General features: G+C 37.1%; 6 protein-coding genes and 2 long non-coding RNA genes across 10 annotated transcripts in view; 3 read left to right on the top strand and 5 right to left on the bottom strand.

Moving 5' to 3' along the window:
- The window catches only part of LOC141607994 (protein FAR1-RELATED SEQUENCE 5-like), a 3,478-nt gene extending 2,744 nt beyond the window's left edge, over window positions 1-734 (bottom strand). The window contains exons 1-2 of the mRNA XM_074427345.1: window positions 702-734; window positions 530-658 (exon numbers count right to left, since the gene is read on the bottom strand). Of these exons, the coding sequence (XP_074283446.1) occupies window positions 530-658; window positions 702-734 (162 nt within the window). The remainder of the gene's footprint in view (window positions 1-529; window positions 659-701) is intronic.
- Window positions 735-11,507: 10,773 nt separating this feature from the next.
- On the bottom strand, window positions 11,508-14,157 carry LOC141607993 (protein FAR1-RELATED SEQUENCE 5-like). Its single transcript, XM_074427344.1, has 5 exons — window positions 14,154-14,157; window positions 13,638-13,760; window positions 12,666-13,496; window positions 12,397-12,591; window positions 11,508-12,139 (listed from the first exon to the last, which is right to left on the bottom strand). Exons 1-5 carry the CDS (start codon window positions 14,155-14,157, stop codon window positions 11,508-11,510), a joined length of 1,785 nt encoding a protein of 594 aa, XP_074283445.1.
- Window positions 14,158-16,323: 2,166 nt separating this feature from the next.
- LOC141605787 (uncharacterized) lies at window positions 16,324-20,696 on the top strand. Its single transcript, XR_012526479.1, has 3 exons — window positions 16,324-16,689; window positions 18,548-18,629; window positions 20,292-20,696. It is a non-coding gene; the product is annotated as an uncharacterized LOC141605787 (long non-coding RNA).
- Window positions 20,697-31,729: 11,033 nt separating this feature from the next.
- LOC141609105 (uncharacterized) lies at window positions 31,730-33,295 on the bottom strand. Its single transcript, XR_012527211.1, has 3 exons — window positions 32,457-33,295; window positions 32,173-32,305; window positions 31,730-32,013 (listed from the first exon to the last, which is right to left on the bottom strand). It is a non-coding gene; the product is annotated as an uncharacterized LOC141609105 (long non-coding RNA).
- An 8,219-nt stretch (window positions 33,296-41,514) lies between these two features.
- LOC141607992 (uncharacterized) lies at window positions 41,515-42,476 on the bottom strand. The gene is made up of 2 exons (XM_074427343.1): window positions 41,710-42,476; window positions 41,515-41,614 (listed from the first exon to the last, which is right to left on the bottom strand). Exons 1-2 carry the CDS (start codon window positions 42,474-42,476, stop codon window positions 41,515-41,517), a joined length of 867 nt encoding a protein of 288 aa, XP_074283444.1.
- Window positions 42,477-42,643: 167 nt separating this feature from the next.
- LOC141607991 (uncharacterized) lies at window positions 42,644-46,082 on the bottom strand. Its single transcript, XM_074427342.1, has 4 exons — window positions 44,963-46,082; window positions 44,496-44,814; window positions 43,154-44,406; window positions 42,644-42,945 (listed from the first exon to the last, which is right to left on the bottom strand). The coding sequence occupies exons 1-4, from the start codon at window positions 46,080-46,082 to the stop codon at window positions 42,644-42,646; spliced, it is 2,994 nt and encodes a 997-aa protein (XP_074283443.1).
- Window positions 46,083-47,528: 1,446 nt separating this feature from the next.
- On the top strand, window positions 47,529-64,211 carry LOC141605786 (myosin-17-like). Its single transcript, XM_074424683.1, has 39 exons — window positions 47,529-48,086; window positions 49,613-49,741; window positions 50,618-50,761; window positions 50,854-50,999; window positions 51,084-51,240; window positions 51,680-51,738; window positions 51,881-52,040; window positions 52,159-52,308; window positions 52,626-52,762; window positions 52,832-52,978; window positions 53,556-53,657; window positions 53,764-53,821; window positions 54,071-54,172; window positions 54,499-54,536; window positions 54,633-54,759; window positions 54,836-55,006; window positions 55,646-55,777; window positions 56,170-56,279; window positions 56,408-56,468; window positions 56,568-56,745; window positions 56,876-57,081; window positions 57,194-57,313; window positions 57,430-57,528; window positions 57,872-58,093; window positions 58,827-58,966; window positions 59,492-59,714; window positions 60,009-60,065; window positions 60,149-60,214; window positions 60,329-60,499; window positions 60,800-60,955; window positions 61,081-61,278; window positions 61,508-61,645; window positions 61,727-61,797; window positions 61,904-62,003; window positions 62,509-62,565; window positions 62,666-62,722; window positions 62,836-62,916; window positions 63,423-63,505; window positions 63,605-64,211. The coding sequence occupies exons 1-39, from the start codon at window positions 48,084-48,086 to the stop codon at window positions 63,729-63,731; spliced, it is 4,683 nt and encodes a 1,560-aa protein (XP_074280784.1). The 5' UTR covers window positions 47,529-48,083; the 3' UTR covers window positions 63,732-64,211.
- A 2,587-nt stretch (window positions 64,212-66,798) lies between these two features.
- On the top strand, window positions 66,799-69,378 carry LOC141605785 (GDSL esterase/lipase At5g03980-like). Of its 3 annotated transcripts, none has more exons than XM_074424681.1 (6): window positions 66,799-67,105; window positions 67,374-67,540; window positions 67,680-67,895; window positions 68,059-68,207; window positions 68,676-68,949; window positions 69,036-69,378. In XM_074424681.1, exons 1-6 carry the CDS (start codon window positions 66,888-66,890, stop codon window positions 69,254-69,256), a joined length of 1,245 nt encoding a protein of 414 aa, XP_074280782.1. In that variant the 5' UTR covers window positions 66,799-66,887; the 3' UTR covers window positions 69,257-69,378. The 3 variants fall into 3 exon arrangements, with proteins under 3 accessions (XP_074280782.1, XP_074280781.1, XP_074280783.1); XM_074424680.1 differs by having other exon boundaries at window positions 67,371-67,540; XM_074424682.1 differs by lacking the exons at window positions 66,799-67,105; window positions 67,374-67,540 and having other exon boundaries at window positions 67,649-67,895.
- The last annotated feature ends 1,486 nt before the right edge of the window (window positions 69,379-70,864 follow it).

Genomic DNA, 70,864 nt, shown 5'->3' with positions numbered 1-70,864 from the left:
AGATTATTGTTGTTCTTTTTGGAATTTTAAAATTTGTTGAAACGGGTTTTAAATTTTGTTGAAGCGCGGTTTTTGGGATGTTATCGCCATGAAAGAGAGGAAGAAATTTGATGCCTTTTTTTGTATGTTGTAATTTTGGTGGTGGTTGCTGATATTGTGTTGAGGAAGTATTATAGAAAGTATATGCATGTTGATAAGTAAACAGTGGGTAATAGCTTTCTCCCCTGACACAACTCTCTCTCTCTCATGCTAACCCTATTTTCCTTTTTTTTCCAACGCCTAAATCAGTCTATATTACTCCCTTCATCCAAACAGTTCATTTAGAAGATTCTATGGCTCTAATAAGGACTTAGGGACTCAAATATTATGAGAGACTTATTAGAACTTGACTCTCTCTCTCTCTCTATATATATATATATATATATATATACATAGAATCAGGTTCTCGTGCGAACTATCTTACGGTACGAACCGTGCGAACCAATATTAAAACACTCATTTAATTACCTCCCAATTCTTACAACAGTACCACCAACACCCCCGACACATTTATTCCCTCAATACCACCTGAGTTTCGTCCCTTTCCACCGCCACCGCCACCGCCACCGCCATTGCCACCGACCATCGGACCTTCCAGACGACCGTCGCATGTCGTGCTCTGACCAAGAGTATCATTTCATCTCCAACTTTCGTCTACTTACTCTTCGTCTCTTCCGCAATTCATCAACTTCCATAGTTACGGCTCCATTATAATTAAAGGTAAGCTTCAATTCACACTTTTATTTCTTATTTAGTTACCAATTTGTATTCGAAACACTACGGTTTACTAAACAATTCCAATTCTGAAAGTTAGGGTTTCGTACATTTTGATTTGAACTCGTTTTCCTGATTTTGATTTGATGATAGCTTAGTTTGTGCGTCCCGTGGTAGCTTTATTTGTCCTTTTCATGCTAGATACATTTATCTATGCTTATACATACTCAAATTTCGTTGCATTTGTGGATCCTCTAATTTCGTTACATACACAAATTCTGTTGCATTTATGTATGCTTGTACTCATGATTTTGATTTCTGCTAGCTTAGTTTTGTCTTACAAGTTCTTTGCTAGAGTTTCCTCTAAATTGGTTTTCCCTGGTTCAATGAGAAATGAAGAAAAAGGCGATAGGTGATCCTACTCCAAGTCCAAGCAAGACGAAGGGCTCTCCTGCTAGGAAAAGAAAAAGAGATCATGCTTCCATTATGGTTCTACCTGAAGGTCGGTTTCTTAGCATTCCCATTTTTCGCTACTCGGTCTTTACCATAACATGAAATCATTGTTGTGACATGTTCCTTTATATATGAACGACTTGAAGCAAATTCAGCCGAGCGGTTCGAAAGCCCGTGCAAGTACAAGTAAGTCTACTCTAGTTCCAATATCATCCAACCGATCTCCGCTTCTGACGCTATTGCCATTGGGGAGGGAGACAGAAATGATGTTCGATGTATTTTTGAGGACGAGAATGTCACCAAAATTGCTTTTACAATTTATCAAGCAACATATGAGTGATAAACAAAACTCAGATATCCAGTCAATGGGTTTTGGTGGCCTATTATCGCTTAACACTAACATGGTACCCGGGTATTTATCTTATTGGTTGGTTTCCAACTTCAACACGTGTTCAACATCTCTTATGGATGAAAAACTTGTGATTACCGAAGAAGATGTTCACCTAGCTCTTGGTATTCCCATGGGTCCTCTTGAAGTAGAAATAGCCACCTTAAATGACCCGAATGAGGAGTTTTTGAAACTAAAACGCGCTTGGTTGAAGCAGTTTAGTGATAGACACGCAAAAGTAACGACATCAGAATTATTTGATTTGATGATTACCCAAAAAGAAGGTGGAGATGACTTTAAAAGGAACTTCATAGTTTTTATAGTCTCAACTTTTTTAATGGGTGTTAAAGGTATTCATGCAAGCCTTCGAATTTTGAAGTGTCTTAAGGATCTTTCTTGTGTTCAATCTTTGAACTGGTGTGGGTTTACACTCAAGCACCTAATTAACAAAGTGTCGATTCTTGGAACCGCACCAATTGTGACACATCTAATTTTGGAGGTCCAGTCATGGTTCTGGTTTTTATCTATCTGGATAGAGTTAAATTCAAGTATGACACGACTCCACGAGTCTTCCCGACATTGTCTTCATGGTCCAAAAATGCTATTTCAAAACGGATGAAAGATGAGCAACCGGCAGGGTTTGGGAGGGGAGTTGTTCAACCTCGTATTGTCAAGCCTAATGTTGATGGAGAGAGCAATCCCAACCTATCACACACCACAGTTAGGCCTTCTGTCCAAGAGCTCATGGACCCACCTGCTGGACCTTCGATCACCCACTTTGGACCTTCCGATCAAGCACCGAGACGACGAGATAAGTTGAAGAAGGAAGCTATATTGTTAAGAAGTTAGCGGAAGCGCAAACGGGTTTCTTTGTTGCTTATAATACATTCTTGGATGTCCTCTCTGAAGCTAAAATAGAGCGGCCCGATTGTGATCTTGTGCGTCAGATGGCGTCCATGGCAGAAGCATTGGGTCAAGGCTATCAATCGTCTCAACCAAGCAAAGATGAAGTCAATCATGGAGCTAAACCGGCTTCTGTAAATGGAAAGGGATTGAATCGACAAAGGTCTTGAATGCAAAATGGCTGGAGGGATTGAAGATCTAGCTTCTGATCCACTTAGTGAATTTGCTAAACGCAAATTCTCCTCCGAAGACGAGTTATTGGCAGCGCTTGTGAAACTTGAAATTGCTTTGGGTAAACGCCCCGTTAATGAAACCAAGGAGCTTGTAAGTGAGGTAACAAAGGAGACTCTAAGTGAGGTACCAAAAGAGACTGTAAGTGAGGTAAGAAAGGAGCCTTTAAGTGTACCTGCCACCTCAAAGATGTCTCCTGTCATTTTAGTGGACTCGGAGTCTCGGGAACTTGAGCCATCGAACTTTGAGAAGCAAGCATCTACATCCCGACGGTTTACACCACCTCCAAGGTTTACACTCCCTTCTTTTCCGTCACCTCCTATTATTACGCCACCTTCTTTTAAACTACTCAGTTCAGAGTCGCAACAAGGTGACTCTCCACAATCACCTCCATGTGAAAGATCACCACAAGTGCCCCCTCTTGGATCATCTCTTTGTGTATCACCTGTCTCTTCGTTATCACCAGAGCGAGAGCCAGTTATTCCTTCGTTTCTGCATCTCCCCACCAAATTCTCGCCACATAAGAGGAGTAGAGTGCCCGCCGAGGTGTTTAGATCACCTTTTCTACAGAGGAATGTTAGTGTCGTGGGGGACTTGAATCAGTCTGAAAAAGAAGTATTGGAGTATGTTTTTGGGGAGTCGTTTGATGACTGGTATGCGGCTTGTAACTAGTCAGGTTAGATACTTTATTTTGATCTTGTACATACACTTCTACTAAATTTTCTATTTACCCTTGCGGTGAAATTGTTAACACTATTTATCCTTGCAAATAATGCGTAAACCTCGATGACCGTAGTCCGCTTCGCAATGCATTGTGCTTATTTTACGAGTCTATTTTTGTCGGTGATGCCGCTGGTGCTTATTTCTCACCGCAGCGATTCTTTGCAGAACGTCGTAAATAAAAGAAGCCGAGTAGTAATATATATCTGTTAACACTATTTATCCGTAATCCGACAACGATACTTGTAGTTGACATAGTAGTATATTGTTAGTTTCGATCATTTATGATGATGAAATTGAAAAGATAGAACATGACCACATGGTTATTTGGACTCTGAGATCATGAAAAGCATTCCATCGAGTTTGTGATGTCAATTTTCTATTTACCCTTGCAGTGAAATTCTTTTCGAAAATGCCATCCATTCACTTACTCGGGCAGATTTGAAGACTATACTCTCGGGTGAGAGACTATCGAGACGGTTACATGTATGTGGTGTCACATGTTGAATCGAGTGAAAAATCAAAATCACGTGAATCATTGTCAAGGTTTTATATGCCTCTCGATTGTGTACCGTAAGTGTCATTTCGAGTCTTTTACTTCTTATTCTTATTTCTTATGTTATTAAAATTATTCGTCTTGCATATAATTAGAGACTTCTCTAAATGTTTTCAGACTAGAAGAGATTTTGATGATTTTGCAGGAGCGGCTCTTGTGAGTCTTTATTAATGACTATGTTAATTATTGACATGTGATATTTGTTGTAGCTAAATGTTATGACTTTTTCCTATCTTGATTTTTGTTCCATACAACTACACGACAATTTGTGTTTTGTTTTAATTTCCCCAAACAAAAGTTAGAAGTCTTACACCATATGAAGAAGCATTCCCTGGACTATGCGGATCATATTGAATATGCGATATGTGTTTCAATGTTATCAAATGCGTATGCGATAATTAGTAATGTTAAGTGGCAATCAACACTGTTTTTCTAAATCTTGTTTTTCTAAATCTTGTTTGGCAGAGGAAGTACGTGACTAAGTACTTGAGAAAGAAAATGCCTACTATCGACAATGTATATGGGCATACACTTGAGGAAGTTCCTAAATCGTTATTGGTGTTCTTTGATGAAGCTGATAGTGGGATTTACCGCTCCGCTTATTAGAGACCTACAAAGGTGATAAAAAGATAATTCCGGTGATCTACATACTGTAAGTTCATTGCTAAAAGTGTTATATTAACTTTACCAGTAGATAAAGTGTTTACTACCAAATCCCAAGCTTGAATGCCAAATTATTGGATGTTCTTTTGTATTTTGTAGAAGCGCTGACTCAAAATTTTCGGTGCAAGGGTTTGCTACCAAATAGTAACTTTTTCGAAAATCGCTTCAAAGACAAAATTCTATTTGATGCCCATGCTCTCTGTTCACGTCTCAGGTAATAATACATATATCTTTGTATTACCTATACTAATTTTATACTTGACGGTTGTAACAGGTTTTTTAAATCTATGCTCATTTTATTCATTTGCATTTCAGTAAGAAAAAATTGAATAGAACACCACCTCCATTTCCATACACTGACGATGAGCTTCTCAATCTAGTTTTCAACAACATGAGTAGTATACCGTAAGCTCTCAATTTACTATCATATTTTTATTTTTTACTACTGATTTTATTAACAACAATAATTTTATACATACACTGACATTGAACTTGAACCATCGGATACTTGTTTGAGATTCTAGTTAACACAGAGTGGATTAATGTCACTCGAAAAGAATTAAGAACTTTCGGTGCGGACAAATGGTTAATAGACACTGTAAGGACTCCTCATATTTATTCATAGTTTACTTTTGTTCAAGTCTTAAGGGACCTAGGTTCATTTATCTCGACATTTTGTGTAACCTAGACATTTTCAAACTATATATATTTGTAGGTTATTGATGCAGTTGGAGTGATGTGGACATTGAATAAGCCAAATATTCTTTACTTGCCGTGTGATCAAGGTGATAAATCAGCGTGTCTTACAATGGGCTGGGTGTTAAAGTTGATAGTAGTTAGTAGTATCTAACATAGCTTTTTCTGCAAAAAATGGCAGGGTGTTAAGGTTGCTTCAGAAACAAAGAATTGCATTCACGCCCCTATCTTAAGATGCACTATATGCCTGCTAATGGAAGCACTATTGATAAGGTAATCGGGTTTGGACAATGGTTATGAATTGTATATATTCAGTGTCACATGTTATGTGACATCCATTAATTTATGTTGCAGGTGTTTTGGACAATTGGTAATAAAGATGGTGATCATTGGTTTGCTTTACTCTCTGATGTAAAGAAAAGGAAAAATTATATATTAGATTCACTTAAGCCAAGAGCACTGAGAGCTTCGAGAGCGAAATGAATATGTGGAAGAGATTGTAAGTTTTTTCTTACTTAGCAGCTTTTTAAATTAGTAGATTAACTTGCAGCGCTCTTGAGACCATTATCATGTCAGGTCTACAATGTTGCAAATGTTCTCGCCAACCAACCTGGGTATGGACACCTTAGTCAGATGGTCTTGTTTACAACTACCAATTTCACTTGTCCCTCAAAGCAAGACAATTTGTTAGTTTCCGACTACATTATTTTTTTTTTCCATAGCAAAATTTATTCACATCACTATACGATCTAATTTTATGTTCTTGCGCAGGAATGACTGTGGATTGTTTGTTATTAAGTTCTTAGAAGCTGTAACAACTGATGAGACTTTATTGAAAAACAAAAACCACTACAAGGTTTGAATTAAATTAATTCAATGTTACATCTTTTGTAACATTCTATATGAAATTGAAGCTAATCTATTTTTTTCCCTAGGATATGGTGCTTATCGACAAGTATATTATGCTTGAACTTTTAAAATGGGACAAGAATACGAGAACGGTAACATTTTGATGAGTGTACATATTTAATAGTCCTCATTTTAATTGACCTAGCCTCATAACACTATGGCACCCATTTAGACACTTTTCTTATGATTTGATTTTTATGCAGGTCTTCAAGTTAGGTTGATTTTCAATGTTGCGGTTGATGAATGTTAAAATAACAAATTCATGTCTTCATATGAGATGGCCGGAAGAAATTTGTCAAAGCTTTGTTATAGTTTCTCTAATTTTTGATGTCTTTAATGTTGCCAAGTTTTCCTCCTCATTTATGACTCGTTCATATGTTTTGGCCTTCTAGATGTGTACTTCATTCCCAAACTAGTGTTATGATTCCTTTGTATGTCCAATTAGAATGGCGCGCTTTCGGCCTCTACGCTTTGTAAAAACTTGTCAAAGTTACGGTGACGGAATTCCTTGTTTGGTTTAGGGTTTTTTTCTTTCTTCATGAACTTTGAGCTTCTCCGAAAAAAAACATAGATGAAATTTTATTTTACCCGTAGCGAGCGGCCTAATCAAAACCCTAAACCCTTTCTTGTTCCACTTTAAGGAGAATTTTATGCACTAGATATGCTTTAGCTACTAGGTACGTTCCGAAATAGTCTTAGGTTCATTTTAAATATATTGTAGGTACGTCTTGTTTAAAAAACCCATTTCCGATAACAAGGGAAAGGGTTTAGGGTTGGATTAGGCGGACCCGCGTTAGCGTTCCGCCTAATCCAACCCTAAACCCTTTCCCGTCCCGTTTTAGGATACCCGCCTCCCGTTTAAACCCTTTTACGTACTAGGTACGTTTCGAAATAGTCTTGGGTTCGTTTTACATATATTGTGGGTACATTTCGTCTAAATAGCCCATTCCCGCTAACAAGGGAAAGGGTTTAGGGTTGGATTAGGCGGACCCGCGTTAGCGGTCCGCCTAATCCAACCCTAAACCCTTTCCCGTCCCGTTTTAGGATACCCGCCTCCCGTTTAAACCCTTTTACGTACTAGGTACGTTTCGAAATAGTCTTGGGTTCGTTTTACATATATTGTGGGTACGTTTCGTCTAAATAACCCATTCCCGCTAACAAGGGAAAGGGTTTAGGGTTGGATTAGGCGGACCCGCGTTAATCCAACCCTAAACCCTTTCCCGTCCCGTTTTAGGATACCCGGTCCCCTCGGAAAGGGGTTCACCCTTCCCCTTTTAGGGTTCGGATTTACGGTTCCGTTTCGATAACAAGGGAAAGGGTTTAGGGTTGGATTAGGCGGACCGCGTTAGCGGTCCGCCTAATCCAACCCTAAACCCTTTCCCGTCCCGTTTTAGGATACCCGCCTCCCGTTTAAACCCTTTTACGTACTAGGTACGTTTGGAAATAGTCTTGGGTTCGTTTTACATATATTGTGGTAACGTTTCGTCTAAATAACCCATTCCCGCTAACAAGGAAAGGGTTTAGGGTTGATTAGGCGGACCCGCGTTAGCGGTCCGCCTAATCCAACCCTAAACCCTTTCCCGTCCCGTTTTAGGATACCCGGTCCCCTCGGAAAGGGGTTCACCCTTCCCCTTTTAGGGTTGGTTTACGGTTCCGTTTCAATAACAAGGAAAGGGTTTAGGGTTGGATTAGGCGGACCCGCGTTAGCGGTCCGCCTAATCCAACCCTAAACCCTTTCCCGTCCCGTTTTAGGATACCCGCCTCCCGTTTAAACCCTTTTACGTACTAGGTACGTTTGGAAATAGTCTTGGGTTCGTTTTACATATATTGTGGGTACGTTTCGTCTAAATAACCCATTCCGCTAACAAGGGAAAGGGTTTAGGGTTGATTAGGCGGACCCGCGTTAGCGGTCCGCCTAATCCAACCCTAAACCCTTTCCCGTCCCGCTTTAGGATACCCGGTCCCCTCGGAAAGGGGTTCACCCTTCCCTTTTAGGGTTCGGTTTACGGTTCCCGTTTCGATAACAAGGAAAGGGTTTAGGGTTGGATTAGGCGGACCCGCGTTAGCGGTCCGCCTAATCCAACCCTAAACCCTTTCCCGTCCCGCTTTAGGATACCCGCCTCCCGTTTAAACCCTTTTACGTACTAGGTACGTTTCGAAATAGTCTTGGGTTCGTTTTACATATATTGTGGGTACGTTTCGTCTAAATAACCCATTCCCGCTAACAAGGGAAAGGGTTTAGGGTTGGATTAGGCGGACCCGCGTTAGCGGTCCGCCTAATCCAACCCTAAACCCTTTCCCGTCCCGTTTTAGGATACCCGGTCCCCTCGGAAAGGGGTTCACCCTTCCCCTTTTAGGGTTCAGTTTACGGTTCCCATTCCCGGTAACAAGGGAAAGGGTTTAGGGTTGGATTAGGCGGACCCGCGTTAGCGGTCCGCCTAATCCAACCCTAAACCCTTTCCCGTCCCGTTTTAGGATACCCGGTCCCCTCGGAAAGGGGTTCACCCTTCCCCTTTTAGGGTTCAGTTTACGGTTCCGTTTGATAACAAGGAAAGGGTTTAGGGTTGGATTTGGCGGACCCGCGTTAGCGGTCCGCCTAATCCAACCCTAAACCCTTTCCCGTCCCGTTTTAGGATACCCGCCTCCCGTTTAAACCCTTTTACGTACTAGGTACGTTTCGAAATAGTCTTGGGTTCGTTTTACATATATTGTGGGTACGTTTCGTCTAAATAACCCATTCCCGCTAACAAGGGAAAGGGTTTAGGGTTGGATTAGGCGGACCCGCGTTAGCGGTCCGCCTAATCCAACCCTAAACCCTTTCCCGTCCCGTTTTAGGATACCCGGTCCCCTCGTAAAGGGGTTCACCCTTCCCCTTTTAGGGTTCGGTTTACGGTTCCGTTTCGATAACAAGGAAAGGGTTTAGGGTTGGATTAGGCGGACCCGCGTTAGCGGTCCGCCTAATCCAACCCTAAACCCTTTCCCGTCCCGCTTTAGGATACCCGCCTCCCGTTTAAACCCTTTTACGTACTAGGTACGTTTCGAAATAGTCTTGGGTTCGTTTTACATATATTGTGGGTACGTTTCGTCTAAATAACCCATTCCGCTAACAAGGGAAAGGGTTTAGGGTTGATTAGGCGAACCCGCGTTAGCGGTCCGCCTAATCCAACCCTAAACCCTTTCCCGTCCCGTTTTAGGATACCAGGTCCCCTCGGAAAGGGGTTCACCCTTCCCCTTTTAGGGTTCAGTTTACGGTTCCCATTCCGATAACAAGGGAAGGGTTTAGGGTTGGATTAGGCGGACCCGCGTTAGCGGTCCGCCTAATCCAACCCTAAACCCTTTCCCGTCCCGTTTTAGGATACCCGCCTCCCGTTTAAACCCTTTTACGTACTAGGTACGTTTGGAAATAGTCTTGGGTTCGTTTTACATATATTGTGGGTACGTTTCGTCTAAATAACCCATTCCGCTAACAAGGGAAAGGGTTTAGGGTTGATTAGGCGGACCGCGTTAGCGGTCCGCCTAATCCAACCCTAAACCCTTTCCCGTCCCGTTTTATGATACCCGGTCCCCTCGGAAAGGGGTTCACCCTTCCCCTTTTAGGGTTGGTTTACGGTTCCGTTTCGATAACAACGGAAAGGGTTTAGGGTTGGATTAGGCGGACCCCGTTAGCGGTCCGCCTAATCCAACCCTAAACCCTTTCCCTTCCCGTTTTAGGATACCCGCCTCCCGTTTAAACCCTTTTACGTACTAGGTACGTTTCGAAATAGTCTTGGGTTCGTTTTACATATATTGTGGGTACGTTTCGTCTAAATAACCCATTCCGGAATAACAAGGGAAAGGATTTAGGGTTGGATTAGGCGGACCCGCGTTAGCGGTCCGCCTAATCCAACCCTAAACCCTTTCCCGTCCCGTTTTAGGATACCCGGTCCCCGCGGAAAGGGGTTCACCCTTCCCTTTTAGGGTTCGATTTACGGTTCCCATTCCCTAACAAGGGAAAGGGTTTAGGGTTGGATTAGGCGGACCCGCGTTAGCGGTCCGCCTAATCCAACCCTAAACCCTTTCCCGTCCCGTTTTAGGATACCCGCCTCCCGTTTAAACCCTTTTACGTACTAGGTACGTTTCGAAATAGTCTTGGGTTCGTTTTACATATATTGTGGGTACGTTTCGTCTAAATAATCCAAAACTCATTTTTTTTTCTTTTGTAAAACAGTGTGCATGTGGACATGTGCTGCACGCCTTTGCCTCACTCCTAATTGCCAAGGGCTCTTATCGCCTCAGCGTGCCAAGCACTTTTTAAAAACTAAGAGAATGGCTGGAAGATGCACAACTAAAACTTTGACTAAAGTGGCAAAGCGATGAGTTGAGCAAATAATATTGTATGTACAAAGAGGTGAATAATTGGAGTTAAACAGGTGTCAATATTAATTTAGACGAGAGTCTTTTTAATTGTTTATATTCTAAAATGAAGAGCACAAGTGCCATACCAGGTCTCACACACGACACACAAGTAACATCTAGTGTTGAACATAGCACAGAGCAAACAACCTCAGGACCAGTTTCATAAGAAGCTAGTCATTGGTACATAGTACTAGTATTTGGAACATAGGCCTCACACAATTAAAAACTAAGAGAATGGCTGGAAAACTAATGATTCAAATTGAAACGTAACTAATTGACGTGACAACACACGCCAACAGCTAACATTTACAAAATACAATATCCATTCAAATCAAAGCTTCCTCCTACATTTGGCCAGTAACAAAATATAATATCAAGGTCCCTAAACAAGACAAACTAACTCAGAAGCTGGCATCGTAGGCAACGGAACAATTTATCCACCGAAAATGAGAATACTAATTCAAATTCAAACATAACTAATAGAGGTCAAAACATACGCCAACAGCTAACATCAACAAAATACAATATCCATTGTAGTCGTCGGCTGTTACACCCTTCTGGCTACAATTACTGCGCATCCCAATCCACAACTATTTCATTGACAATACCTACATCATCAAATCATGTAAAATATCATTAATACTTTGTATATATGCCCTCTTCCACTAATATGTAAATTTTAAAAAAAACAAGCAAATAAAGTACCTGATTATGATTATGAGATTACTTGTTAGGAAGTTGACTCGGGCAATTTCTACTATCATGGCGTGCCATTTCTCCACAAGCACGACATTTTCTAAGAGGCTTAGCGTGCTCCTCCATTGCCTTTTCTTTTCGAAGTCATCCTTCTACCGGATCCCTTATTTTTGCTTGATTTGGAGGAAGAATATGAGCTTTAGTAGGGATTTTAGACCCAAGAAGCGTCTCGATTTGAGTTTTCTTGCTTTTTGACTTCCCACCACTACTTGAAATCAACAACTTCTCATTGAAACTCTGAAGCAATTCGAGTAACTCTTTCTCCTTCTCCTCATCATCCTCCACAAGTGACACTGCAGGTGAACACCCCCGACCATAATTCACGATAGTGTTTTGTCTTGTGTCAATTGAGGCACAATCAGCTTCTAAGGACGTCCCTACAACATTAAAGATAGGACGAAATGTTGCATAATTGCTCCACCTCGGCAATAGATATTCAGAAGGTATTTCATCAAACCCCTTATTATGCAACACCCATACACAATGTCTACAAAGTATCCCAAATCTCTGAAACCTCTTGCATGAACACACTAAAGTTTTCCCATCAACATCGACTTTATAGACTTTCTTGCTCTCACGATCCATAACAAATAAACGCTCCACGTCCCTTTCTTTCGTGCTTTTGTTGGCCTCATTACAAGAGTAGCATGCACCTTTCAACTCTTCTTGAAAATCATAAAACACCGGTGGTGTGTAAAATTCAGCACATTTCTTTTCTATAGAAAGGGGAGTTGATAATATAGGAGAAGAGTTTTTAGAATCGTGAGTTAATTTAGAATGCTTCAGCGTTGAGCATCCATTGCCGATCGAAAGCGCATCCAAAACTCGAACAAGTGATAGGTTGGGGTTGGTGAAGTTCGAAGAAACTATTCTCTCGATTCGACCTTGAAGTTGTCCTTAGAAGCCCACCCATATAAGTGTCCCGAAAATATGCAGGAATCCATAATTTGCGGTCCTCAAACATGGATTTCACCACTCATTTCAGACAAATCATGTTTTTCCATAATTGAACACCAGCTCGACTCAAATTCAGTTGGCTCAATATCTTCATTCCAAACAATAGAACTTATTTCTTTTAGAAAGTCTGTGTCTTTGTAAATGGTTGAACCAACTTTGTCAGGCAATTTTTTCATGATATGCCACATACAGAATCTGTGTGTTGTGTTGCCTGAAAACACATTTTTAACCCCCGCTTTAATACCCAGACATTGGTCAGGAATCGAGTAGTAGGATAACACCCACCCATTGCCTTCATAAAATTGTCAAAAAGCCAGGTAAAAGACTCTTCATTCTCCCGCATTATCAAACCAGCCGCAAAAGTGACACATTTTTTATGGTTGTCAACCCCCGTAAAAGGACAAAACACCATACGGTATTCATTAAAATCGAATGTGGTGTCAAAAGACACAGAATCACCAAAGAGTGCATAGTTCTTAATTGCAATTGGATCAGCCCAGAAAACCTTAGTGAGTCTTTTGTCGTCATCAACATCAAAATCAAAGTAAAATGAGGGACACCTAGCTCTTTTTTGCATGAAGCCCTCTATCAGCATTTCCGCATCATATTCTTTGATGTATTTCTTTACATCCCTTGAGAAATTCTTAAAATCTTCTAAGGAAGCCCCTACGTTTTTATATCCCCTAACGTACTCTTTAAACATTCGAAATGTCTTCACAGGCCCCTGGTTAACACGTGAGTTATCCATTATCATTTTCTTATGCACAAGGTTGAGCTTCCTAAATGACTTTAAGTGAATCATTGTGGCTGGAGTTACCATTGCATGTGAGTGCACCTCGATAAATTCATACACCTCATACTCACCAGCAGGAAGTCTCTTAAACTTAATCTTGGCAGGACACCCAACTCTTGTTATTGCCCTCCTCCTTTTTTGCCCACCATCGCCTATTACCTTCTTTGTTACACACACATGACTCTTATGTGTAGTAACTCCTTGAATGATTTTACTTGAATCCAATCTCGGAATAAAGCCACAAGCTTTGGCATATGCTTTGTAGAAATCCAACCCTTGCTCCAAATTCTCAAATTTCATTCCAACAAATGGTTTAAGCTCTTCTGAACAATGAGGCACTCCGTGAATCTCACTAGTAGCAACAACTTAGGGCTATCGGAAGACTCAAATTAACAACAATTACTTATAAACTGCCGTCTTGCTTCACACTAACAAAATGCAATAAATAAAACTAAATGATTTACCTGGCACATCATTCACTAATGGCACATCAATCACTAATAATTGATCTGGACAATTAGTAAGCAATAATATATCTTCTTCTGGATTTGTTGAAATATCCATGTCATTAGTATCACCAACTATAGCTGCAGAAACAACGAATGGCCAAATGAGCACTTATTCGCTAATAATTTTGAAAAATGATGATTGTCCTAGCTCGAACTAATGTAATTCAACAGCTAAAATTGTCACAAGGGAAAGGGTATTAGGAAAAGTAACGAGGGAAAGTGTACGAAACAACAAAATTGCCAACATTGTCATACAAACAGGCGAACACCTAACTTTAACAATCAATCAAATGATCAATTGTTCAATTAACACAGCAAAAAAATTAAAATTGTTCAATTAACCCTTTCCCGTCCCGTTTTAGGATACCCGCCCCCCGTTTAATCCCTTTTACGTACTAGGTATGCGTTTGAAATAGTCTTAGGTTCGTTTTACATATATTGTGGGTACGTTTCGTCTAAATAACCCATTACCCATTCCCGCTCAAAATATTTTAAGACGATTAAGTCTGTAACCACTAACCCAAAATTGATCCATACCCAAATGGGCATGTACCCAAATTGTGTGGGGTAACATCAAACATGCAATGATCCTTCACCCGTATTGACATTAACCTAATGAGACTCATAAGAAAAATGGTTGCAAGAATTGCAGTCACCTGACTCGATGCGACAGTTTGAAGTCTATGAACCAAATTAAGTTTAAGGTACATCTGCTGTGACTTTATTTACATTAACAAGATTACAAGAACAAAGGTTCAGGGAAACTAAATACTGAGAAAAAGGCAGAAGATATGATGAGCACTGTTTAATCAGAACAAATTGTCGAAACACAAAGTTTATACAACTAAACATGGGATTTCCATTGGTAAACTAAAACGAGAGAGAAAGAAAAAACACTAATCTAATTTAAATGAGAAAAATGGTTTACTTCTTAAAAAGGATTATTAAATTCAAATATGGGATATGTCATGTCCAAATGCTTAGTTCAAAACGGAAAAGCTTCGAATTTAAAGGAAATAAACAGCAGAAAACCACCTCAAACACAAGCTCCCCAAATCGACGACAGTATAATCACTAGAAACAGAGCTACAACCCAATAAAGCGTTGAACTTTAACCCAAAAGTGCAGCATTACTTAGTTACCCATCCCTGAGCTTATCACTTGATATTTTTACTATACATAGCTGTTAATTTTGTAAGTTTACATATCAAGTGAACTTTAAGCATTTTTACTATACATAGCGATTGTAAAAATATCAAGTGAACTTTAACCCACTCCGTCTCGGTCAATGGTAAATAAGCTTAAAAAAATAAACTACCTAACACAATTTTCTAGTTCAATACTTACTCCGTCTCGGTCAATTGTAAATAAGCTTAAAAATTAAACTACAAGCTCATATAGTAAAAACGCAAATGACGTTAACATGAGAGAGTAAGCTCGGGGATTTTCTACAAGATCGATATTTCGTAAAGGGCAAAAGTCATCGGATCACTCACAAGCACATCGAAAGTCCAAATCATTCTCACAAAGACTCTCTTTCTATTTGATATACAACACAAATACAGTAATCGCAAAGACCAAAAGCTCATGGCAAAGAAACCGAAAAATGAATCGAATGTTCTCCCCATCTGCGTTTTGTGTATTGTTCACACATGCTCCAGTATCTCTTATTAAAAAGCATGTGTGATAGTGGTCATTCACCTTTGTTCCTTTTCTTTGATCGTAATAATAACCAACTTATCATGAACCCGGTTCTTACACACAACCAAACAAAAAAAAGAAGATCTCTTTTTCAGATTTTATGAACCAAATTTGACCATCTCTTTTTAATATAAAATGAGAATCAATGCAAAAAGAGTGAAAGAATTCGTACCATCTACCATTTGGGAATCATCTTCATCATTTACGGTTTTGATTATTGAGGCATGTTCTTGAGTACAAACATCCGCAATTAAAATCACAATAGTATCTTAGTAAGTGCATCTAAAAATCTGCAATTAAAATGTTAATCGCACAACAAAATGAAGAATTTGTACATGAAGTTGAAGAACAATTGGTTGAGACTGTTACCATCTTTAAAGAATTTAACCCAATTGAAACCCTAAAAAAACGATTTGAATTTTTCGGTTATTACAAACCTTAATTTATCAAACAATTTGAAATTTCTTCATAAAATTAACCTCATAAACTACTCTACAATCCATATATGTGCATTGATCTAAAATACCAAATCAATTAAATGTAAAATTTTCGATTAAATTATTTTATGAAAAAATAACGATGAATTGAAGCTAACCTTGTTTGATGAATTAATGATGATTTGAATGTTGTAAATCTAGAAGCTTGTTTCGTAGAGGATAGTGATGGTAGAAACTAGTTTACCAAGAAGAGAATCGCGAGAGGTTGAAGAAGAGAACCATGGAAGCCGTTTCTTGTTTTGTGGAAGAAGATTGAAGCGCGTAAGAAAAGATAACAGTGTATAATGGGTTGGTTAAACGGTTAAATGCAAGTAAGTTAGTTCGCACGGGATCCCGCCCCTATATATATATATATATATAGAATTAGGATCCTATGCGAACTAAATTACGGTGCGAACTGTACGAACTGAATCAGAACCACTAGATGGAAAAAAATGAACAGGCCAGATTAATTTCTACCCTACGCACAAACAATTATCCAAAACGTAAATCACTCCCAACCCATATTCTCTCCTCCCTCCTCTACCCAGCAGCCACCCACCCTCGTCATGAGCTCACGACATCACCGGCGACCATTCACGTACTCCGATGATGGCGTACCATTCACTCCATTGTCGTCGTCACCGTCGGCCACCATTGTCGTTGGATCTCCGTCCTAAAATTCAACGATGCACCACCATCGCCGGCCGTTTGTTTTCTTTTTATTTCTCTTCTTCACATTAGCCGCACCGCCCCTTCATTTTTCAAGTCGCCAGTCACCTAAATCTGATCTATCAGGCTCGAAATCTTCCAATAATGTCATTAATGAGGTTAGATTTTTATAAGCCTCCTTCGTTTTTCATAGATATGTGCTTTCAATCACAACGCTTTGTTAAAAAAAAAAAGATCTACGGTGGTGCGAGGCGTGTCAACCGAGGCAAAAATGGAGTGGTAGGTAGTCTGGTTGATGTTTGACAAAATTGTGGGATGTGGTGGATAAATGAGGGCGTCGAGGTGGTGGTTTCAGGGTAGTCATAAGAACGACCCTGGCTAGGGGCTAGTGTGATGGTCGGTGGTTGTGTGAAACGAGTTGTGGAGGGCGACGTGGTGTCAATCAGGGATGTTTGGTGGTCGTGGCGGTGGTGGCGGAGGTAGGGGTGAAGTGTTAGTCAGGGGTGCATGGTGGTGGTGGGCGACGGTGGTAAGATACCACTCCCAAGTTAAAAATAAAATACAGAATTACAAACTACTAACCACCATTACTTTCTGAACAAGAGCCCAGGCTGTAACTCTCGACAAAGCTATGAGTTAGATAACTCGAACAATTTGTTTTTCAGTTTGTTGCAGATTATTTTCCTCCAGATCATATTTATATTTTGTTTAGCATCTGATTACTCAATTTTAAGGTGTTAGATACTTACCTCTACCTTGCTAGATACATTGTGTTAAGTTTCTAGATACATACCTTTAACTAGCTAGATACATCTCTTTAAGTTGTAAGATACATACCTTTAGCTAGGTAGATACACTCCAATAAGTTGCTAGATACATATCTCTTGCTTGCTAGATAAACTCCTTTAAGTTGCTAGATATATGTTGTGAAACTTAAGATTTTCTTTTAGCAAATCAAATTTAACCAATAAATGTATATTTTTCCTCTTTCGAGAGTGGCAGCTCATTTGGTAACCGGTTTTCACGCTTTGATATTGATCGTTGTGCTATAAAACGAAGCTGATATGGTCTCATTGTGATTATTTGTCATCTTGTGGCTCATTGTCGATAGCATGTTCCTTTTTTCGTATGTCTCATTATTGCCATTTTTTTCTTTGGTATGTAATTCAGTGATGATCCAATCCCGATCCTGATAACCAAAAGGATGAATTCGACATAGCCCAACCACGAATAATCCAATTGGGTATATCTTGTAGACTAGTGGGAATTGGTTGCTTTTTGCCCAGAATTGACTGTTATGTCTTTTCAATTTCTAAGGGAATTGGCTGTAGAAGTTGAGTCACAAATGAAAACATTTTTAGCTGCTGAACTTATTGTTACATGGGAGCTTGCTTTGGTTACTGGTTTACATAAAGTAGGAGAGCTTAGCACTGGGCAATAGCTGACTACTTTGCTCTGATATTATTTTCTTAATTTACACTGTCTTTTAGGCCTTGTTTGGATAGGTAAAAAGGAGGGAAAGGAAAGGGAGGAGGAAGGAGGGAAGAGAAAGGAAGGGAAGGGGAGGGAAGGGAGAATGGAAGAGATGATTTTCCCTCCAAATCTTGCCTATGTTGGTGGGGAAATAATTTGCCTTGTAGGAGGGAAATGGATGGATCCATTTTCCCTCACTTCCAAATCCCTCTACCTTCATTTTGCTAACCAAACAATGGATTTCTCATCCTTCCAATTCCCTCCCCTCCTTTTCCCTCCAAATCCTCCAATCCAAACACACCCTTAGGCTTTATGATATGTCTTGTCATCCAAACTTTTGATATTTATTCATTCTTGATTAGTACTTGATTAAGTAATGGCTACCTTTAGTTTTAGTTTTTTCTAGTAACTGAGTTTCATGAATTTCAAGTTTTCTTACTCGTTGAGTAATGCTCCAGTATCATAGTCATTGCTCGACATGCATGAATATAACTTTAATTTTCTAGCTTTCCAATTTTTTTTCTTCATGTGTGCCATATCAAGGTTTTCAACATCTGCGCTTATGGAGAGGGTTTCGAGTAGATGGCCAAGACCTGACTGAGATCGTCCATCGAAGACCTATAAAGTGAGTAATATCATCTTTCTTACGGGTGAGCAACCCTATACGTTTTGAAAACCATATTGCATATACGATTTTTAAATTACAACTTTGATAGTATGGTTTAACCGTATATCTGGGTTCGTACATCCAAAATTTTCATATTTGTGGATACAGATTTTGGGTGTTGACTATTCAAGCTTTGCGCGATAAACAGGGTAACATTACAAATTTGCTAGTATGGTTTACCAGTAAAGATAGGTTTCGGGTTTGAAATGAGTAAGTAGAGGCGTGTGTAGTTGTGTATATATCCATCAGTGTTTTATTTGGTTTCAAGGCTATCAGACCATAAGGGCTAATGGGTATTATAGGAAACAGTCTTGTAGTCTTTCATATCTTGATTGAAGCGGGGAGAACACAGAACTCGAGAAATTAATTTGAATGTCGCAAAGTATTCTTCCTTAAATTAACGACAGTCTAAGTGTGTGTCCAAAGTGTAGAACTTGGTCGTTTATTCAAAAAGGTCGCATAATATGATTACGAGACATCTGATATGCAATATGCTCTTATAGAATGTTGTAGATACCGTGGGAATGTCTGCAAATGTCTATATGTAGACTTTAAGGTAAGCAACATGATCTCAAACCAAGCGGGTCGAGTCAAGGTCCAACCAATTGCCATCATTTTTAAGATTAACTGTCTCACAGATGAGATGACTGATGCATTTAGAGGAACGCTTTATAGTTTACACAGCATTAAACCTAACTGACAGTCAAGTTAAGAGTATAAAAATGACATGCTTACACTGAAATCTAACTTTCTTGATTTTATATTGACAACTTTCCTACCTCCCAAGGAACTAGAGAACCTCCAGGGACCCCAATTGTAGAAATACATTGTTGCTGCTGCAATAATATGTGTGACATATTATTTAGGATACATACCTTTAACTAGCTAGATATATCGCTTTAAGTTGCTAGATACATACCTTTAGCTAGTTAGATACACTCCAATAAGTTGCTAGATACATATCTTTAGCTTGCTAGATAAACTCCTTTAAGTTGCTAGATATATTTTGCGAAACTTAAGATATTCTTTTAGCAAATCAAAGTTTAACCAATAAATGTATATTTTTCCTCTTTCGAGAGTGGCATTTCCTTTGGCAACTGGTTTTCACGCTTTGATATTGATCGATGTGCTATAAAATGAAGCTGATATGGTCTCATTGTGATTATTTGTCTTCTTGTGGCTCATTGTTGATAGCATGTTCCTTTTTCCGTATGTCTCATTATAGCCTATTTTTTTCCTTTGTTATGTAATTCAACGATGATCTAATCCCGGTCCTGATAACCAAAAAGATGAATTCGACATAGCCCAACCTTGAATAACCCAAATGGGTATATCTTATAGTGGTTGTTTTTTGCCCAGAATTGACTGTTATGTCTTCTCTTTTTTTGAGGGAATTGGCTGTAGAAGTTGAGTCACAGATGAAAACATTTTGCCAAGCAAGCTTATGCTGGTTTCATGTGAACATGTGATATCTCTGAGTATTGAGTTAATGGACTGGACCATTATTTATATGAGCTCAGTTGCTAGATACACATATCTAGCACCCTAGTTACAGACCTTTTGCTTGCTAGATACACATGATATTTTAGCAAACATTTAATCATCGTTTTAAATTTGCAGAAATGAAGAAATTTATGACAAGTAATGATGATGTGAGTAGTGAACTGGTGAAGGAAGCGTGATGCATGGTGGATCGTTGAGGAGTGTGGCATGGAGGCCTTGCCCGGGAGGGGAAGAACAGTGAAGGGGTATGGGTGAGGTACTGGTCTCATGGGGACGATTGGTCAGGTGGTGTTGCAGGTTGTGTTTATGACATCGTCATGAGTGGGTCTAATGGTTACACATCGTCATTAAACATGTTCCGTCATGTGGACATGTGGTGCTTCGACGAGGCTTGCGGAAGTTCCACCGGTGGATTAGTTGCAGCTAGTGATTTATTATGGTTTTATGTTGCTTTTTCATACATCAAATTATCTGTACATTGATATTATTTTTTTGGATTAAGATAGCTATCTTGCACCTTTATGTTTGTATATGTTACACATGGTGGTGGTGTTGGTGTCGATGTTAGTTTTGGTGGTACTAGTTGCAGCAGTGGTAACGGTGGCGGCAATGGCAGTGTATACATGAAATACCAACCCGGATACACATGGTGCTACTAATGGATACACAAATTGATTTGCGTATCCGGTAGTAATACCACGTGTATCCGATAGTAATACATTGTGTATATGAGGTTATAAGAAAATCAAAGGTAGATTGCTTTTCCGCTAATTAGGCCTTGTTTGACATCCAAATACCTAATGCAATACAGGAAAAAAGTTTGAGGGATGCTTCTTTACAAAAATTTATCATTTTTGACAATGCAGAGATAGATGATATCAAGGTCGTTACTTGTTAGAAATGGATATCATTTTTTTCTTCTCTAATATCAGGGACAATCTCAGAGGTCCTGAATATAAAGATTGGAATGATAACATGAATTTTAGGCACTTGGCTATATTGCGGAATTTCAATAATTGCAAATCTTTAAGTTTTAAATTATCTGACAATGTCGTGCCAAATCTCGAAAGAAGATTTTATGACAAATCTTTGTACACGATCATATCGGTAGATTAACTAATATTGAATGGAAAATCACAATTATGTGCTCAATAAATAAGACCACGTTTATCCAAACATGCTTATATCACTAACAGGTAGACGGGTTAATAAGGTCAGGTATAAGTATATTATGCTTTTCATATGGGATTAGAATGGGTCGCTTTGGGTTTGACTATTATCGAACATGTTTCATATCAGGTAGGGTCAATTGAAAGGTTATGATAGCTAAATACATTCATTAAGTTACTTGGTACATACCTTTAGTTAGCTAGATACAGTCTCTTAAGTTACTAGATACATACCTTTACCTTGCTAGATACACTATTTTAAGTTACTAGATACATATCCTTTAGCTTGTTAGATATACTTATTTAAGTTGTTAGATGAAATAACAATGAAATAACTCAAGCATGGTAACAATGGAATAACCTATGGTAATTCATTAAGGTGTTGATTTCAAATGGATCTTTTACAGTCTCCTTGTGGTAGGATCAAATCAAACAAATGCTTCCTCCATGGAGACATGTATATGACACGTAATAAATCATTAATTTTCAACAAATTATGTGGGAGGATACATCTCCGTTAAGTTACTCATGATCCCAACAACTAAGCATTATTAAAAGTTGGAGAGCTAATAAAAGCACACCACAAACAACTTTTTAATATAACACAAAGCCCATCCTCTAACTCGGCAACTGTGTGACATCCACAGATCACTTGAGAAGTTGCAGGATTAAGATTAACTTCGGTTTCATGTTTAACATTACATACATGGCATTCGGTAGTAGCTGAAAATCATGAAGATTCAACTTAGTACAGAAGCAGAAGACCCGAACAATCTACTTTATCATTCTAACTTATAGGGGCATTACTGATGAAGTGATGAACTAAACAAACAAAAAGTGACAACAGCAAGAAAATATGAGCATGAAAGTCTAAAAAGGAGCCAAATTGAAGTTCATGATCTCATTAGCCATTCTTGAACGTCTAAACTCGCCCGTCTTACAAGCATTCATTCTGAACCTTCCCTGATAACAACAAGACTCACCTCTTTGGGATGGTTCAATCTGAATTTCTTAGCAACATTCCATTAATCAAGTCGAGACATGCCAATGCACGGTCCTTAAGCCACATTCAAGTCGATTTGCCGGAACACCTCCTCATTTGCATCATAGTCCTCTGTCAAAGTACATGTCACCAAATCAAATTCTCATTTGGTTAAATTTTCTTTGAATTCAACATATGGCAATCATAAATATAGAACTGCCATAAACACGTTAATAATACCAAGTTTTATGATCAACTTACCACAAAAATCCAAAGCAATCGTTATTACTAGAAGAATACTTTCCCCCCAATTTAAATAACACTAGCGATTAGCCGATTACCATCTAATTAAGGCACTGATAGGTTTAGGACATCGCCCCCCTTGTTTGTTTTGGTTGCACCCTCGTTCCGAAAATAAGGGAAAAGGTTTAGGACACCGTCCCCCTTGTTTGATACCATTAAATTGTTAGATACACTTCTTTACGTGACTAGATACATATCTTTGGCTAGCTAAATACACTCATTAAGTTATTAGGTACATACCTTTAGCTAGCTAGATACACTTTCTTAAGTTACTAGATACATACCTTTACCTTGTTATATACACTCTTTTAAGTTACTAGATATATACCTTTAGCTAGCTAGATACACTGATGTGGGGTAATATCCGTATAAAACCCTTAAATTTTAGGACTATAACGCAAAATTTAACATGTGATTATTGTCATAAAACAAAATTACAAGAGAAAACGATAAAGCACAAGAATTAACCTCGGGTCCTTGAGAATTCGGCCTAAGATAGAAATCAACGTAGATTTCCTCCTAATCGTTGCACCCAAGACCGTCTGAGACTATGCCCCTTGTGCTAGAAATACTCTCTAATTGACTTGCAATATTGAGAGAGCTTTTGTGAATTTTCTTGATGTGAGATCTAGGATTTTCAGAGGAAAAATGCTCTCAAAACCCTAATTTTTCTTTGAAAATGAATTAGGTTACAAAAGGAGAGAAAGCTCTCCTTTTGTTCTCCTTGGTTCGGCCAACCGAGAGCCTCATGGGGAAGTGGGCTTTCACTTCCTCTTTATTTTAACTCGTGGTCCGACTCGAAAATGCTAAATGTATATGACGCGATTTTATTATAAATCGTCATCGGTTATCGGTTATTAAAATATCGTCTAGTAACATGAATTAGTCGATATAATAATACATGTCCGATAATGACAATATTGTATAATTAATTTATTCAATATACATTAATCAAATATAATCGTTTATATTTAATTTACGAATTAACTGTTTAATTCGCCTTAGCCATTATTATTTAATCCGTATTAAATAAAATATCTCAACATCGCGTTTGACTAATTATTAGTCAATAACTCCGACTAACTGCTTAGTCATATTAGGCATCAACATGACTGTATTTTCATACCGTCACATCTCTCAAACGTATCCTATAGGTGTGACTTTTAGGGACCAGTTGATCACCGCCATCAGTATGACAATAACGTCAAACTTATCTAGCAAGCCAACCGTTATTGATAAACGTGGACCAACCGATAATAATACAAAAGTATACCCTTTGATCCTTTTAGAGATTTAAATGTTATTGCACTAATCGTAGAGGACACCGGCCCCAACAAGCTCCTACTTGTCCGTACAAGTGTATGTGCAATAACGTTATCCGCACTAACCGGAGGACACGGCTCCAACAAACTCCCACTTGTCCGTACAAGTGTATGTGCGATAACCGATTCTCATATTCATTTAAAATTTCTCCCACTCAATGTAAAACAATTTGCAGATCCGGATCCGCAAAGGTCGTATTTTACAATCGATCTGTATCAAGAGTGGTTTCCCCGACTAGAGAGTAACTCAACTGATAAAACGAATTCGTATTCGAGCATGGCCATTCATTTCGATTCTGACTCCTCGAGTGGCCCCGAGAAATATCGAGTACGATAAAGGTGAATATTTCCTTCAACTCGACTCCTTCCGATCTAAGCACAGCATGAAATGACCCAGAAAAAATCTACTTGGCCCCCTGTTACGGATGACCGTGAGAAAGAAACCAAAGTCACCCAAAATCTGCCTTAGTCTCAAGAGACAGTCGATAGTCAAAAGAATCGACTCTTAGGATCACCATGGAGGTCTTATCCACGACCTGGCACCGAATGTTATAAAACATTTAGGACTCCACGTCGATGTCACAATTGTGTCCTACGAGATATCCGTATAAATCGCCTCTGTGATTGGTCAGTCAACCTTTTGACTTATGGCTTGTTGAACCCACCATCAACCAACGTCACAAAATAATTGCCAGAGTTATCAGCTCACGTGGGCAATTAAGGACCAAAAATATAATGTTTGTTCAGTTCACTTTGTGGTGTTCAAAATTGTCGTACAAATCCACATGAAAAACAGAATATATAAATATCAAAACGATGATGTCGTATAGAGTACAAAAGAGAATGAATCTAATCCATAAAAGAGTACTACAACTCAGGAACACGTTTAATTCCCATGGAATTAACATGCCCTTCATGCTTATCTTGTCGTAATGGTTTAGTGAGAGGATCGTCTATGTTATCATCTGTAGCAATCTTTTCTATCACTACCTCCTTTTGCTCCACGTAATCTCGGATTAGATGAGCTTTCCGTTGTACATGTCTAGACTTGTTGCTAGACTTAGGCACCTTAGCTTGGAAGATGGCACCTCTATTGTCGCAATAGATGGTGATCGGGTCATTCGAACTAGGCACTACAGATAGTCCTTGTAAGAATTGACGCATCCATATCGCTTCCTTTGCAGCTTCAGACGCGGCATAGTACTCGGACTCGGTCGTATAATCTTTGTAACACTTTGTTTGGAACTCTTCGGTGACCGCAGCGCCATTAAGAGTAAAAACGAATCCAGATCGAGATTTTGAGTCATCTCGATCCGTTTGGAAGCTAGCATCGCAGAATCGGTTTGCGCATAGCTTTTGCTCGCCTCCATAAGTCAATGCCCAAGCTTTAGTCCTCCGTAGGTACTTAAGAATGTTCTTGACAGCCATCCAATGTGATTCACCTGGATCTTTGTTGGAATCGACTTGTCATACTCAATGCATATGCCACGTCCGGACGTGTGCATATCATGGCATACATGATTGATCCTATAGCCGAGGCATAAGGAATCCGTGTCATGCGCTCTTTCTCTTCCGGTGTCTCGGTGCACGAGACTTGCTCAAATGCACCCCTGGAGCCATAGAAAGAAACCCCTTTTTGGAGTTAGTCATCTTTGAATCTCTCTAGGATCTTGTCTATGTAACACTCGATCGAGAGATAACATCCGACGTGATCTATCTCGATAGATACGGATGCCCAAAATTCTTTGTGCCTCACCCGGATCTTTCATCTGGAAATGGTTCTTCAACCATACTTTCACCGAAGATAAGAGAGGTATGTCATTCCCTAATCGGAGTATGTCATCGACATACAATATTAGGAAGACAATCTTGCTCCCACTCGACTTGATATATAGATATGGTTCCTCGACCGATCGAGTAAATCCATTTTCTTTTATCACTTGGTCGAAACGATGATTCCAACTCCTAGAAGCTTGCTTAAGTCCATAAATGGAACGCTTAAGCTTGCATACTTTCTTAGGATGTTCTGGATCGATGAAACCTTCGGGTTGTACCATGTACAACTCTTCCTCCAAAAAACCGTTTAAGAAGGCGGTTTTCACATCCATCGCCAAATTTCATAGTCATGAAAAGCGGCAATCGCTAAGATAATCCGAATGGAACGCAGCATGACTACGGGTGCAAAAATTTCATCGTAGTGCAAACCTGGCACTTGGGTGAAACCTTTAGCAACTAGTCGTGCTTTATAGATATCTTGTTGACCTTCCACAGAATGCTTTATCTTGTAAAGCCATTTGCATTGAAGGGGACGAACCTTAGCAGGTAAGTCAACAAGATCCCATACGTTGTTCTCATACATGGAGTCCATCTCGGATTGCATGGCCTCAAGCCATAGCTTTGAGTCGAACTGGTCATGGCACCTTTATATGTTGCGGGTTCACTACTCGTTAAGAGTAGAATGTCATCTATGTCATGTTCCTCGACCATACCAATGTATCTGTCCGGAGGAATAGAGACTCTTCCCGACCTCCTAGGTTCCTCAGGAATATTCACCGCAGCCGGGATTGAAGGAATTGGTTCCTCCAATGGTTGCTCGGTATTTGGTTGGAACCTCCGACAGACTCGAAGGTTATATCACTCTTTGCATTCTCGAGAAATTCCTTCTCTAAGAATGTCTCACTAGCCGCAACAAATACACGTTGTTCGGTTGGCGAATAAAAGTAATGACCAAGTGTTCCTTTAGGATAACCTATAAAGTATGTCTTGACCGATCGCGGGCCGAGCTTATCCTCGTGTCTCCACTTGACATAAGCCTCGCAGCCCCAAACCCGTATAAAGGACAAGTTAGGGACCGTTCCCTTCCATAGTTCATATGGAGTCTTGTCATGAGCTTTAGACGGACTTCGGTTAAGTATTAGAAGCGGTGACGAGAAGAGCATAACCCCACAATGAGTCGGGCAACACGGTGTGACTCATCATGGATCGAACCATATCAAGTAGTGTTCGATTTCTCCGTTCGGACACACCATTCAACCGAGGTGTTCGGTGGAGTTAAGCGTAAGGCAATCCCACGAGTCTTTGAGGTGTTGATCAAACTCGTGAGAAAGATACTCGCCACCACGGTCTGATCGCAGTGTTTTAATCTTTCTACCCAGTAGGTTCTGTACCCGATTCTGGTATTCCTTGAATTTCTCAAAGGATTCACTTTTGTGCTTAATTAAGTAGACATAGCCATATCTACTTAAATCGTCCGTGAAAGTGATGAAATACCTATAGCCTTCTCGTGCGGTGATTGACATAGGTCCACACACATCCGTATGTATGAGTCCTAATAGGTCAGCAACGCGCATTCCAACACCTTTGAAGGAAATTCGAGTCATCTTACCAATGAGACATGATTCACACGTGCCAAATGATTGTAAATCAAAGGCCGAGATAGCTCCATTCTTTATGAGCTGTTTTACGCGTTTCTCATTAATGTGTCCCATACGGCAGTGCCATAGATACGTTTGATCTTTGTCACCAACCTTTAACTTCTTATTCATTACGTGTAATATTTCGGTGGTCTGATCTAAAACATAAATTCCGTTCATGGAGACTGCCTTGCCATAAATCATATCGTGTAATGAGAAAATGCAAGTATTATTCTCTATTATAAATGAAAAACCAAGTTTGTCAAGTGCAGAAACTGAAATAATGTTTTTAGAAAGACTGGGTACATAATAGCAGTTATATAAAAATAACTCAAATCCGCTAGGAAGCTGGATCACGTATGTTCCCCTCGAGACGGCAGCCACTCGTGCTCCATTCCCGACACGCAGATCCACCTCACCCTTTACGAGGGGTTCGATGTTTTTGAGCCCCCGCACATGATTACACAGATGAGAACCACAACCAGTATCTAGTACCCAAGTTCCGTAACTTGCGTGGTTAATCTCAATCATATGAATAAAAGTAGAAGAGGAAGAAGACATACCAACAGGTTTAACGCGACCTGCTTTTATGTCCTCATGGTAAACAGGACATGTACGCCTCCAATGCCCAGTCTAGTGGCAGTGATGGCATTCCATGTTTTCGGTCTTGCTCTTTGTCGCGCCTGATGAGTTGCTTGCCTCACCAGGCCCACTCTTACCTGATTCCGACTTCTTAAACTTCGGTTTACCTACCGCTAGGTCCGCTCGAGCTTTTTGCCCTTACCCTTGCCCTTGTTTGACACAACGAGAACATCCTGTTTCAAGCTCCCATTGAACTTCATATCCTTCTCGGTCTGTACGAGAAGGGAGTGTAGTTCATGAGGACTTTTCTTCAAATCATTCATATAGTAATTCGCTCTAAAGAGCGCAAAACCATCGTGGAGTGAATGAAGCATGCGGTCAATCACGATGTTCTCGCTGATTTTACAATCAAGCGCCTCCAGTCTCTCGACATTCTCAATCATGCCGAGAATGTGTGGGCTAACCGGTTGGCCCTTCTCGAGTCTCGCATCAAAGAAGCGAGTGGTATGCTCATAGGTCACGATTCTCGGTGCTTTCGAGAATTCCTTAGTGAGCGTGGTGAAAATCTTGTTTGCACCTTGGGCTATGAAGCGTTTCTGCAAATTGGATTCCATTGCAAAAATGAGTACGTTTTTAATCGCACCCGCTTCCATGACGAAATCGTTATACTTGGCGATCTCGTTAGCTCCACCCGTGGGGCCTGGGTTTGACGGGATGGGCTCGTCGGATATTTGAGCTTCCGTCGCAGCGGCGGCGGCATTCCGTAATGCCGCCTCCCGGTCCGCGAAGTTTGATCCATCATTCTTGGTCGAGTAGGCGATTCATCCGATTCATGAAGATCCGAAGCCGGACTCACGGTCCAATGTGGCACTTGGCATTGGGTCGTCAAAGCACGGCCACCATTTTGTTATTAGCGAGTTTAAGTGATCGTGATCTACACTTTGAAAAAGAAAGGAAAAACAAAACGAAATAAGCAACTCATCGAGGTGATTTAAGTCTATTTAAAATTCATTTTAATCGTGTAGACTCATTGCACTTGCATAATTGATCTCCCTCAAGAATAATACAAGTGATCCCAAGACTCAATTTCCGTAAATTGATAAGCCAACTGTTTAGCTAGTTCTATCGTTAGAACTCTTGGTCGATAGATTTCCGTAAATCCTATCTATAGTCCACCATAATCACAGGATCGTACGAGTGACCATAGTGTTGAGATAAAATAGGTCAATCAGTTCCAACTTACCCGACGTAGAAGGGGTCATATTATGCCTACCGACGAAGAAGGGATTCATTGGAGTTTGACCTATAAAGACTGTTCTCAAGTTTTGTTTATACGAGGAAGATCCCATCAACTTAGTTTTAATTCATTTTAAGTGAACGAAAAACTAGCATTACGTGAATGAATTAACTTAGGCGATGGCTTAAATAAAAACATGTGATATCTGTATATCAAAGAAAACTAACGCGTGACCTCTATATGAGTCAGTTTTCATGCAATTATTAGGTGGTTTGGTTTTAGGCGGAATATGATGCAATCTATCGTTACGATAAAATAAATAAAAGAATGCAAAACGTAAATAAAAATTCCTAGTGTGGCCTATCCTAGTAAAAAGAACATAATACAACTTTGGAATCCACCGTTGGACCCGAGAAGCTTGTCTTCATGTTCCATCTTTGTCCAAGCAGCGGGAGTGAGCATCCGATCTCTATCTTTGGTCTTCTCAAAATTACAATTAAAATTTACAAAAATAAACCTATTTACATTCTAAATAAAAACTGTAATTACAAGGAAAAAATCAAAATGGAGATACGAGATCTCAAAATACAACCAACACCGTGTTCCATCATTACGGTAACACGTTCTACTAAGGCAACACTAAGTTACAACTGTTTGTAAAAATTAAATACGTAATAAAACATTCAAGGCATTCAAAATAACGATAAATAAAATGCATCAACTAAAATAAAATTTATTCGTGACATAATTCCGTAATTATGTTAAATTTATCCAAACCACCTTTAATGATTAAAATTATGTGACAAAACCGCTTTAATCAACTTAATTTTAATTCATTACAATCCGTTACTTTAAATCGTTTTAAAATAACTAAATGGTACGTGAGTGAACCGTTTCACTATCAAGCGAATGCATAAAATCCGTATTATGCATATGTTATGGCCAAAAAGAAACGAAAAAAAATTTTTTTTTTTTTTTATTTCAGCTGCAAATGCCGAGAGCAGCAAAAAGAGCAAAATCAACAATTTTTTTTTTCTTTTTCTCACGGCTAAACCGAGAGCATGCCCAAAAAAAATTTTTTTTTTTTTTTTCAATGGCTCAGCCGTGAGCAAAAACAGGCCAAACATGAATCGATTTGACAAAACCAATTGCAATTTGAACATAATTCGTATGAAAACAAAACTACAATTGATAAAACTTTAACATATTGCAATGAATATCGATTACAAAAACAATATGCAAAGAACAAATCGAAAACAAAACAAAACAAATCATCAACCGTCTGATCAGACGAAAACCAAAAGGCACGGTTTCCAATAAAAAAACGAAACAGCCGAGTGCAAAAAAAAAAAATTCTGCCGAGAGGGAAAAATTGGCTGCCGCACGTTTTTTTAAGCAAAAAAAATATCGATTCAATTTGTTTAATGAAAATCAACATGATAAAATTACGTGGCCTCGCTCTGATACCACTTATGGGGTAATATCCGTATAAAACCCTTAAATTTTAGGACTATAACGCAAAATTTAACATGTGATTATTGTCATAAAACAAAATTACAAGAGAAAACGATAAAGCACAAGAATTAACCTCGGGTCCTTGAGAATTCGGCCTAAGATAGAAATCAACGTAGATTTCCTCCTAATCGTTGCACCCAAGACCGTCTGAGACTATGCCCCTTGTGCTAGAAATACTCTCTAATTGACTTGCAATATTGAGAGAGCTTTTGTGAATTTTCTTGATGTGAGATCTAGGATTTTCAGAGGAAAAATGCTCTCAAAACCCTAATTTTTCTTTGAAAATGAATTAGGTTACAAAAGGAGAGAAAGCTCTCCTTTTGTTCTCTTTGGTTCGGCCAACCGAGAGCCTCATGGGGAAGTGGGCTTTCACTTCCTCTTTATTTTAACTCGTGGTCCGACTCGAAAATGCTAAATGTATATGACGCGATTTTATTATAAATCGTCATCGGTTATTAAAATATCGTCTAGTAACATGAATTAGTCGATATAATAATACATGTCCGATAATGACAATATTGTATAATTAATTTATTCAATATACATTAATCAAATATAATCGTTTATATTTAATTTACGAATTAACTGTTTAATTCGCCTTAGCCATTATTATTTAATCCGTATTAAATAAAATATCTCAACATCGCGTTTGACTAATTATTAGTCAATAACTCCGACTAACTGCTTAGTCATATTAGGCATCAACATGACTGTATTTTCATACCGTCACATCTTCCAAACGTATCCTATAGGTGTGACTTTTAGGGACCAGTTGATCACCGCCATCTGTATGACAATAACGTCAAACTTATCTAGCAAGCCAACCGTTATTGATAAACGTGGACCAACTGATAATAATACAAAAGTATACCCTTTGATCCTTTTAGAGATTTAAATGTTATTGCACTAACTGTAGAGGACACCAGCCCCAACAAGCTCCCACTTGTCCGTACAAGTGTATGTGCAATAACGTTATCCGCACTAACTGGAGGACACGGCTCCAACAACTGAAACATGTGGTTTTCTTCAGACCTTATAAACACGCATTTCATGCTGCATATGGCTTAAATATGCCAATTTTCAAGGTAATAAGAGCATACTGATAAACTTGTGTACATATCCAGCATTCTATAAACCAAATCAACAAGAGTTTCGATCATAACATTTTGGAGATACTAATTTAGAGCTTTTAGACCAGTAAGAAACTATAGAACCCTGATGCTTATTTTCAAGATCGCCCCGTATAGGTCTAATTTTTCTTACAAAAATTAAACAGCATACCCAGTCTTAGAAGATGCCACCGGAGCTGCAGGAGTCTGCAGAAACGCGACAAACATTAAGCCAAACAAAATTATTAATTGTACCCATGAAAGTGCAATTCTTAGAAGCTCTTACTCAATAAGAAAAGCTGTAAAATTTTCACCAAATAATTGGCAAAGACGATGTCACTAGTAATAGACAATTAGGAAGTTGACCTGGGTGATACACATAAATGACGGAAAATGATCAACTGATGCAGGGACCTCAATTGTCCTCCCCAGTGGCCAAGTATAAAGACGTTAGAGTACATCACAACAACACTAATAGCCATCACAATTTCAACAAATTCTGCAAATGAAAAACCGATCTCAATAAACCGCAAAATGATCATCTGATAAATCAATCAATAAATCAAACAAAGATTCAAAAAAATGACGGAAAGGAATACACAAGTAAACACAACTGTAATTTGAGGACATTAGTTGATGTAGGATCTTACTTGGTCCAGATACACATATTATACATTCAAATACACTCGTCGATTTGTGTATCTTAGAGTAGTATTATGTGTACTTGGAGCATAATTTTGTGTATCCACCTATGACCACCTTACCCACTACCACAAGTAGTTAGCGACTTCCTGATAACCAACGACAATGTCAACGCCCACCTCAGACGGCACCGGAGACATCAGTGAACAACTCCGACGGCGCAGAAGATATCACTAGAGACCTCAAATAGCGTCGGCGACATCCACGAGCTTCTCAAACCACAACCAGCAACCTCGTCACTACCACCATCGCCGCTCAACAACAACCAACACCTCCTCGTCAACCGGAATCCCCACAAACACTCGTCCCGTCGACTTTCTTCTTCTCAGATGACCGTTCCACCAACACTTGTCCCACCGCCGATGATATTTGTTAGTATCTCTTGCTTTTCTTTCAATTTAAATATTAGATCTATAAAAAAGGAACAAAAAATTCAAAAAACTAATCCTACCATCCAATTAGTCGAAAAATTCCGACCCAAAATATTCTTCTCTGGCCGGCGACTAAAGGCAACGCGGCATCACATCTCCGGCGAGAATCTTATGGTGAAGGATAAGGGCGCTTCAGGTGGGAGTGAAAATGGAAGATTCGTGAGAGCGTTGGTTTAATAACATATTTTTATGTTACTGGTGAAGTATGTACCGTCACCAGCGGTCGTCTGAAAGTTTCGATTGGTGGTGAAAGAAGGGAGATTGATGTGATGTTAGGTGTACTGGATAACCAGTAGTTACGGGAGGGTGATGCGTTTGGTTTACTGCGCTTAACATGTTGTGTTTTATTGTTTTGGGTAGTTAAATCTTGAACTTTAGTTCGTACTCAACCCGCCCTTATATATATATATATATATATATATATATATATATATATATATATATATATATATATATATATATATGTATATATATGTAGTAATAAGATCAAGTGAGTCCTCCTCTTACATGTGAGTCCATAAGTCCCATTATGGGCCATTGAATCTTGGAAATGGACGGTTAAGATGAGAACAAAAAAATTAAGGTTAATGCTCTAATTTTGCCATCTTCCTCTAATTTTCTCATTAACTACATTAATCCTCCTCATCTTTCATTCACCAACTCATTATCACATCTCCTCATTCTCTCTCTATATCTCTCTTCTCCATATTCTCTCCAAAAAAACCAAGAAAAAAAAAACCCAAAAAACCAAAAAATAAAAAACCCAAAAAATCCAAATAAATCATTTACTCATCTTTTCCTCATTCACCGTCCACCTACCACCACCCACCGGAAACCACCACAGTCGCCAACCGCCACCGCCGCCGCTGCCGCCCCGACTACATTTTTTTTAATTTTTTTTTTTAAAAAACTTGATGTTTGGGTGTTCTTTTTATTTTTTTTCTCCTTATATCGTCTTGCTATATAATATTGTTTTAAATTTGTGAGTTTTTTTAAATTTTAATCTTAGATCTACTAAAATAGATCAATTTTCATTGACCCGTTTTTTTTTTCATTTCCGTTTTTTTTTTTTTTTTTTTTTTTTTTTTTCAATTTTGATGTTTTGGTCTTTTTTTTTTCCGGTTATTGACATTCTTACAAATTATAGTGTGATTTTAGTACTAAATCTATTAGTTATGAAATCTCATTTTTTTACTTTTTTTCTTGTTGATATCACTTTGTTAATATCCATCTTGTTATATATATTTGCCAAATTTCGTATTTAAAATTTTGTCTTGGTATTGTGTGATTTAGGATATATTAAACTTACTTGTTCGGTTAAAATTACACTTTTTCGGTTAAATTTACACTTTTGTCCGTTAAAATTACACTTTTTTCGGTTAAAATCACAGTTTTTTTTCTGTTAAAATTACATTTTTGAACGTTAAAATTACACTTTTTTCTGTTAAAATTACATTTTTTAACGTTAAAATTACACTTTTTTTCGTTAAAATTACACTTTTTTTCCGGTTAAAATTACACTTTTTCCCGTTAAAATTACACTTTTTTCTGTTAAAATTACACTTGTCTTCATTAAAGTTACATTTATCTCTATTATTAAAATTACACTTTTTAACGTTAAAATTACACTTTTTTTCGTTAAAATTACACTTTTTTTCCGGTAAAATTACACTTTTTCCCGTTAAAATTACACCTTTTTCTGTTAAAATTACACTTGTCTTCATTAAAGTTACATTTATCTCTATTATTAAAGTTACACTTATCTCTACCAAAGTTACCCTCTCACTGACTAAAGTACGCTTTTGGACTAAAGCTAGAACAATTTGGACTGAAGTTACACAAATTTGGACTAAAATTACACAATTTGGACTAACTAATGGAGTTATTTGTAATTTACACAATTTGGACTAAAGATACACAAATTTGGAATATAGTTATACAATTTGGACTAAAATTACACTTTTATGGACTAAAATTACACTTTCGTGGACTAAAATTACACTTTGTAGACTAAAATTACACATTTGTGGACTAAAATTACACTTTTTTGGACTAAAATTACACTTTTTTGGACTAAAATTACACTAATAAAATGATAAAAGATATACACTATCAATGTACTAAAGTTACACTTTAGTCGACAATGATTGAAATTGCACAATATCAATGAGTCAAAATAAATGAATTGTGTACCTTTAGTCCAAGTTTAGTCGTAAATAGTGTAAATTTTAGTCCAAATTTAGTCGTAAATAGTGTATTTTTAGTCCAAATTATGTAATTTCAGTCCAAATTTGTGTAATTTTAGTCCAAAATTGTGTAATTTTATTCTAAATTGTGTAATTTTAGTCCAAATTGTATAACTTTAGTCCAAATTTTACCTTTAGTCCAAAGTGTATTTTTAGTCCAAATTATGTAATTTCAGTCCAAATTTTGTATTATCAGTCCAAAATTGTGTAATTTTAGTCAAAATTTGTGTAACTTTAGTCCAAATTGTATAAATTACTAATAACTCCATTAGTTAGTCCAAATTGTCCAAATTTAGTCCATTGAAAATGTAACTTTAGTCCATTGAGAATGTAATTTTAGTCCGATAAGTGTGGAACTTTAGTAGAGATAAGTGTCATTTTAGCTAACAAAAGTGCAATTGTAACAAACAAAAGTGTAATTTTAACAGACAAAAGTGTAATTTTAAGCAACAAAAGTGTAATTTTAGTTACAAAAGTGAAATTGTAATAGACAAAAATGTAACTTTAGCTAACAAAAGTGTAATTTTAACAGAAGAAAGTGTAATTTTAGTAGAAAAGAAGTGTAATTTTAACAGAAAAAAGGTAATTTTAATAGAAAAAAGTGTAATTTTAACAGAAAAAAAGTGTAATTTTAACGGAAAAAAAAGGTAATTTTCATAGAAAAAAGTGTAATTTTAATAAAAAAAAAAGTGTAATTTTAACCAAAAAAAGTGTAATTTTAACCAAAAAAAAGTGTAATTTTAACAGAAATAAGACGATACGAGATTAATTTCTAAGATCTAAGATATAATTAAAAGGATCTCATAAAAATCAAAACAACAAAATTTACAAATATCATTGTTTTCAGATCTAAAAAGGAAGTAAAAAAAAATAGAATGGAAAGTGGAAGTAAAAAAAAAAATAGATCGTCTCACACGGACACACGGGTCATAGTACATAACCAAAAGTGTACGCAGCAGTAAACAATGGCATGGCAATTAATTCAAGTTTCTCCCAGATAATAGTCCTATAGAATCTAACCAGCTATTGCATGGTGAAACAAAATGATAAACTCCAGCCAAGTTTGAGTAATGTTGTACCACGAAATTACTAATTACTGGAACTCTCTTGAATCAAGTGTTCTGTTTATTTTATTTTTTAAAAAAAAGTACAAACCTGGAAAAGGAAAAAAAAAAAGGAAAAAAAAAAACAGATCTGGAAAACGGGGAAGGGGAAAGGGAAGGGGAAGGAGGAGCATGGTTAGGCGGTGACGTGAGGGTTGTGGTGGTGCGGCGTGAAGGAGGAGCATGGTTAGGCGGCTGCTGGTGGTGGTGGTGGTGGGGGTTGGGAGGAGGAGAGGTGGTGGATGTCGGGAGGAGGAGAGGTGGCGGTGAGTCAGTGGGTGTGCCGGTGGGGTGGTGGCGGTGAGTCAGTGGGTGTGTCGGCAGGTGGTGGTCGTGGGTGGGTATTGTCTGGGGCGGTTGTCGGGTGGATTATGAGGGTTTGTTTATAATTTTTTATTTATTTCTCAAATTTGTTTTGGTTTTTTTTTTTTTTGTTTTTGTTTTGGTTTTTTTGTTTTTGTTTTGGTTTGTTGATGAGAGGAAGAGAGGATGAGAGATGTGGTTTTGATTTTGGAATGAATGAAAGAGAGATGAGTGAGTGGATGATAAGAATAAGGTTAGAATGAGGAGGAGATTAGGAATGATTAGGGAAGAAGATTAGCTAGATGCATTTCTAGCCTTCCATTGAGATGCAATCTCCTCCCTCCATCCCCTTCATCCTAAGGCTCTTAGAAGAACTAAGGGACTCAATTGATGTAAGGGACTTAGGAGAACTTCACACTATATATATATATATATATATATATATATATATATATATATATATATATATATATATATATATATATATATATATATATATATATATATATAGAGAAGGGTTCTTATAAGGTCCTCCTATCATATAAGGCCCTAAGTCCTTATAAGGGCCTTTGGATGGAAGGGATGGAGGGATGAGATTACATCTCAATGGAGGGCTACAAATCTCCCTCCCTAATCTCCTTCCCTAATTGTGTATAACTCTACCTAATTGTGTACAACTCTACCACCATTCTAATCTCCCAACTCACTTCCTCATTCACTCATCCTCTCTCATTTCTCACATTCACTCTTTCTCTCTCATTTTCTTCCCACCCTCTCTAAAAAAAAAAAAAAAACCAAACTCATACAAAAAAAAAAACCCAAAAAAAAAAAAAAACTTGCTCTCCTCCTCACCCACGGCTCAACCGGTACCACCATCCCCCACCGGCCGACCCTCCACCAACCACACACTCCCTCATCCTCACGGTTCACCAACCCAACCCAGCCCTCCCCACCAAATCTGCCACCTCCCCCACCACCATTTACGACCCACCGACCCACCACCATTCACGACCCACATCCCCACCACACCGAAATCACCCCACACCTACCCCTCCTCCGGATCCCGCCACGCCGCCTCTCTCTTTCTCGCCACCTTTGTCCTCCGTCCTCCTCTCTCTCTACCGCGGGCCGCCACTTCTTATTTTTGCTTTATTTTGATTTTTTTATTTTTGATATGATGGTGGAGCTTTAATATGGTTTTGGTTTTTTTTGATTTTTTCATTTTTGAAATTAATATGGGGTGTGTTTGGCAAAGCATTCTCGATTTTTTGGTTTTCATTTTGTGTGTCAGTCATATGTTAGTCGTATTAGTTTTCATTTTTTTTTAGTTTTGTTTTTTTTATTATTATTTGAGATTTGGTATTAATTTTGTGTGTTGTTGGTTTTTTTAGATCTATTGGTTTTTTTGTATTTTTGTCCGATTTACTTTATTTTGTTATTGTTATTTGGTTTTTAAATTTTTGTTGGTTATTAATTTTTTGTTGGTTATTGATGGTTGTTATTTAATTTTTTTACAGATTTAATATTTGTTGATTAATTACGATTTTTCATATTTATTTGGTTTTTATAAAAGTTATACTTTTTACGACTAAAGTTATACACTTCAAACATTAGAGTTATACATTTTATGGCTAAAGTTATACAATAATCAAAATAGAGTTATACATTGTATAAATTGAAGTTACACAAATTTTGGACTAAAGTTATACATCTTGTCTATTAAAGTTATACACTGCGTGCATTAGAGTTATACACACGATATTTAAATTTGGTTTTGTTATTTGGTTTTTTTTTAGATTTTAGATTTGGTTTTTTGTGATTGTTATTTGGTTTTTTGTTTTATTATTGTTATTATTGTTATTATTGTTATTTGGTTTTTATTATTGTTATTCAACTTTTTTTATTTGTTTGATTTTATGATTTGTGTTATGTTTTGATTTTATTTTTTTTATTGTTTGATTTTTTTACTATTTACGACTAAAGTTATACATTTTATGACTAAAGTTATACATTTTATGACCAAAGTTATACAAAAAAAGACTAAAGTTATACAAAAATTGGACTAAAGTTATACAAAAATTGGACTAAAATTATACAAAAATGAACCAAAGTTATACAAAAATGGACCAGAGTTATACAAAAATGCACCAGAGTTATACAAAAAATTGGACTAAAGTTATACAAAAAATGAACCAAAGTTATACAAAAATGAACCAAAGTTATTCAAAAATCGACCAGAGTTATACAAAAATGCACCAAAGTTATACAAAAATTGGACTAAAGTCATACAACAATGGACTAAAGTTATACAAAAAATTGGACTAAAGTTATACAAAAATGGACCAAAGTTATACAAAAATGAACCAAAGTTATACAAAAATGGACAAAAGTTATACAAAAATGCACGAGTTATACAAAAAATTGAACTAAAGTTATACAAAAAATGAACCAAAGTTATACAAAAATGAACCAAAGTTATACAAAAATGGACCAGAGTTATACAAAAATGCACCAGAGTTATACAAAAGTTAGTCCATTTTTGTATAACTTTAGTCCATTTTTTGTATAACTTTGGTGCATTTTTGTATAACTCTGGTGCATTTTTGTATAACTCGATGCATTTTTATAACTCTCGGTTCATTTTTGTATAACTTTAGTCCATTTTTTGTATAACTTTGGTGCATTTTTGTATAACTCTGATGCATTTTTGTATAACTTTGGTTCATTTTTGTATAACTCTGGTTCATTTTTGTATAACTTTGGTCCATTTTTGTATAACTTTAGTCCTTATTTGTATAACTTTAGCCCATGTTTGTATAACTTTAATCCATATTTGTATAACTTTAGTCCATTTTTGTATAACTTTGGTTCATTTTTGTATAACTTTGGTTCATTTTTTTATAACTTTAGTCCAATTTTTTGTATAACTTTAGTCCAATTTTTGTATAACTTTAGTCTTTTTTTGTATAACTTTGGTCTATTTTTGTATAACTTTGGTTCATTTTTGTATAACTTTACTCCATTTTTGTCTTAGATGAAAAAAAAAGTATCTCACAAAAAAAAAAACGAGATTTAAAACACGAAATCTTAAAAAAAACGTATAACAAGAAGAGATTTAAGAAAATGAATAAAAATGAGAACTAACAAAATAAAAGACAACTAAAATAAAATAAAAGACAAAAAAAATAATGAATGGAAAAAGCAACTCAAAACATACAAATTAACACAAAACGAAAAAAAAAAAAAAAAAAAAAAAAAAAACGAGTTGAAAAAAAAAAAAAAAAAAAAAAAAAAAAAAAAAAAATGGCGGTGAGGCGGCGGCGGGGTGGCGGCGGCGGGGTGGTGGGTGGTTAGTTGGTGTCGGGTGGGGTGGTGGTGGGTGGTGGTGAATGAAGATGAGAGGAGTGGGTGATTTATTTGGGTTTTTTGATTTATTTGGATTTTTTGGGTTTTTTTATTTATTTGGATTTTTTGGGTTTTTTTTATTTATTTGGATTTTTTGGGTTTTTTTTTTGAGGTTTTGAGAGAAGAGAAGAATGAAATGTGTGAGATGAGAGAGAAATGAGTGGGTAGAAAACAAATATATAGTAAATTAGTGGTTAATTAAGGTGGATTAGTAAAGTGTGTTAATTAGCTTCTATAATGACTTTAGGTGGGTTCATCTCATCCCTCCATCTCCCTCCATCCAATGGCTCATAATAGGACTTATGGACTCAAATATATAGAGGACCTTAGTTGATCCTTCCTCTATATATATATATATATATATATATATATAGGCAAGATCCGGTGAGTCCACCTATATATTTGAGTCCATGAGTCCATAACACAATATCACGCACTATACAAAACAATATCACGGATTTTTTTTTTCGAAATATTTTTTTTCAATTTTTTTTTTTCAATTTTTTTTTTTCAAATTTTTTTTTTTCAAAATTTTTTTTTCGAATTTTTTTTTTCAATTTTTTTTTTTCGAATTTTTTTTTTTCAATTTTTTTTTTCGAATTTTTTTTTTTGCAAATTTTTTTTTTCGTAATTTTTTTTTTCCGAAAAAGTTTTTTTTTTTTTTTTTTTTTTCAAACTGTGATATTGTTTAGTATAACGTGTGATATTGTATTACAAAATAACATCACGATTTTTTTTTTCAAATTTTTTTTTTCGAAAAAGTTTTTTTTTTTTTAAAAAAAAAAAAAAATTTTAATGTATGTTGTGATATTGTTTAGTATAACGTGTGATATTGTATTAGAAAACAATAGGGTTATTTCATAACAATAATCCATCTTATTGGTGGTCTGCAATAATTACTCCATCCTATTAATAATCTCAATTAAACCCAACCTAAGTACCATACCTTCTAATAACGAACCAGATGATATTTTGTGAAGTTTATGTTGGAATATTTGATAGTTTTTGGACAACCTAGCTGGTATATGTGATATTTATATGTAATATTTTCAAGTGACGAGTCAAGTACTTGGTTTATTTGATACACATAAACATCTTAAAATATTAGCTGGTTCGTTATTAGAAGGTATGGTGGTTAGGTTGGATTTAATTGGGATTATTGATAGGATGGAGTGATTACTGCAGACCGCCAATAGGATGGATTATTGTTATGAAATAACCCAAAACAATATCACGATTTTTTTTCGAATTTTTTTTTCAAAAACTTTTTTTTTTCAGTTGTGATATTGTTTAGTATAACGTGTGAAATTGTAAGTTGTGATATTATGTAGTATAACGTGTGATATTGTATCATGGACTCATGGACTCAAAAAGATAGTATCACTGACTATTACTTAATAGGTGGTATCTTTGGAATTTTTTACAAATCTTTATTGTGTTATGAAATTGGTTCCATACGAAATCATTAAGATTGGTTGTATATATTATGTATCTATCTAATTCTATTAATTAGTCTATCTACGTTGAAAAGTGTAGCAATATAGATTGTATGTTTTTACAATTTAGTTGTGGTGCTATGTCCTTTGAATATAATGTCAAAACATTACTGCTTACTATCCTGTATTGAAAAACCAAAATGTATCACGTTACATCTAATTCGGTAGATTCGTGAAGACTTCCTTGTAAACAATATTTCTCGTGTGCCCCGGATACATCTGGTCCCTATCGTCAATGTAGAACCTCAATCCCTCGGGTGATGTTGTCCTCGACGCTACTACATAAAGTTGGCCATGACTAAATACTGGCTTTGGTAGGTACACCCCAACATAATCAAGCGACTGCCCTTGACTCTTGTTTATCGTCATGGCGTAGCACGGCCTTAATGGATACTGCCGACGTTTAAGAATGAAAGGAATCTTTGTATCCGATGAAGTCATTACTATTCTTGGGATTATCACATTTTGTCCAACTTTGGACCCCGTGATTATTTTACCCTCCACTATGAACTTTCCAAGGCGAGTAATAATAAGACGGGTACCGTTGCACAATCCCCGCGCAGGGCTTATGTTCCTTAGCAATATAACCGGCATCCCGATCTTTAGCTTTAACTCATGACGAGGTAGACCCTGTAAGACCAGACTGTTCAAATATTCAGTTGGGTACGACGTGAAATGTTCCTCGCACTCTGTAGACGAAGAACAAATTTCATCGCAACTTCTATACGTCACCTCGTCTCCCGGTAAGAGCTCGGTCATGTAACTGTTTATGTAGTCGGCTGTTTCATTTAAAGGCGTAAGGATGGCTCTCTCCCTTAGGTATCCCTCGTCTCCATACATCTGTTTGAAACCCGGATACATTTCGCTCACTACTGTTTCCAGCTTTAGCTTCCCCAGGCCCCCGATATATTCCTTTGGTATTTCAATCCAGGTTGCCTCGTCCTCGTTCCCCTCTGCCTTGGCTTCAAGTGTTCCCCCACCCATAGCTAATAGCCACTCGTTAAAATGCTTGTGCCTTAGTTGTTTCTGTCCTTCCCCCTGTCTTTCCGAGACTCGCATACTTGTTTTCAGGGTGTAAATTTTGCACTCCTTCCAAATATAAGACCTACTAACTGATGCTTGGACAATGTCTTGTCGAGAACCCTTGTTTATTATCGAGTAGAACGACGACGGAAATCTCCTCTAAGTAGCACAACCTTCCCCCCAAAAACCTTGTCCTCTGCCTCCGGGTCATCATACGCCATTATATCCCTCATCGTCCTGTCTAATGCTTCATATGCGAATCTATTGTCCATTGGAGCCTCGTCCCATATTATTAATGAAGTCATTCGTAATAGCTCCGCAAGCTGGCTTCTCCTTGAAATGTTACATGTTGAATTCTCAAATAACTCAATAGGTATCTCGAACCGTCCGTGCGCAGTCCTTCCCCCGGGTAGAAGCAGAGCTGCGATACCTGCCATAGCAGATTATCATTAACCTGAATCAGTTATCCTCTCTAAGGCCGCATTAATCACGGGATTCTTATATGGAGTAATATTAAAGCTGTTGCAACTCTATTTGCGTTTAATCCGTAGGTTCTATTATCTCTATTGTCAACAATATTGTCGTAGGAGCATTCAAATTTTAAAAACGGCATTAAAAATATGAGCATGAATTGATACCTGATGAAGCCACATTCAACACTATCTTGTTATCAGCGCGTAATTTCGCCGAAAGCGTACTATATAAGAACGTCTTGCCTGTCCCTCCATGCCCATAGAGGAACATAACCCCACCTTTATTACGGTACACAGCGTCTATAACCTCCTCATAAACATGCAATTGCTCCGTGTTTAATTGCTGCACTTTTCCTGACCATTCTTGGTTTAGTTGTTCGTGGTCATACATTTGTTCCTCCCTTACCAGCTTATTTTCCACGCCCTTTAAGTCATCAAAGCTAGGAAGTGGCATCTCTTTGATGTCCTTCAGCGATTTCCCATACCTCATGAGTATTTTATCTATTTCAATCAATGTGTATGATCTCTTCACATCCTCCTGAAGTACAAGTGTGGGGTGGTTGAAAGCCCTCCTTTTCTTTCTCTCGATATCGTCCGATAGCATACTATAACTACTTTCCCAGAGCGTCTTTACATCTGTCACTTCGCAAAACAGTATTATTGTAACAAATAATTCTCTGAGTTGTGACGGCATCGCCCATCGATTTGCCTCGTTTAATGCCTCATGCCACTCTTTATCATTACTTAGTAAGCCATAAGCATAGCAAGCTTCCTTATACGACAGGTATACTACTTCGTTGACCGTCCGGAGATCATCAAACGAAGTTGGCCCCTTGACGATATTCAGTAGAAGACGAAGATAATACCTCTCTCCCGCCGTCGGGTGAACATACGCTATCCTGCCTATGCTGTTTCCTTTTGATCGCCTTATCCAACCGTCCTTCCATACATATTTAGTAGGGAATTGTGCATATGTAAGTTCTCTTGCTTCTGGATACATCGCATTTGCTGTGAACCATCCCATTAACTTTGTCTCGTTGTTGGTCGCTCGATTAATAACGGCCTGTAGATTGGAGGTATCGCTTAAGACTACGAACTGTTCGCCGGGTAAATGGACGGGCAGACGTATAAGGGATGGATTTCGTTGATGAATATCAAAACCGAAAATCCGCCACGATGCCTCACATGCCGATAAATATCTACAATCCAGGTAGGCGCTGATTTCATCCTCCTGGTCATTCCGTACCACCACAGTAGCTTTATCCGGGCCTTTCAAAATGTACTTAAACAGATACTTTATCGCTCTTGCCGTGTTGCACCATTCCACATTTATATGGGCATTGAACATTAAGAGCAAACCTGGATTATAAGGCACTATATGTCTGTTTTCCATCTTGTGTACTCCCTTTTGAATGTACCTGTGGCACTTGAATTCAGTACAACTTGTATTATTTTAAAATTAAATACAGTCCTCCACACTATTATGTTGGTAGCACCCGTATATTACCTGTTATTTTTCCGACGGCGATAGACTGGGTAACCATTCATTGCCGATCGTAAATCGCTCGCAAGATTTTTTGGGTATTTTTTGCTACATGTGTTGTTCACCATGCACGAGCAGCTGGGGTTTGATTCGCCACAAGGTCCATGCACCATGAACTGAGACACAATATTGTATAAATCCGGTTCCTCCTCCACATCGGGAATCTCCGCTTGAATAATACTGTCAATGTACCCTGGAGAAATATGTGATCCATCCTTCTTTAACCACAAAAGTATGTGTGCATGGGGTAACCCTCTTTTCTGAAACTCAATTGTATATACATCTGCGATGGCAATAAGATATCAAGGATGGCCAGTGTTCTATACGTACATTAAAACATGTATAATAACGAACCTAATTAATTATCAAGAACTTTAATTTACTTTTTTAACGTTTCAGTATCGTATTTAATTGGTGATGTATTAAGATACCTGCCACAACTTCCCCGAAGTATCTCTCCTTCTTCAAGCAGTCCATCAGTTGAGCTAGTTTTAGCCGGAATACCCTCGTCATAATATCAGGCATGTCCTCCGGTCTCTGGCCTGGGATGTTTCGGAGCATGAGATCAACCTCTGGCCATTTTGGATTAGCTGTCAATGTTATAAAGAGATGGGGGTTTCCATAAAATCTACATATTGCCATGGCATCCTGGTAATTCGCTTGCATATATCTAGGCCCACCTGTGAAAGACGATGGGAGGAAGATCCGCATTCCTACCTCTGCACCCCTATAGTCACCCTGTCTTACTGCATCACATATGTTATTTAACATGTCACACCTTATACTTGATTGATTCCTCCTTATGTACCATAATCTCTCTGACTCTATTGCACAACAACAATCAACTATGAATTGTTGTAGTAGTTTGCCCCCCCTTAAAAGGGCATAACCGTCAGATAATCTTTGTTGCAGTCGATAGGCGTAGTATTCTCTCATCGTTACGCTCTCCCTTTTTCTCTTCTTCGTATTTGAGGTAGTTTCTTCATAACAGTAGGGTATTCCAAGATAAAAACTGTCTTCTCCGCACGGGAAAAGTAGGGGGTATTGCAACGCCATGTACGACGGATGGAGCTCGTTTATCCTCTTCAGGCCATCACTCCTGTGCTCTATAATTATATCCCGTCCTGCACTATTCTCAGAGGTATCACCCACTGTCAATGCTGCTATCTCCGAAGTGGTGGGCTTGTTGTATACTCTTGGTTTATTTTCCCGTGTGCCTATTAATCTTATCGATAGCTTTAAATCGTTCTCCTCTTTCAGTCTCTCCCTTGCTGTCCGGAACATATAAACTAAAGGACTCACATCGTCAAGCATTTGCTTCAATCCGGAAAGAATAGTTGGATCCAGTTCAGGGCTTCCTTCCTGTTTCCCTACCGCGTTCGCCCTCATTTGTAACTCAGTTGAACTGTCATATACATACAACTGTAAAAACGACGGTTCCTTTGCATCTGTGGGAAGAAGTGAACCAGCCCAATGATTTACCTGACCACTTATCCGAAATACGTAGCACCCACGCCCTTTGTTAACCGATTTATCAACTTTGGCGCCCATTGAAGTGAACTGAAAGCATGAATTATACATACGAATGTGCTGCCGAAAGCTTCCTGCACAGCCTTGCTGGGTGTAAAAACTCTGGTGGATCGTCTATTACGGGCAGGTTTATCTTCCCTTCACTACAACATAAACTAAAACTAATCCGATTTCTAGTACTGGTTTTCTTTACCCTTTCTTCGAACCACATGATTGCCTTACATCTTGGGCATGTATATAACTGTTCACTTAAACTGAGATATCTGACAGGGGCTGCTCTATGAGCTCTCGGAATAGCTGCACTCGAAGCCCGACCCGTAGTGCGTGGACGCGCAACTTTCTCCTGCCCTCTTACCGTTGCAGGGACTACTATCTGGGCGTCTGTATTGTACCCGCTGACCTGACTTGTAGATTGTTGTTAATTGTTTTTTTCCTAAAAAAATCATACCGATTTACATACGTATGTAAAAAATGGTTTAGTATGTAATACGTATGATTTTAGTATGTTATATGTATATTTGTTGGTATAGTTGTTGGTATATAATGATATTTTGGTGAGATTTTTGATTAATTTTTTTAAACTTTTATTTCGTATTTTTCATAAGAACATAACCATTTTTACTTTTGTGATATGATAAATTCAATTTCTCGTGAGATTTAATAAAGGTTTAATTTCACTTATTATGCAAGTTATGGGGCTTAATCACTCCAATTGAAAGTTACGGGGGTTAATTTCACAATTGCACAAAGTTATGGGGGTCTAGTTCATTTTCAACTTAAGATAGAATGAGAAGTTAAAGTTAACATTACTTATAAATTTATACTCACTAAACTCTATATATATATGTATGTGATTTAATAAATTTAATCTAGTTAGATTAGGATAAAATTAAATTAAATTTGTTTTGTTCTTAAGAAATCTACTTTTATTAAGTTATATTTTTTTTAGAAATCTTACTATTATTAGGATACATTTAATAACATTTTAGTCATTTTTAACTTAAGATAGAATGAGAAGTTGATACTTACAATTACTTAATTTATACTCACTAAACTCTATATATATGCGTGTGATTTAATAAATTTGATCTACTTATATAAGGATATAAAATTAAATTAAATTTGTTTTGTTTTTAGGAAATCTAGTCTTATTAGGATAATTTTATAATTTTAATATCTTTTTTTAGAAATTTACTCTTGTTAGGATAATTTATTAAATTTTTCTTTAAATTATAGGATTTCTAAAAAAGTTGGACTCTCTAATATCGCTTGAAAAGTTTCTGCTTTATATATATGTATTGATGATTATTTTAAAGACAATAATTGAGTATTCACCGAGACAAATGATGCATTAAACAACTAAGAAACTAAATAATCCCAAAAAATACATAGATTTATTTGACTTTTTTTTTTTTTTTTTTTTTTAAGGTTTAAGTATTTTAATATATTTATTGTTAATTAAAAAATAGTAACTTAGAAAACACTCAAGAAAAGACGGCTATGAGTCCTGTGACAGGCAAAGACAGGTAAGAAAGAATGTGGGAAAGCACGAAGATGAAACGCTGTGTATGACCCCAGCTGACCACTGCACTCCCCTTCCCTTGCTCCCAACTTTCTCTATCACACTTAATTATTTCATTAATTAATTTCATTTACTCCTTAATTCCTTATGTACCACATAATTTTTCCAGCTTAAAGTTCTTAACTTTCCCATTTTCTTATACTATTTTTTCTACTTTTTCACACCCACATTTTTATTTATTTTTTATTCTTTTTTTTTTTTTTTTGCTTAATTATAAGCCTATACTACAATTCGTTTTACACACCCAATTATCATTTCATTCTTAATTTTCATGAAAAAGACATTTCAAGAACCTTTCTTCTTACACCAAATTTCCTGATTTTTAAGTTGAATTTTGCTCATCCGATTGTTGAATTTTTCTGGGTTTACTCCCTTGGATCTGCTGTTTGTGTATAATAATCTCAAGTTATTAAGGGGGGCCATTCATTTTTGGGTGAATTATGGTATGTTTGATTTTTTTTTTCAAGTTTAGTAACTGTGAATAATGTTTGTTTTTGGTTGGTATGCTTGTTCATATGATTTTATTGTTTTTGATGATTGAATTATGATGATATGTTGGGTTTCAGTTTCAGTTGAATGATGATCTGATGCTTATACTTAGCTTGCAGATGATTTTGTATTCATCAATTGTTGTTAAGATGTTTGATTTTGGTAACAGTAACCCAATTTGACTTAAAGAGTACAAGGGGTTTGGTGGGTGCTTACTGATTGTTTAAGATCAACTTGGCTGTGACTAAATTCAGCTATTCAGTTGGTTGATTGATGTCGAAATTTTTAATAAAGCTGGGAAATTGGCAAGTTCCAGAGGTTGATTTGTGTTTAATTTTGAAAAAAAGGTTGGTAGGACTTGAGATGCTGGATGATTTATCTGGGTTCAATTCGGGATGACGAGGATATCGTTGGAGGGCATTGGAGATATATCAAATTACTGCTAGTTGTAATTCTGATTAGCTGTTTTGGTGTGGCTGAAAAGGAGTTGAATACCAATGAAATCACTTTTTGGACCGTGCACGGGTTTGACATGACATTTTTATGTGATGATTCGTTGTTGGTTGGTTGGTTACAGTATGGGGGAGGTGTGGCATTATTTGATCGATGGCAAAGCTATGAGTAAATTGGCACCCCAGTTCAATTCAGTTGGGAATTTTTCAGGCTTTTTGGTGTTGGTCATCTGGAGTTGCTAATTTTGCTATTACTTGGAACCCAAGAGGCCTGATTAAATAGGCTCCTATGTTTTATCCAGTTGGGAGTTTTGCAGGGCTCTTTAGTTGGTCGTCATGAGTTCCTAATTTTGATGTTAATTGGAAGTAACTCAAGAAGGGTTGAAGTTTAGTGTCTTGGAAAGTGCTCGGAACCCTGGGCAAGTTAGCGTTGGGAGAAGGTTCTGGCAAAAATCCTGTTCATTTTGTTTGCAATGCTGATGATCTTCGCCATAAGCAAAAATGATTGCTACTTTGGACTGACTAACTCGACATAGACGATTACAGAGTGATTGCATTACAGTGGAAGAGTCCAAGTGGACTGGCTTAGTATATTCCTGTTATCCTCTTTCATGGCTGTGTACCTCTGCTCCAGAGGTACTAGGTTCATTGTGAGTAGATGTATCATGTATACGTGGCATCAGAAGGAACAACAATGAACACGGTTGTGTAGATTTTAATCTAAGTTAGCCCGTAAAGTCATCGAGTGGTGATCCACATGACTTGCGTTCACAACCTTTCAGGATCGGCAACTTCCCTTGTAGGCTTGTAGCTCCCTTTATCCCACAGAAACAATGAACATGGTGTCTTTGTAAATTCGTAGCTTGTATCAACTTATACTACCGGCAATATCTGCCAGATTGGCTATATGGCTGCTAAATTCTGTGTTCATAATGTCAAAGAAGTACTTCTAATTGAATGTAGACGATGTACTTGCACAGTTACACATGTGTGCTTATGATTTGATGAAATACCTTTTTTTTGTTCAGGCGACCCCAGAAAATGTTATAGTAGGTTCTAAGGTCTGGGTTGAAGATCCAGAATTAGCATGGGTGGATGGAGAAGTCACACGGGTAAATGGCACAGAGCTTCATGTCCAAACCACACATGGAAAATCGGTGAGTATCATATTTTAAATTACTGGGTACATGCTCTGAATTTGGACTTCTATGATGGAGTTGCGACTATTATAATTCTTGTTTTGTATGGTTGGAATCAACTGGGCGGAACCCAAAAGTACCTACGTTAAAACTTTTACATGGTGGCTCATTGTCAGGACTAATTATGTTCAAAATAAAAAAAAACAATATTTATACTATTATTCAGAATAATTCAATGGGGAAATTTTGTGTATGTTTAATTATTGCTTCTTAAGAAAAGTGGTTTGTCGTTAGGTCCTTCTTCTTCATTCTGAGATAACAGTGAAACCTGCTCATTACAGTTCCACTGAGCTCTGAAAATTAAGTTCAATTCAGCTCCCTTGAGTTTCTTCACCATTTTTAGACTCACACAAGCTTTAAAGTCATTCAAAGATTTCAAAAAATAGTTTCATGTGAGTCTTATATTGAAAGCGGTTTGAATGGCGTTAAGAGCTGTGATTATCGATCTTAAAATTCAGGTTAGTTGGATTCAGCTTTACTCAATTTAGTTTAACCCCAGTTTATTCAATTAAATTAAGTTCAGTTAAGAAAATGTTAGTTGAAGAGCCAGAGGTTACTGGGACTTACTTATCTGCAATGCTTTTTTTTTTCGCTTTTTTGTTTGAATGCATGGAATTTGTTTTTTCAGTGAACAAATGTTATGATACTTACTAAAAAATCCGAAGGCTTGTCTTTTAGTCAACTACTCAATTGTGGCATGCATGTTGTTTCGATATCTGTGGTTATAGACAAATTTTCCGTGAAGTTTCAATTTATTCTGTAATATACTTCTATCTATAGTCCATGCAAAGCTTATGATTCATTTGATATTCTAACCAAAGTTCTGATCTGAAGGTTGTCACAAACGTTTCAAAAGTCTATCCTAAGGACGAGGAAGCTCCAGCTGGAGGTGTTGATGACATGACAAAGCTTGCATACTTGCATGAACCAGGAGTCCTTTCTAACTTAGCCATTAGATATTCAATAAATGAGATCTATGTAAGCCGACTTTAGTGGCTTTTGAGACAAGTCTTTATATAGGTGGTGTGTGCCCATGTTCTTGAATAAACCAGGTTTCATGTCAATTGCAGACATACACAGGAAATATTCTTATTGCAGTCAATCCATTTCAAAGATTACCTCATTTGTATGATATTCACATGATGGATCAATATAAAGGAGCACAATTCGGGGAGCTCAGTCCCCATGTTTTCGCAATAGCAGATACTTCATACAGGTGACATCTACTGTCAATATTTTAATTTCTCCCCCTTTTTATAACATCCTAATTTTCCATGACTGACATATCTGTTGCAACAAGGGCGATGATTACTGAAGGAAAGAGTAATTCAATCCTGGTTAGTGGTGAAAGTGGTGCTGGTAAGACTGAGACAACAAAGATGCTTATGAGATATCTTGCGTACTTGGGGGGACGAACTGGTGTGGAAGGTCGTACAGTTGAGCAACAAGTTCTCGAAGTAAGGAGCTCTAGCCTCTCTGATTTTTTATAGGTGATATAGTAGTTGTATTTATTCAGCCTCCCTGACAAGGTTATGCTATGAATGTTGTTAATCCCTCTATTCATTTTCATTCACTAGATTTTCCTTTTCTGGACTTTCAAATTAATTCACTACATTCCATTTTTGGGTAAGAATTAACACAAAAAACACTTTCAAGTGAGTGTGGGCCTCATTCTTCTCCCAAATATTTTCCATCTCCTAAAACTTTTGTCCTTTGGTAAATGATTAAATGTGGTGTTCAAGTGAACGGAGAAGTACTCTCCATCTTAAGTTTGTTGAAAAAATGCAATTTGAAAATAATGCTGCACTGTTATGTCTAATATTGGATATCTATTCAGTTTTAGTCTTCTAGAAAGAGAAGAAATAGCATGCTGAATCCTGTTTGGTCATGTGACAGTCCAATCCGGTTCTTGAAGCATTTGGCAATGCCAAAACCTTAAGAAACAACAATTCAAGGTCAGTATGAATCATTTCCCGAGTGTCCTTCATAAATATCTGGCTTATGTTTTTGTTCTGAATCTGGTCATAATCGTGTTTTTTCCTTCAAAAAAGTGTACTAAAAAGCTGATTGTTTATCTGCATTCTGTCAACACTGTAGTCGTTTCGGGAAGTTCGTAGAGATCCAATTTGACAAGCATGGGAAGATTTCTGGTGCTGCCATTCGGACATACTTGCTAGAGAGATCTCGTGTCTGTCAGGTTTCAGATCCCGAAAGAAATTATCATTGCTTTTATCTCCTTTGTGCGGCTCCTCAAGAGGTAGGATACTTCCAGAGCCATGAAACATTTGTGTTAGTTCGGTTCCTTAAGTCTTATTATTGGGAACTGATGCTATATGCATGCATGAGACACCTCTAATTTCAGTGAACATATGTAGGTAAGAGAAAAATTCAAGTTGGAGAGCCCTGATAAATACCATTACTTAAATCAAACCAATTGCTATAAGCTGGATGGGGTCGACGACGGGGAGGAATATCTTGCGACCAGAAGGGCTATGGATGTTGTTGGGATAAGTGCAGATGACCAGGTCAGTATTTAATGTAACGCTACCTCCATACCTTTACTGTGCCCATTTGACTTTAGTGCTCAAGCATTGTTAATTTTGACTAGTTTCTCCAAATATATTGTAGATATATAATGTAAAAATGTGTCATGTTTGATGTACTAAAACAAGTTTTATATTATCATTTTCAAAAGTTGTAATCGCTATCTATTGTAATATTGGTCAAAGTCAGACATTATTTAGCCACCACCATCAATTTTGGACAATATAAATGTATCGAGGGAGTATCTCATGCAGTGAATTATGATGTTGAACCTTTGAACATTGGGGTCTTTTCTCAGGATGCAATATTCAGAGTTGTTGCTGCAATTCTTCATCTTGGTAACATTAACTTTTCTAAAGGGGAGGAAGTGGATTCTTCTGTCCTTAAAGATGAAAAGTCAAGATTTCATTTAAATACGACTGCTGAGCTTCTTAGGTAAAACCTTTCTAATGCTGGACTGTAAGGTTCTCTAGTATATACTTTGTTAACACTGTGCTGTGATAGGTGTGATGCCAAAAGCCTAGAAGATGCACTTATTAAACGTGTGATGGTGACTCCTGAAGAAATAATCACGCGAACGCTTGATCCTGATTCTGCACTAGGCAGCAGAGATGCACTGGCTAAAACCGTATACTCGCGTTTGTTTGATTGGTAACATTCCTTCTTACTTCCGGAACTATTTTGTCGTTAGAATATGTTGATCTAGAGAAGGCATTGACACGGACTTAGTTTTTGTAATTTCTTGATGTAAAGCCTATATTGCGTCAAACCATCATCATGAGTACCACCACTCAATGACTTTAGCAGACATCTGCATGTACGACATATATTGTTCATCATTGCAGTAGATCATAAATAAGGTGGTTTTTTTATTATTATGGTTGTTTTTAAAATTTCTTGGGGTTGGGGTAGTTGGCCACTAAGATTAAGAAATATGAGATGGTAGCCTGTCCATTTTATCCTCGCTCCCTGTATGATGGTTTGGCCAGCTAAAACAGAACATAAGTTGCTAACTAGTGTCATACTGTCGTAAATTAAATGATGTTGTTTTGGAGTAACGTTTTAGGTAGATCATTAGTTTCATGGTGGTGTGATAATATTAATGTACATCACATTGTTTTTGGAACATATGCTATATTTCATCACACTTATTCTTTTTCTGTTTTTTTTTTTTTTTTGGTTTTGTTTATATTTTTGTCATGTAGATGGAAGTTTTATTTTGTTTCAGGCTTGTGGAGACGATTAACAATTCGATCGGGCAGGATCCCTCTTCAAAGTGCATTATTGGCGTTCTTGATATCTATGGTTTTGAAAGTTTTAAACTCAACAGGTTAATCCAGCAACACGGCTCTTTTTTGCTCTTCTATTGAGTACGTAATTTTCTTTTGCATAATTTTGTACTTGGTTTATTTATCCATCAAAATGTTTGCTTCTAGTTTTGAGCAGTTCTGTATCAATTTCACTAATGAAAAGCTCCAGCAGCATTTTAATCAGGTAAACATATAGTCATTATATTTCCAAAAAGAGTATTAGCTTATCGTATTATTGACTATTACTTACAACACCAGCATTACCCCAGTGCTTCAAGAGCCCCTACAAAGAAAATGATCACCACTTATCAAAGAAAATGTTCACTACTTGACATAAAAATGATCAATAAATATCAGTTATCACTTTAAACACAGGTATTAGGTTTAAGTCAATTTAAACTTAATGCTCCTGTCCTGTCGCTTGAATCTGCAGCATGTCTTCAAGATGGAACAAGAAGAGTATACAAAAGAGGAAATAAATTGGAGCTACATAGAATTTGTGGATAATCAGGATGTATTAGAACTGATTGAAAAGGTGGCTCTTTTGTTGATTGGTGGTTTGTTCATTTGTATTTTGTACTGTTTGTCGCGATCTCCTTTCCTTTTACCTTCTCTATTTTTTCTTTTCTTTTCATCATTCTACCTGTCAATCTGTCATTGACGGCTTCTAATGATGACTAATGTTGGCGGCGTCTAAATCAATTTGGGATTAAGGCTCTGTTATTATTGGTAGTTTGATACATTGATTAGCTTTAAATTACTACTTAGTAGTTCATAGATGTTTCTTTCATATTCTCTTCATTTTATGTACTACTAAAATGGAAAACTTTCCTTTTTTTTTTCTTCGGTATCATTCTACAGAAACCTGGAGGAATTATTGCTCTTCTTGATGAAGCATGGTATGTGGCTCTTCCCAGTTATGCATAACTTCATTGCCTGCCTGCTCCTTGCACATTTCATATATCTAATTCATGGTTATTGATGTGAAAGTACAGCATGTTTCCTAAATCTACACATGAAACCTTTGCCCAGAAGTTGTATCAGACATTCCCGAAAAACAAACGCTTTCAGAAACCGAAGCTTTCTCGGACCAACTTTACCATCGCTCATTATGCAGGGGATGTAAGCAGAAGCTACCAAATTTCTTATTCTGGCATTTGATTATCATTTAGATCTAATAGTCTCTCATTTGATTCAGGTAACATATCAAACTGATCTGTTTCTGGACAAAAATAAAGATTATGTTATAGCCGAGCATCAAGATCTTCTACAAGCCTCAAAATGTTCGTTTGTAGCTGCTCTTTTTCCTCCACTCCCAGAGGAAACATCCAAGTCATCGAAGTTTTCTTCAATAGGGGCACGCTTTAAGGTATCATTTTTGCCTTGCAATCTATTTAAAGTGATAGCAAAGAGGAATAATTCATGATGAAAACCAAGGAAAATTTAAAATGAGGGTCGGTGAACATAGCTCTGAGAGGGGGGAGATTGATGGTAAAATCTTGTTGGTTCTAATGTTTATTGGTGTTAAACATAACTTGCTCGGTAATTTGCTTTTGGCTATTAATTGTTCAATTTCTTCTTGAGAAAGCCTTCACTGTATGTTATGTAGTGTCGCAATAATTTTCTTTATTGCTGAACTTAACGAGCTTCTCCCTTTCTTATGGACACTTTTTAGAGAAACAGAAATGACAATTGGGTTAGCTCATAATGGAATTTGCTTTTCTTCTTCTTGTTTTCAAAATGTCACTGATTTCAGAGTTTCGATTTCTTCTACCAATTTAATGTCTATGACTTGATTTCGAGACATTAAATGAGCAAAACTTTTTGAACACTCTCTAAAGTCTAAAGGCTTGAGTACAAAATTTAAGCTGTATTCCAAGAGTCTATAGATCCTGGACACGTGTGGTATGTTTGTTGGTGCAGTTTGTTTGTATTACTTCAGTGAACTGTAGCTGAGTTTCTTGAAGGTCTTTTATCTGATCATAACTAAAACATTCTGTTTTTGCAGCTGCAACTTCAACAATTGATGGAAACTCTAAGTTCCACAGAGCCTCATTATATCAGATGCGTGAAGCCAAACAATGTTCTAAAGCCTGCTATTTTTGAGAATGTGAACATCCTTAACCAATTACGCTGTGGTGTAAGTATATTCGCAAACTGCCTAAATTGTTTCTATTGATTTAATTCGATAAATGGATAAATACAGTTAGATATTCCTCACATTAAATTTCTCATTTGACTTTTTTGGGTCCAAGCTTCCAAACTTAGACCGTAAATAGTAATGTAAGATTTAAGATATCTACACTTTTTTAAGCAAAAAATGTATTTTATAAGTGCAAAAAGTTATGGTTTGAGGTAGTTTGGAGACCACATAAAGCCAAATGAGAAGTTTGACTTGAAAATATGGGATTAACTTTTACTGTGAGACTGCATGTAAGTTGGAGAGATTTTGACATGATTGTCGAATTTGTCGTTGTATCTGCGGTTGGAGGTGAAATGTTAAATTATGGTTTTGCTTTTTCGCTTTCTTAGGGTGTTCTCGAAGCAATCAGGATTAGCTGCGCTGGATATCCTACTAGACGAACATTTGTTGACTTTCTTCTGCGGTTTGGTGTTCTTGCTCCTGAATTTCTGGATGGAAAGTAAGTTTCAGACATTTATTCACTATTTGTCTCCCTCGCCTTTGGGTTACTGATTGTTCTTTTACCGATTAGCATAATTTTCTCGTTTTAATTTTTGTAACCCCAGCGTCAACTTTCTCATTCTACAGATATGATGACAAGGTTGCATGCCAGAAAATATTGGATAAGATGGGGTTAAAAGGCTACCAGGTGTTATAAAATACTGCTTATATTCCGCAGGTTCCATAGCAGACAGTCCATGTCAATGTCTTAGTCTTGACACTTTTCTTAACCTGGTTGACATGGCAGATAGGAAAGACAAAGGTTTTCCTTCGAGCAGGACAGATGGCAGAGCTGGACACGAGGAGAGCAGAGATATTAGGAAGTGCAGCCAGGAAAATACAACGATGTGGACGGACATACATTGCTCGCAGAGAATTCATTTCTGTCAGAAATGCAGCTATTCGTATTCAGTCCTGTTGTCGAGGTACCTTATTTTGTATGAGAAGTCTGTTATTATTAACTACTCCAAATAATCATCAATCATCATTGTCGTTACATGAAATTGTCTCTGGTACAGTGCAAGCCTCATTATTATGTTGTTGTATGTCTTTAAGGTGTTTTGGCTAGCAAGGTTCACCAAGAATTAAGAAGACAAGCATCAGCCATAAAGATCCAGAAGAACTTCCGTCGATACGTTGCCAGAAAGTCTTATGGCAGACTGAGATTGGCTGCAATATCACTGCAGACTGGATTAAGGGCAATGGATGCTCGGAACATATTCCGATATAAAAAGCAAACAAAGGCTGCAATTATAATCCAGGTCCACAACCTCACAAATTCTATGTATCTCTTTCTAGGGTGTGGACATGCACATTGATATACATGAAGTATATATACTTTAATTATCTTTGAATATTTTTTTATGTTTATAGGCTCGCGTACGTTGCCACATGGCTTATTCTTACCACAAGCGTCTTCAAAAGGCCGCTCTTGTGACCCAGTGTGGTTGGAGGCAAAGAGTTGCAAGGAAAGAACTGAGAAGTCTCAAAATGGTTTGACATCAACTTTGCTTTGTTAATTGTCATACTATAGGATTTATTGGGAATGATTAATGAGGTAATTGCTAGAATCACATTTTAATGCTCTTGTTATGGGCAATTGGTTTCAGGCTGCCAGAGAAACTGGTGCTCTTAAAGAAGCAAAAGACAAGCTGGAGAAGCGCGTGGAAGAGCTTACATGGCGCTTACAGTATGAGGGTCAATTAAAGGTAAACTTTGACTTTGTTTAAATGAAGACCTTATTTGATCATTATCTCCAAGCTATGTTGCTTTTACACGTGAGAAGTATGACATGGGTGCCCGTTCAAGTATCAGACTCAACCCTTTTTATAAATGAAAATCTACATGGTTTTTCGCTACAAATGAACCGTCCAAGTGTCATATGACTCTTATTCATGTTTGAGTGTCGGGGGTCAAACATGGGTACTTGAGGTAATGTAAAGGGTTGGAGTAAGTGAGTAAGCTAGTCTCCAAGTAATATGTGTTAAGATTGTTGTAATTGCTCACTAGGCAATGTTTATAGATCTCTAACTTAAATTTAACTTTTAACAGAAAAATTTGGAAGAGGAAAGAGCACAAGAAGTTTCAAAGTTACGGGAAGCTTTGCAAGCAATGCAATTGCAGTTGGAAGAATCAAATGGTCGCATCCTTAAGGAACGAGAGGCCGCGAAGAAGGCTATTGAGGAAGCACCACCACTTGTTAAAGAGGTTCCAGTTATGGTAGAAGATACCGAGAAGGTGGAGTCATTAACAGCTGAAATAGTTAATTTGAAGGTTTGTTACCCACACTTATTATTATTTCTTATTTCTTATCCTTGTGCCTTGAGTTATTTTTGAGTTTGACATTCAATGATTAGAGTGTTACATCTCATGATGGACAGAGACAGTGAGTTTCAAAGCCTGGGATAAGTAGACTGTAAATATGACTGATTCATCAATTATATCCATCCCTCTCTTTTGGTCTTATGGAGTTTGGTGACCCCTCAGGGTCAACCTTGTATCTTACTGGCACCAAGTAATAACCACGTCATCTATTTTATGAGAATATTAAGAATATAGGAATTCATTTCTTGTGTAGATTCAGCAATCTTCGTTCTCAATTTCTCATACTGTATTTTGTACTTGCATTTTGCCTGTAGGCTGCCGTTGACTGGGCTACTCATGTGTACTTCGTATTAATAACTTTTCATACCATGTTCCCAATATCATGGTTTAAATTTGTCAAAAAATACTCATGGTACCCACTACCTAATAACCATTAAATGGAGTATTAAAACATATCGTGGCTGGTTTTAATAGAACTGCCACGGCTTTCTCAATTTTTTCTTAAATAACGCGTGATTTAGCCTTCACCATTCGCCAATGTTCAAAGGTTTATTATTCTCCTCTCAGCAAGTTAGACTTGTGATTACCATAGACCCAATTTTGATTTTTTTTTATTTATTTGATATTCTATTTTTTTTTTTTATCATGTGGAATATTTGTCTGAGTCTTCTAAAATGGGCAGGGCTTGTTACAAAGAGAGAGAGAAGCTGCAGAAGAGGCGAGAAAGGCTTTCTTGGACACTGAGGAAAAGAATTCAGAGCTGCTTAAAAAATTAGAAGGTTCAGATGACAAGATGAATGAACTTAAAGATTTTGTTCAAAGGTTTGTGACTGCTATTAATTTTATCGCGTCAGGTTTTCAACTGTTTGTTATACTCTCCTTCTGGTATCATCGACTTTTTTGTTACATTATCCAAGATTAATTTTAATTTTCTCTTCCTTGGATGTATAATACTTCAAAAAAGATTTTCTAATGGCATTTCTTGCTTGTTTCACTTAATATTTTGAAAACAAAATAGATGAAGGAAACAAAGGGAACATCATTTTCGGTTAGATGCATATCAATTTGTAAAAGAATTTTCCAGATGTACGGACATCGCCACATGTAAATTTTGTCCGGGTTCTTCTCCTCTTCTTCTTCCCTCTGTTTTGGTATTTTTTTTTATTAGTTTATATAATTTGAAAGATTTTTTCTTTGGTGTTGGGAAAGAGTGGTTTACCCTTTGTTGTCTAGAGTTATTTCAAATTGTCAGATTGCTTTATCTTCATTGAAGCACTTTTTTGTGTACTTTATTATCTTGTTTTGTCTCCTTTATCTTAAAAAATTAGTTAATAATCTTGCCATCAGGCTGGAAGAAAAACTTTCTAATGCCGAGTCCGAGTCCCAAGTACTACGTCAGCAAGGATTGGAGATGACTAAGAAACTTTCTTCAGCTGAGTCAGAAATCCAAGAGATGACTGAAAAACTCAAGAAGGCAGAGTCAGAAATCCAAGCACTTCGTCAACAAGCCCTCACCATGACACCAATAGCAAAGTCAGCACCAGTCCGTTCAAAGACTATGGTTATACAGGTTGGCTCATTGCGATAGACATCCTTTCCCCCTTTCCTACTCGATGACAGATTTTAGTACAATGAGAAGCATACCGTCTTTGTTGACACACACACCACCACCACCACCCCACACACACACACACACTTTCAGTGGTTGATTAGTGATTACTTCAAATCTGAAATCAAAGTTTCAAACACTGGTGACCATTGAATTTTTCTCCTAGCACCGCCACTTTACCTACTAATTCTTTAGTTTCTTGTCCAAAAAATTATGCATTTACAACGTGTGCTCTATTTTGATCATGTGTTGCAGAGAAGTCCAGAGAACGGTCATGCGCAAAATGGTGAAGCAAAACAATTGCCAGCTCCGGTAATAAAAATTATTTCTCTCTACATCTCTTGGAGTTCCGAGTTATTGGAAATTTATGTCTTATGTTGTCTTTTTATCTCCAGATCACAACAATTGATGAAGATTCACCGGAGGATAAACCACAGAAATCCCTTAATGAGAAACAACAGGTTAGCCGTAATGCTTGAAACGACTCTGAAATCTTTCTGCATGAATTTCAATCTTTTTACTGCCTTCTCATCAGAATAATTCTCACGTAAATAATCATCTTCTCTAAACTTCAGGAGTTTCAGGACTTGCTCATCAAGTGTATAACACAGAACCTTGGATATTCCAAGGGCCAACCTATCGCTGCTTCTGTCATATACAAATGTCTTTTACACTGGAGGTCCTTTGAAGTTGAACGGACTAGTATCTTTGATCGTATTATCCAAACAATAGGTTCGGCTATTGAGGTAAACAAATAGATTGTGGGCTTTTGTTCTGTGTGTCTCCTGAAAGACGTCTCATATTGATACTATGTAAGACCAACTCAATTCAATTAATATCCCAATCCATATACCCCTTCACGATAAACCACTAAAAACTGTAATGAAGAAATAATCTACTTTATCCTTTATTTGGTCGGTCTCATGATAGTCTTTTATGAGACCGTCTCATATGAGAATTTGCGCTTGTCTCTTTGAGAGCAATATAACATGTGCCTTTTAATAGTTGTAGATTTCGTCTAACTCGTGCTTTTCTATTTATTCAAGGTCCAGGATAATAATGACATGTTGGCCTACTGGTTATCTAATACATCCTCCCTATTGTTGCTCCTCCAACAAACACTAAAAGCCACTGGAACAGCTGGCTTTACTCCACAGAGACGAAGGACAATGTCTACTTCTCTTTTTGGACGAATGTCATCGGTATGAATTAATAATTATTTGCGATTGATTTTGACAGTCTCTTATATTAGAGGGGTTGGAGTGTGTGTTTCGTTTTCCTCAAGTCAATTTAAATTGTCTTGTTTCCCTTCTTTCTGGGTTTGTAGTTGAGATCATCTCCTCAAAGCCCTGGTTTATCATTTTTGAATGGGCGGCCCAAACCAGATGATGTTCGCCAAGTAGAAGCCAAATATCCTGCTTTGTTGTTCAAGCAGCAGCTTACTGCTTTTCTCGAGAAGATATATGGCATGATCAGAGACAATCTTAAGAAAGAGATATCTCCGTTGTTGGGGCTGTGTATCCAGGTAGATTATCTGTTTATGTTCAGTGGGTCATCGGACACCTGAAAGCTAATATTTTCTTGCATTTCTTATTTTTCTGGCTTAAAAAATTGTGAACCCACAATTTTTTAATATTATCTTTAGAATATTCAATGGACCCTGGGTGAAACCATTTCAAACCACTTTCAAAGTAACTATCTCATTTTATCATTCTGCAACATTAGTTGACTTCAGTATTTGTAATAACAAACAGGCACCTCGTACATCACGGGCTAGTATGATGAAAGGACGCACGCAGGCTAACTCGGGTGCTCAACAAGCTTTGATAGCTCACTGGCAAAGCATTGTAAAAAGTTTAATTAGTTACTTGACGATGATGAAAGCAAACAATGTAAGTCAACAGTTCCTCTTAAGTCACTTGTAATCATTGTCAGTGATTTTCCGAAGGTCTCTAACGTCTTCAAACTTATAGGTGCCTCCCTTCTTAGTGCGGAAAGTATTCTCTCAGATATTCTCATTTGTCAATGTCCAGCTATTTAACAGGTATTTTCTATTCCAATCTTGATGAATAGTTGTCAGAGAGACCCATAGAAGTTTTCATTTTCTTTTTGATTTTCATGGAAATGACACTTTTGGCTGAATTCTTCAGTCTCCTGCTGCGACGTGAATGCTGCTCCTTTAGCAATGGCGAGTATGTAAAAGCGGGTTTGGCTGAGTTAGAACAGTGGTGTTATGATGCAACGGAGGAGGTAAGCTCGAACTACTTATCTATAATTGGAAAGTTTTCACTTTTGTGCTGTGAGGTTTGGGCTGTTTTCACACTTGTAAATTAAGGTTCGAGAAATCCACTCTTGTGACTGCAGTTTGAGTAATTTCGCTCTCTAGTGATCTAATGTATAGTATAGCCAAAGCTAATTTGAAATAATTAAGACTTAAAGCATGATAAAATGGCAAAAGGAACACTAAATTTCATTTAAGACATTTTTTTACGTTAATTTACCACAAGTACTATATGGTACTTAAAAACACTTCTGGTTTCGATAAAAATTTGGTTACACTATCCTTCATGTCATCGAAATTGGATATAACACAAACCTTGGGTCACCAAAGTGGAATTAAAAATGCAGGATATCAAAGTGGAATTGCTCAAAACTTGAGGCACTGAGGAAAATTTTTCCTTTTCTATGCAATTGATTGCATGAGGTTATCACAAGTTAATCGTGTTCAATTTATTTTCCTTCTTTTTTCATTCAGTATGCTGGCTCAGCTTGGGATGAGTTGAAGCATATTAGACAAGCGGTCGGATTCCTTGTAAGTTTGAGCTTTATTATTATCCAAGCTGTTAAAAATTAGTGGGATATATAAATGACACCTGATGTAATTGACCAACTTGTGATATTGTCGTGTTCAGGTCATACATCAGAAGCCCAAGAAAACCTTGAATGAGATAACAAAGGACCTTTGTCCAGTAAGTTATTCTATGCATCCTAATTTCAATGCTGGTCTTGTATACATTCTTCATCATCCTTGATTTGGCATCGTAATGATGCACTCAACTTTAATGTTCTGAACAATCTGCAGGCTCTTAGCATACAACAATTATATAGAATCAGTACTATGTACTGGGACGACAAATATGGAACTCATACTGTGTCTTCTGATGTAAGTCACATCTATCTTTGACTCCTTCCGACCCAAGAATAGTGGTAACCTTTGTTCCAAAATGATCGATCACCTTTCTATTCTTAAGTAGGTTGTGAATGGTAACATTCTCATTTTACCCTCAGTCAAGTTCTTTAAATTACAAGGCATCAATGGGAGCAGTTCTATGGATTATTTACATGGCTTCCCCTCTGTCCTTTTCAGTTTTCACGAGCCCAAAATAAAATTGAACAATCTTTTAGGGATAAAGGGATCACATTGTCTGGCTTTTTTTTGTTAGATATGTTGCTGACTATATCTGCTACAATCTCGAAGGGGGTAACAAAGATCTGATATAGTATTTGCTTCAAAAACATATTCTTGAATTGGCCGAGTTTAACTGCTAGGACTTATATGAACTAGAAAGGGGTTGACCTAGGAATGCAGTAGTATTAAAACTCGTAAGGGATAAGATTGATGTGTTAAATTAAGAACATCTGAAGTCTTAACATTGTGTTTTGATACAGGTAATATCATGTATGAGAGTTCAGATGACGGAAGATGCCAACACTGCTGTGACCAACTCATTCTTACTTGATGACGACTCAAGGTCCACATGTCCACGCCTTGCTTATTTTTGTCTTTCGTGTAATGTGAAACTATTTAACAATAGCTGGGTTACTCATATGCTTCATCGCAACCAATGCAGCATCCCATTCTCCCTGGACGATATTTCCAGCTCAATGCAACAGCAAGGAACAGGTGATATCGATCCTCCTGAACTACTAAGAGAACACTCTGGGTTTTCTTTCTTGATCCAACATTCCGAGGGATAAGAGGATGGGGAAATCCACGTCTCAAACTTCATGCATCATTTGTGCACATTATAATATATTATGCATATATAATATATCATATTGATCTTCGTCCACATAATTCTTTATATGTTGGAAGGGCATCAGGGCTTGCCCTTCACGCGGAGGTCTAGGAATTTTTTTGTTCGTCATCTTGTTTTAGCGTGACGAGTATTCTTTCAAGTCGGACTGTCCATTTGAGGACTATTAGTGTGCGAAATATGTGACATGTTTCATATCTCAGTGTCACACCCCCTCAAAAGGGAGGGGGTACCTTTTGAAAATGGTTTTGATTTTGGTTTTGCTTATAGTATAGGCTTATAGGTCATGGTAGTGTTTGGTTGGGTGTATGTATGTATAGGTAGTTGCGCCAATCTTTGAGGCTATTTGTTTGTTGTAATGCGGAGATATGTATGTATATGTTCTCAAGGTTTTGAAGTTAATGAAATTTGCACTCTGTTAGTACGGGGCATGAGAACAAATGTTGGCAGTGAACGTTTGCCACTTCTATCTGTTGTGATGATCGTAAACTCGTAATACTAAATCTAATTTTTCTAACTTAACCTTGCTGAATCCAACCAATTCGCTTCTAAATGCGGATAAATGCAATAGACTTCCTTGATATCGCCTCTATTTGCGGTAAAATGGAGTAGACTTTCTTGATCAGTCAGTTTTAACCCCTATTGTTGTCGATATTTAAAACCATGGTCGGGCCAGCAAATACATGACTTGTTGACGATTTGTATATTAAGTAACGGATGCTAGGTTCGAAGTTTGTCCCATATGTTGAGAACAACTAGGGTATTTCGTAGACGTATACTCGCTTTGTCCCTTACTTGTTTACCTATTTCATTTTGGGGTGTTTTATTCATTTGCTTACCTTTTTACGGAGTATATTGGAAATGTTCATATGGGTAATTTGATTACCAACAAGCTTATTTGTCCACTTGTCATTCAATAACAATGTCTATAAATGGCCTTTTCCATTCTCCATGGTCTTGGTGACAAATTCAAAGGTCAACAAATGACCGGGACAAACAGAGTAATGAAAGCTATATTAAAAGTTGTGGGTTTATTAATAAAGTTCTAAAATAGACTTTAACAAGAAAGTTGGTCACGGTTGTGGTTATGACTTACGAGTAGCTCATAATCAAACATCTAAGCAGACCTTGTAATCTCGTTATTCGGGGTTCGTTTTGGATTAGGTTAAACTGGATTTTATTGGGTAAATCTTAGTTTTGGTTTTTGATCAGTTAATTTCGATGAGCCATTTTTTTTATATGTAATATTTCGAGCAGGATACGGATCAAGTTGGGTCAATATCAGTTTTGGTGAGTTTCAGGTCATAATTTGCTTCACATATATGTCAAAAAATTGTATTCAAGTTAGTATTGATTTAGATGTATTCAAGTCCGGGTATCTTTTAGATATATCGAAATCGGTTCAATTTCCATTTGATTACGATTGAATCAGGTTATGGGTACTATCCAGATTACTCATTGTTTTTTTTTTTTTTTTTTGACAGGTGGACAAAGAGATTACTCAATGGTTTAACATGTGTTGTATGAAGTATGAACAATTGTAGAAAATAAGTTGGTGTTCCTTACAGAAAGACATATCCGGGTAATGTCTAACGTATATAACTATTTTAAGTTTAAGACTCTGTTTTTTCGGACTGAAACGGATCTGATCTGAACTAAATTAAACTGAACTTATAGGATTTGAACTGAACTTATAGGATCTGAATTGAACTGAACTTATGGGATCTGAACTGAACTGAACTTATTGGATCTGAACTGAACTTATAAGATCTAAACTGAACTGAACTTATAGGATCTGAACTGAACTGAACTTATTGGATCTGAACTGAACTTATAGGATCTGAACTTAACTTACACGATCCGAATTTAAATTAACTTAAATTAATTTAACTTAATTATTATTATTATTATTATTATTATTATTATTATTATTATTATTATTATTATTATTATTATTATTATTATTATTATAAAAACGCAAACTTTTATCAATAGGTCTTGGTATAGACGGGTGGGGTATAAACGAGTAAAGACCTCTAATAAAATGGGTAGGGGGGACAAGGTGGGCACCCCATGTAGAAATTGGACAACATAGCGGGGCCAAAGACAAATGGCCAGAACCCGGCCCGGCCTCACGGGCCAATATTCAATGACCTTGACCATGACACGACCCCGGCCCAGCCCGGCTCGAAATTTCTACGGTGTGCTAGTCTTGATTTTTTGACCGTTTTTGACCGTTTTTTAAAAAAAAAAAAAAATTTGTACCAAGCCCGGCCCGGCCCCCCCCTATAGTCGTGTGCACCCAGACTAAAACACTTAAAACCCGGCCCGGCCTAAGACAGGCCGGTCCTCCTTTAGTCTTGTTGTGGTCGCTGCTCTACCCCACCCACCCACCCTTGGCCGCACACCGCCCGGCCCAACCCATTAATGTCCACCTCTACCCCCATGTGCTTCCCACTTTATGGCAAATGGGTATTTTGTGAGAGGAAATGGTATCCGTCTATACATATAGACGGATAGTGTCCGTCTATAATGAGAATTTGTGAACTTTTATTGAGATTAAACAAAAATTTTACAAGAAAGTAGTGGGCAGCCAAGATAGAACATTGATAAGAAAATACAGTTTAAAACACAAGGTAAGATAATAATATTTTTCCGCTTTATATATATTGGTTTGTTCATACATTATACTACGGTTACATTACGATAAAAAATAATGAGAAGAATGATAATTTTATTTTAAAAATAATAATGTATATATATGTATCGAATAATTAATACCCTAATTAATAATGTCAAATGTTTTTGCGTTTGTATTTATAGGATCTGAACTGAACTTATAAGATCTGAACTGAACTAAACTTATAGGATATAAAGTGAAGTTAAATTAAGTGACTTTAAATCCAAAAGAAGAGGGCCTAATACTAATATTTTTGCATAATAAAAGCGGTTTAAGAAGAATGAAAAGACGGGCCATATGTGTTAATCCATGATTGTTAGGAGTAGATTCCAAAGTTGAGTAGAAAATGGTGGTATTACTAACAAGTAACAACCACTACCTGAACAGTGAACACATGACGATTTGAACATAGGAAATATGTTAATCTCCACAGAAATGGGAGGTCCGACATACTCGTCGTTTGTAGGAGCACTAGTGATCTCCTGTTTAGCAGGATTATGCTTATCAAACAACATCAACATCAACGATCCAAATCCCATAACTTTGATATCTGATGGTCTCACTAACTTTCAGTCAACTTCCTTCTCAATCATGGATCATATCCTTGATCATCTATCTTTTACCTCCTTCATCAGGTTCCAACTCTTTCTTTTCCCTTTTTTTCTTTTCTTTTCTTTTCTTTTCTTTTCATTCAATAACAATGTCTATAAATGGTCTTTTCCATTCTCCCTGGTCTTGTTAAACCAAAGATGTGCATTATTCATTTTGTGAACAAGAAATATGTATGTTTGGGAAATTCAGGTTTAACTTTGGAATCAAAGTTAAGTTTTTACTAAGCATGCAATTTTCTGAGTGCCATTTGTTTTATATTTGCATAATTGCTATCATCATCATCAAGAGAAGTCCCCCAATTGAAGCCATTTATCAATTTGGAGATTCAATATCCGACACAGGAAACTATGCTCATGATCAGCCACTCTCTAATTTTAACCAGTTTCCGTATGGAGAAACCTATTTCCATAGGCCAGCTGGTCGTTGTTCTGACGGACTTCTTATGGTCGATTATTTTGGTAACACCACTTTATACTTTGCATATATTCTCTTGAAAAGTCTAAAACCAATGGAGTATTTAAATTATTACGGAGTATCATGATTCTAGTATTTTAAATATATTTCTTTCTTTCTTTCTTGTCATGATGATTTATGTAGCTAAGTTCCTGAAGCTGCCATTACTCGATGCCTACCTTAACAAAGATGGCAATTTTACTCATGGGGTTAATTTTGCTGTTACTGGCGCCTCCGCTCTGAATGATACTAGATTGGTATCAAAATACAATGTGGTATCAACCACCACCAATCATTCCTTGTCTGTGCAGCTTGGTTGGTTTAAATCCCATCTCAATTCCATTTGTTCTAATGCATCAGGTACCTTGCTCAACACTCACTAATACGCACATTCAATCGACTCCTTAACAAATCATTAGCGTATATATTTCGTTAGCGTATCAGTTATGGTTTCATTCTGGGCTAGCAGATTCAATCGACTCCTTAACAATTCGCGACTCAGTCATCTGGTTTTTATTTCCAGAATGCAAAAAGGAGCTCGCAAAAGGGCTATTTCTGATGGGTGAAATCGGAGGCAATGACTACAATTTCGTGTTTTTCCAGGGAAAACCCATCTCTATTGCGTATCAAATGGTGCCTGAAGTTGTTGACGCAATAAGAGCGGCCATAAAGGTGAACGAACATTAATATTCTTAGTACCGAGTTTAATTCTCTAGTATTTTGCTACCGAGAGGGTAACCGAAATAGTTGATATTTAACTTATACGGCTGGTAGTTGTCCTGTATTGCCAGTAATGTATATGAGTAGTATGCAACTGCAATTCATGGCAGTTACGGTGGTTGATATGGTCTAAGAATTGTAAATCCAACAAATTCGAGGTGGTTGTGACCCACGCACATTAAGCCCATAAAAGTCCGACATGTTATTCTAATAAATTCCCGACAGGAATTTACTCCTCCCATCCATACTAAACTGCCAATAATCCACAAATACGTGAGAAGAAGTTTGAAAAGTAGGTAATTTAGGTCTGGATGGGAGGTAGTAGAAATTACCGAGTATGTTTTGGCCTTCTCCATCCCTTATCTGTGTATGTTCATAAAGATTATTCCTAACTTATTTCGTTAAAAATGGGTAATGAAGGAAATTATAAATCTTGGTGCAACTCGAATAGTTGTACCAGGGAATTTCCCCGTTGGTTGCATGACCGTATTTCTTGCTATTTTCAAATCAAATGATGCAACAATGTATGACGATCACAAATGCCTTAAATACTTGAATAAATTTGCCAAGTACCACAACAATCAGCTTCAAAAAGCTATTCGAGGACTTGAGAAGGATTATCCAAATGCAACAATTGTTTACGCGGATTATTACACTGCCTTCACTGAAGCTCTTCAACATCCTCCTTACCATGGTTAGTTTACCCTTTACCCACTTTCTGCTTTTATTTGCCTTTTTTAGCAATGGATGTTGAAAGCTATGAATTCGAACATGCTGCAGGGTTCGAGAGAAGTGTTATACACCGGGCATGTTGTGGTGAGGGTGACAATGAGTACAACTTTAACTTTGGGAGATTATGTGGAAATAAAGGAGTTCCTGCTTGTGAAAATCCTCAACATCACATAAGTTGGGATGGAATTCATCTTACTCAACATGCTTATCGTGTTATGGCTAACTGGCTTATGAGGAACATCCTTTATGGCCTCACCCATGTCTCTTAACCTACTATCCATCATATTCCATCTTTCCATGAATTTTTATGATCTTGAGATTTTGTTCCTATTTGTAAATCACAAATTTTCATTATTGTGAAATGGGGCATAAATGCATAATGGGGCGGATCATGGAGCATGTGTGTTGACAGATGAAGGTTTAGGTGTAGGGTCACAAACTACTGAAATATGAAAACATGTAATTTGTCTTAATTGATTATATTATACATACTAGTTGAAAAGCCCGTGTGATGCACGGGCCTCCCATTAGAATTATCTTTAAAAATTAATATATTTTAAGTTAATAAAAAAAGTCATACTATATTGGCATTGATGAAAAAAAAAAATCCGTTATTGCTTTTAGCATAAAAGTTTTGCCATCAATTAGTATAACATCAAGTAACATAGTTATAGTAATTAGTACTCTGTATAAATATCTCGCAAAATCAAATCCAAATTGAATTCCAATAGAATTAGTAATCTTTAAACACATAGAATGCACGGGCACCTCGTTGTATCATATGTGACAACATTAGTTAGTAGTTTATGTAATTTTTTTTAAAATAGTCGGGTTACTAAGTTAGTATAATAATGTCAGTTCGTGGTATATATTTTATGGCACCGCTGAAAACGTTATTTTACGTTTCCATGTTTGGTAATAGAAAACTATTAAATTTAACAAAAAGTCAAACTATGTTAACAATAGGAGCAAACAAAATTTCGGGGGTTGATTTAGATGAGGACAGATTAATCATCAGCTCCTATAACAAAAATGCAACTAAAGTATTGAGGCATTTGGTATTTTACTATATCAGTTGTATACTAACATTCAGAGATATAATTGGATTATTGTGTTACCGTTCTTATTGTCTAAGCACCATCGGTTTTTAACCGAAATAGTCTTTGACAACTTATCCTTAAAAACTTCATGCAAAATATATAATACAACATCTTAATTTGGCAAATTGTGAAAAAATCTTTTATAAACAATGTCCTTTTTGTGGCCTTGATACATTTGGTCTCTATCATCGATGTAGAACCTTAATCTCTTGGATGAACGCTTTTACATAAAGCTGGCCATTAATAAAAATTGGTTTTGACAGATAAATTTAAACATGATTTTGTCACTGTTCCTAACTCTTGTTTATTGTCATGGCGTAGCATTAGAGCCGGCAAATAATGGCATGACACGAAAACACGACACAAATCCGACATGAAATTAACGGGTTTGGGTTGACATTTAAAGACCCATTTATACAAGCTGGTGGGCACGAACACAACACGAGATTTAATTGGGCTAGGTTTAGGTTGAGCACTATAAACACGGACCCGACCCGAATAACCTATCTACTAAATTAATCCCATTTTTTCTTGACCCTCACATAAATATACTTACACTTTCCAAATATTGTCATAACACAAAACCATGACACGAAATTAACGGGTTAGGGTTGAGGCTTGATGACCCATTAATGTAACTGGATCGACACGAACACGACACGAAATGTAATTAGGTCGAGTTTTTGTTGAAGAGTTTATGATCCATTTAAATGTGACACCTGAACCCGACACGACCATATCTGTTTGTCACGTCTACGTAGCATGGTCTCGACGTAT

The sequence above is a fragment of the Silene latifolia genome, chromosome 10 (genome assembly GCF_048544455.1).
Source record: "Silene latifolia isolate original U9 population chromosome 10, ASM4854445v1, whole genome shotgun sequence".
Taxonomy (NCBI): domain Eukaryota; kingdom Viridiplantae; phylum Streptophyta; class Magnoliopsida; order Caryophyllales; family Caryophyllaceae; genus Silene; species Silene latifolia.
This window is presented reverse-complemented; position numbering and strand designations above follow the sequence as displayed.

What these genes read in the sequence shown, in the direction of transcription:
- LOC141607993 (XM_074427344.1), bottom strand. An exon ending in ATTAGTGAATGATGTGCCAG is followed by an intron (nt 13,497 to 13,637) that starts GTAAATCATTTA and finishes CTCATTGTTCAG; the next exon opens with AAGAGCTTAAACCATTTGTT. An exon ending in TGATTTGTCTGAAATGAGTG is followed by an intron (nt 12,140 to 12,396) that starts GTGAAATCCATG and finishes CCCTTTCTATAG; the next exon opens with AAAAGAAATGTGCTGAATTT.
- LOC141605786 (XM_074424683.1), top strand. An exon ending in AACTGAGAAGTCTCAAAATG is followed by an intron (nt 57,314 to 57,429) that starts GTTTGACATCAA and finishes AATTGGTTTCAG; the next exon opens with GCTGCCAGAGAAACTGGTGC. An exon ending in AATGTCCAGCTATTTAACAG is followed by an intron (nt 61,798 to 61,903) that starts GTATTTTCTATT and finishes TGAATTCTTCAG; the next exon opens with TCTCCTGCTGCGACGTGAAT.
- LOC141607991 (XM_074427342.1), bottom strand. Translation starts at nt 46,082, where the DNA reads ATGGGCGCCAAAGTTGATAAATCGGTTAACAAAGGGCGTGGGTGCTAC. An exon ending in CTTCGGGGAAGTTGTGGCAG is followed by an intron (nt 44,815 to 44,962) that starts GTATCTTAATAC and finishes TTGCCATCGCAG; the next exon opens with ATGTATATACAATTGAGTTT. An exon ending in CGCCGTCGGAAAAATAACAG is followed by an intron (nt 44,407 to 44,495) that starts GTAATATACGGG and finishes CAAGTGCCACAG; the next exon opens with GTACATTCAAAAGGGAGTAC.
- LOC141607992 (XM_074427343.1), bottom strand. Translation starts at nt 42,476, where the DNA reads ATGGGTGGGGGAACACTTGAAGCCAAGGCAGAGGGGAACGAGGACGAG. An exon ending in ATTGACGATAGGGACCAGAT is followed by an intron (nt 41,615 to 41,709) that starts GTATCCGGGGCA and finishes TTTTCAATACAG; the next exon opens with GATAGTAAGCAGTAATGTTT.
- LOC141605785 (XM_074424680.1), top strand. Translation starts at nt 66,888, where the DNA reads ATGTTAATCTCCACAGAAATGGGAGGTCCGACATACTCGTCGTTTGTA. An exon ending in TCTTATGGTCGATTATTTTG is followed by an intron (nt 67,541 to 67,679) that starts GTAACACCACTT and finishes TGATTTATGTAG; the next exon opens with CTAAGTTCCTGAAGCTGCCA. An exon ending in CATTTGTTCTAATGCATCAG is followed by an intron (nt 67,896 to 68,058) that starts GTACCTTGCTCA and finishes TTTTATTTCCAG; the next exon opens with AATGCAAAAAGGAGCTCGCA.